This window comes from Lactuca serriola, chromosome 9, assembly GCF_051521515.1.
Source record: "Lactuca serriola cultivar US96UC23 chromosome 9, Lser_US96UC23_V15, whole genome shotgun sequence".
Lineage (NCBI taxonomy): Eukaryota > Viridiplantae > Streptophyta > Magnoliopsida > Asterales > Asteraceae > Lactuca > Lactuca serriola.
In genome coordinates, this window is record NC_136416.1 from 33,505,349 (window position 1) to 33,577,437 (window position 72,089).

The window sequence follows — 72,089 nt, forward strand, 5'->3', positions numbered from 1 at the left end:
TAAAATTTGCACTTATTATCATAGAGAGCAATGGACAGAAAAACAAGGGGTTCTCTCTTGCACATACATACTCCAGTCCTCATCCAAAGCATCAGTATGCTAATCGACAAAGTACGATTGTTTGGAATATGCTAATTGACAAAGTAGGATTGTTTGGAATTTATATAGGATAAAAATTTGAAAAAAAAGTAGTCGTGGAAATGAGATGAGGAGAGAAAAACGTCGGAAAAACCCAACATTGACACTGTTTGCCAAGCTGTAAGCCTTTCATCTATCCCATAATGCTTATAGATCGGAAATGCTTTTATGCATGCATTTTGGTCTCTTTGATCTATCACCGACCTTTTCGATAAACACTAATCATTTTTCAAACTAATTTCGTGGAGCTAATTTCATACTACGGTTGAAATATAGTCCTAAGGCCAACTCAAAATGAACCTCTAAAATACCATTTTAGAGTCATTTTTACTCCAATTAACCTTCAAAAATCATATCATTTTTGTGTTGGCTCCTTTTTAACACAAAATACAGCTGTCAAATATGAAAGCCTCTAAAAACCAATATTTTTGAGGTTGGTTGGATTGCAATCAGTAAAATGGTGTTAAATGATCACCATTTTGATCAATGTTTTAAAACCCGGGTCGACCCGGCCGGTTCAACCGGTTGGATCGTGACCCGGAGTAGAAGGCGGGTCAATTGAAAACGGTTTTATGTAAAAATACAGACCGGATCGAACCGGCCGGGTTTCCCCTAAACCACAGTCGAACCATATATGTCGAACCGGTTAAAACCGGATTGACCCGTTTTGAGAGGGCTTGGATCGATTAATTGATGTTTTCTTCTCCTATCGATTGTGAAGGTGACGGTTTTGGTTAGTTTACTGATGATTTATTGTTAATTGATCACCGTTTCAAGGTTTCTGATTGTGTAGATTATGTAATTAGGATCTAGTTAACATATGTTTATTGATTATAATATTGCTTTTCAATGCAGTTAAATATGGAATCAAGGGAAGACAAACCATTACAAGCATAATCTATAACATGTTTTGATAATTATTCAATGTTTAAACTTTGAAGGAATCAAATTATTGGTTTATATGTCTATGCATTATATAGAAAAGTAAAAATATATAAAAATAGAAAAATGCCATAAACCGGGTTGACCCGTGAACCGGTCATCACACCGGGTCAACTAAAAACCCGTGTTTTAAAACATTGATTTTGATGTTTGTGCATAGAGAAGCTCTACTAAGGGCCTGTTTGTTTACCTCTTAATTGCAAAATTAAGAGACAATCTCTTAAAATTTCAGATTCAGATCGTTTGTTTGCATCTTATTTTTTACCTCTTAAAGTTATAATTACCTTTTATTTTTTCAGATATTGAACAAGGTCTGAAAAAAATGACGCGTACCTAATTTGCCCTAAAGAAAGACCGACAAACGCTTCATCGCCTTTTCTTCCCTTTGTGTGTGCTCCCATTCGCGCCTGCTTCTCTTCACCACCAAGATTCCGACGAGGCTCACGTCCACCCAAAACGTCAACGATGCTGCACCCTGCAACGCCGACGCCGACGCACGTCCTCTGGCTCGAACTCGTTTTCGAATTCTGCCCAGCAGGTATGTTTCTCTTCTTCTGAAAATCGATTTCATTGCCTGCATCCGATCTGCAACGCCACCGGTGCCGCCGACTTCACCTCCGACATCTTGTATAGGTAAAGTTTTTCTTTTTCTCTTGCTTTGCAATCCGAGTTTAATTCTTGAAAATTGAGTCTCGTAGTTTTTCCCCTGAAAGTAGAGTATCATTCCTGAAATCAGACCATTGTTTTCCTTTTTTTCCTTTTTTTTTTTTTTTTTGAAATCAAGGTATCAATTGAAAATTTGATATTGTTGTCTTCTCAGCACAATTGCAGGAAAAGAAACTAGAATTAGATGTAAGCTGATGTTTTCTTCAATGTTTGTACAGGGATACACACGACATATTCTGTTTTCACTTCATTATGAAATTATTGAAATTGCTTCCATATTCTGTTTTCACTTCATTCATTCATCTTCAATTTATCAAAAATCATGACTCCTTATTGTTCTGATACATTGTCTATTAACTTGTCATCAGGAATTGGCTATATTGTGCCTCAATAGGTTGAAGAGAGTGATCCAATACTATCTGCCATTAAAACAATATATGGTTCAGCTACTACCCTCCCATTGCCAACCACAACTCTAATAGTTCCTTTAAAGCCATAGAAGGTCAAACCAGTCAAGGATCAACTCTCAAGTTTCTATTGTACCCTTTTTATAGTTGAAAAAATTGTGAAGATCTGTGAAGCTCTTGAATTGGAGGTTTTGATTGTTTTGGGTGCCACAATTAAGAAATAGGTTTGTCATTTGTGATATAGAATCTTGATTTTCTTCTATTATTGCAATTAGTTGGTTGGGGTATAATCATGAAATGATAATGTTATGTTTCATTTGGTTATTTTATAAGCAAAAATATTGAATTTAGCAAAAAATAACATAGAAGGGCAAAATGGTCATTTTTATAATTCAGCACTGCAATTCAGAGGTTCTAAACAAACAACATTTAAAAATTCAGATCTTAAAAATTCAGACGGGATAATGACTTGAAAGGGTAACGAACTTTCGACTTTTGTCACATTTAGTCACTAAACTTTTTTTCGTTGTCTATTTGCCACTAAACTATTGAAACTGTTCACATTTTACCCTTATGACCGGCTGTTACCGGTCATAAGGGTAAAATGTGAACAGTTTCAATAGTTTAGTGGCAAATAGATAATGAAAAAAAGTTTAGTGACTAAATGTGAACAAAATCGAAAGTTCATTTCCCTCTACAAAGTTCAATGACTAAATGTGAACAAACTTCCTATTGTATTATGTTTTAGCAAAATTATTTATTTTTGTTTAATTGTATCAACATTATTTGTTGATGAAGAAATTTATGAAATAAAAAAACAAAATGTAACATCCGGATTTCCAGGTATTATCATTTAAGTATTTTTCTTTTGAGTTAAGAAGAGAGACTCGACGAGTTGACGCCTCAACTCGTCGAGTAAGGTCGCGACTGATGACTCAGATTAATGAATGGACTCGACGAGTCGGTGAGGTGACTCGACGAGTCCGCGCTGTTGGCAGAAACCCTAAATCTTTGTGCCCGAGCCATATTTAAAGGCACTTATGACCTTCAATTGCGACTAACATTCCCATAAGTGAGAACCCTAGCGAGCTTGAGTGTGTAGAGTGAGAGGAAGAGCTATCTTGAGCTTTTTGGTGTGATAGATCTGGACCCTTCTAGGTTCAGAGAGCCGAGAATATGAAGCTTTAGTAGAGTAAACCTTGGGGTTCGAAGTTAGGAAGCATTTATGGGATTTTTATGGTATATATAGTTACTTTAATCTTACACATAGATATGAAGTATTTTATATAAATTACGTGCTATGTGTGCATATTATTTGAATACTTGCTGTCTATGCTGGATGAACGATTTTATACATGTTTTAAAAGATTTAAACGGTATATTTATTTTATATCTACAAATATATTGCGGATGAAACATGGATAGATGAAATAGTTGGTGTGTGATGAAATAAAATGATGAAAGATAGGTGATGATAGAAAGGTGGTGATAATTAGGTAAATAGATGACGATGAATATGTGATGTTGGATGAAAGGAGATACCATAACCTTAACCAGCAATGTGGCGATGTAGTCATCTACCAGAGTATAGATGGCGACCACGGACTATTCTAGACAACCCAGTGGAAACACCAGCAGGCCCATAACCTGTAGGTGATGAATTACGAGTTCAGACGATGTTGTAACTACGTATTCATGCGATGATACTCTAACCCCTTACTATGAATTACGAGTTCAAACGATGTTGTAACTACATATTCATGGGATGTCACAAATTTCGCATGCCAAACCAATGGTCATAATTTACATCAGTGAGAATGGTTTATTTTTTTTGTAAAACCAAAATCAGATTGAAAATTTTGATTTTTTATTTTGGAAAATGTCAAACCATTGGTTTTTTATTTTGTTTTTGGTTTTTTGTTTTTTTTTTTAAAATATATTTTCAGGGTTTTGTTTTGTTTTTTTTTTATTTCATAGATTTCTTCATCAACAAATGTTGTTACAATTTAACAAAAATAAATAATTTGCTAAAACATAATACAAGAGGAGGTTTGTTCACATTTAGTCATTGAACTTTTTAGAGGGAAATGAACTTTCGATTTTGTTCATATTTAGTCACTAAACTTTTTTTCGTTATCTATTTGTCATTGAACTATTGAAACTGTTCACATTTTACCCTTATGACCGACAACAGCCGGTCATAAGGGTAAAATGTGAACAGTTTCAATAGTTCAATGACAAATATATAACGAAAAAAAGTTTAGTGACTAAATGTGATAAAAGTCAAAAGTTCGTTACCCTTTCAAGTCATTATCCCAAATTCAGACCCTCTTAAAAATTCAGATCTTAAAAATTCAGATCCAACTAAAAAGCCTAATTTGTACTGTTTACTGATTTGTTTGAGACCCCGACACTGTTAAAACAAATCCAAGTAACTAATATCACAGATCCTAGTCATCCTGCTAATAGTCGATTCTTATCAAACTAGCCATTGATAACGGTTCGTTGGTAGTGCATGCTCACGTTTCGAGGAAATGTTCAAGAGAAACCTTTTTACCTGGAAATATTTTATCAGTAAGCTTTCGTTTATATATTAGGCCTACTTGCATCGATCTTGTTCATGTAAAGATTACCCGCAAGTAAAGCTAAAGAATTTCCAAGTTCCATTTTGCTTCCTCATTACTCCCTATTGTGAACAACCATAAAGCAGTCATTGCCAGTATCACAACATGAGGTTGTTCGCCATTGGAAGCTCTAAGAGAGGGGGGAGAGGACCATTCGCTGTTTGGCTGGAATGGCCAGGTTTATCGGTACACCATGAGCAAATGCGGCAAGAATGCACACAAGCTGTTCGAGGAAATGTCCATGTGAAACCTGTTCTCTAGAGTTCCTTAATAGCCGGGAGTCGTTGTTTGCTAACTTAAAGGTAATTTTCTTGCAAGTAAATCATTCCCTACATTTGATGAATTCATAATAAACTACTAAAATTTACATTAAATTTTGGTGAATCAGAATCTTGAAACTATAGAATACAATGAGAGTAGTCCCCATGAACGATCAAAATGTTTACAGTTTTGGGGAAAAGGAAACAGATGACAAGGTTATAAATATGACATAACTATAAATTACCGATCAACGCCCTCAATCTTATCTTCGACCTCTGAGTACAACTGCTTTAGCTTCTCAATATTATCCTCCGTAGTGTCCCAGTAGCCTCTCCCATTGGCCTCCAAGAAGGTCTGCACCAACTTCCTGAAGGAGTTAGGGTTTGTGTTCATGAGCCTGTTCAACATCTCCTCATCTTGAATGAAGGTGGTGTTAGCCTCTTCATACACCCAGTTATCCACCTGCCCAGAAGTCGCACTCCACCCCACCGTGTTGGTGAGCCGCTTCTCAATCTCACGAACACCCTCATAACCACTCGACAGCATCCCTTCGTACCATTTCGGGTTCAACAGCTTTGTCCTTGCGTCCAAACGGACCGTCTCTGAGAGGGTCCGCACCTGAGCGTTAGCCGTGGTGGTGTCTGCAATGTACGCGTTTGGTTTCTTCCCGTCCTTCCGTAGGCTCCCAACAAGGTTGGTGGGGTCGGAGTCAAAGTAATGACTGACATCTGTCAGAGATATCTCAGATGAGTCCAGGTTTTGGAATGTTGCTTCGGCCGTACTCAATGCCATCTCAAACACTTTTCGTTTCTCTTCCATTCCAGCACCAGGAGTGTCGCTGTCAAATGCAAACGACTTTCTGCTCAAATACATGTCTTGAAGCTGCTTCTCATCATTCCATGATGAGTTCTCAACTGCAAGATTTACATTTGATGAGTAGGATCCGGATGCATTTGAGAAGATACGAGTCGCAGCTTCTCTCACATCCACCCCAAGAGCCTCCGCCTGTTCCAGTGCGTGTTTCCGTACATAGTTTTGGTCCAGCGGCTCATCCAGCTCAGCCACCATCTTCACCGCCCTGTCCAGCAGGTTCATCTGTAACAACAAATACTGTCAGAGAAAAACCTGGAAAATTGAAAAAAAGCATTTGAAAGAAATCGATTTGTTACCTGGTTGATGAACAGATCCCTGAAGACTCCCGAGCAGTTGACAACAACATCGATTCTTGGCCTTCCGAGCTCTTCAAGGCTCACTGGCTCAACCCGATTGACTCGTCCCAGTGAGTCTGCAACGGGTCTACAACCGATCATCCATAGCACCTGACCAAGAGACTCCCCGTAAGTCTTGATGTTGTCTGTTCCCCACAACACCAATGCAACCGTCTCCGGATACTTTCCTCCGTTGTCCGCCTTCTGCCTCTCCAGCAGCCTGTCCACCACCACCATTGCACTCTGCATGGCTGCTGTTGTCGGGATTGCTTGTGGGTCCAACGCATGGATGTTCTTTCCCGTGGGTAAAACTTTCGGGTTCCGAATCGGGTCGCCTCCTGGACCCGGCTCCACATACCTCCCTTCCAAAGCCTGTTTCAAGCTGCCTAATTCGTTGTCAGCCACAATGAGTTTCAAACAATCTCCCAAAAACTGGAACAAAACCCTGAGCTTGTCCCTGTCGGCTCTGTAGAATTTGGTTTCAGACAAAAACTGAATCCAAGGCTCATTCAGACCAAACCCAAGGAATGTACTTAATTTACCAGACACATCAACCACCTGACCCTTGCTGTTGGTGCTCCGCTGCACAAAAGCATCAACAGCCCCACGTGACACCTCTGTGATCTGCTTCAACAACTCCACATCTTTCAAGATTCCTTTATCACTGCTTCTGTAAATATCTTCTATCTCTCTGCCAACCGTCTCCGCCAGTATCGATGGAAGAGAGGAGATCCCTTCTTCCGGTCGGTCCAAGGCGGCAATGTTGACCAGAGTGGCAACAGCCTCCATGGCTGTCGGAGGCTCACCGATCACATGAAGCCCACATGGCAACAGTCTCGACTCGATCTCCATGATCTTGGAGTACACCTTTCCAACAACAAGATCGCGTTCCTTGCTTGAAATCTCCACACCTTCTTCAGGAAGATCAACATCTTTGTCAAGATTGCATTGCTTGGCTGTACTGATGATGGAGCTCACGATCTGCTGACCACGACCCGTGTCTTTGAGAGACTGATACGATGCAATCAACTCACTCAGCTGCTTCAGACCCTTGTAAAGACCAGCATTCTCAGCAGGTGGAGTCAGGTAGCTTATGGTGTTGGCATAGCTTCTTCTCTTGGCAATGGTGGCTTCTGAAGGATTGTTAGCTGCATAATAGTAGACATTCGGGATGTTCCCTATAAGACTGTCGGGAAAACAAGCATCACTCATCCCGACCTGTTTCCCAGGCATGAACTCTAAGGATCCGTGGGTTCCAAAATGAAGAACAGCATCAGCTTTGAAGATCTTCTCAACATAAGTGTAATAAGCTGCAAATCCGTGATGTGGGCTTGCTGATTTTGAGAAAAGCAGCCTCATGGGATCACCCTCGTACCCAAAAGTGGGCTGGACCCCGATGAATATGTTTCCGTATGCTTTCCCATAAACCAAGAGATTCTCCCCATCAGAGTTCAAGTTCCCTGGAGGCTTTCCCCAGTTCTCTTCCAAGGCAGTGGCATAAGGAGTCAACTGCTGATACTCTCTCACTCCCATTTTGTATGCAACATTCAGATTTGGACTGCTGAACTGAGCCTCTTTGTCATGAAGAATCTCTTCAATCAACTCTTGAGAAGTCTCTGGAAGGCCTTCCACATTGTAACCATCTTTTTTCAGGTCTTGAAGCACCGAGAAAATGGACGCAAACACATTCAGGTATGCAGCAGATCCCACATTGCCTTTGTCTGGTGGGAAGCTGAACACCGTGATCGCCACCCTCTTCTCAGTCTGCATTCAAGTTTTACATCAAAATATATTCAAAATTCACTTGAATTCATTCATAGTTTTTCCTCATTTCTCTGCTTACTTTTTAAAAAAAAAAAAAAAAAGCAGCATAAGGCATATGTGATGTGAGAGAGAGAAAAAGTAAGTACCTTTGTTTTCCTCTTCAGTTCTGCCCATCTGACTGCTCTGGTGCAGAGCTGCTCCACCCTCTTGTGAAGGGCATGGGATTTACCGGTTCTTGGGTCTCGTCCTGAGAAAACAATCGGCTCCATTCCTCCATCAAGTTCTGGAAGCGCAACCTGCAAAGCCACCTGAATCGGGTGAAGACCCAAAGTGCTGTTCAGCCATTCCTCAGTCGTCTGGAACACAAGAGGCAACGCCACAATGTACGGCACATCCAGCTTCATCAGCACCTCGATTGCCCTTGGATGATCTTGCTTTGCGGGCCCTCCCACCAATGCAAACCCAGTCAGCGACACCACCGAGTTCACAAACGGCTTTTTTGTGATCGGGTCAATCAGATACTTCTCGATGGGACCCGAGAAGTCAAGCCCACCCGCGAAAAGAGGAATCACCTTTGCACCTTTCGCTTCCAGTTCCATGATGACAGCCACATAATGGCTGTCGTCTCCTGTCACGATATGACTCCTTTGCAAAACCAATCCAACCACAGGAGCATTCGGGTTCTTTAGCTTCTCATTTGTATCCCTTCTTGTATCATACCAATTCAAATACTCCTTCACATCTTCATACATACATGGAGCCAATGGATGCCAGATTCCGCTGTCCAAGAACATTACCGGATCCGAATACCCAATCTTCATCCCTTTCAATGCCGGAACGTAAGACCCTGAAATCATCTTCACAAAATTCACCAAATTATCAGGGGACCCACCAAGCCAAAACTGCAGACTCAGGATATAAAGCCTCGCGTCCTGAGCTTTATCACTCGGCAGATACTTCAACACCTTTGGCAACGTCCTCACCAGCTTCAACATCTGATCAGAAAACCCGGCCGATGACTTCTTCTTGTTCTTGAAAAGCTGGAAGAACGGGCTTTTTGATTGCCCCAGTTGAGACATACTGAACGATCCCAATTTGTTCAGCCTCATAACCTCCGGCATCGAAGGGAACACCAGCACCGCATCCATCCTGTCCCTCTGTTTCTCCACCGCATCCTTCACTTTCAACGCCAATTCCTCCACAAAAATCAACGACCCGATGAAGATGTTTGCATCTTCAAGGTCTAAACAGAAGCTCTTGTAGTTATTTTCGTCTCTAAGCTCTTCCACCAGGTACCCCACCACCTCATACGAAGCAAACTTGTTGCTGCTGTTCAGAGTCCTGACTGCAGCTGAAAGTGACGACTGGTACTGGGCTTCCAACACCACATACACGATTTTAACTGTCGGGAGGCCTTGCTTGTTTTCAGGTACGATCCGACGAACTTCCTGTGTCGTTTGGGTGAAAAGGCCGTTCCCGACAACAGCACATTTCACACCCAAACTGTGTGGTGTTCTCGAATTGGGTAAATGCGGTGAAGATTTTTTTGGTAGAAACGAGTGGAGAAAGTAGTGTTTTTGAGAGATTGAAGATAATTGATCGGCTTTGGTTGTGGGTAATGTAAATGGTGTTGAAATCAAAGATGATGCCATTTATATACAGCAAACCGCTCTGTAAATTGAAGAAAAAGAAAAAATAAAAAGGGATAAATAAAGAAGGGTTGAGTTTAGTGTGTGTGAACTTAGCTCTGTATGTTGAGCTTATGAAGCTCGATAACAACAATGGCAGACGGTTTCTTGTTGTCTCCGTGCCCTTCTCTCTGTTTTTCTTGAGATTTCTGAATTATATATTCGAGTGAAGTGAAAAAATCGGAGTTGCATACTTGCCGGGTTAATGGTTTTGGAAGAAGACACGTAGGGAAAGGTACGTGGTGCATGAGGTTGAGCTTCGTTTAGAGAGTATGTGTGTTTTTTTAGTGTGTGAGAGAGAAAATGGGGTAGAAATGAAATCAGGGTCTATCTGAGAAGGGGGTATGATGATGATATTTGGTGGGTTTTGATTGGTTGTTTGGGATTTTCAAAATCAATACGAGGAGGACGTGGATTTTAGGGAGTGTGGATGACAAGCGAGAAAGTAAAGTAACAACTCATATTATATTTATTTCATATTAAAATAATATTTATTTCATATTAAAAATTCATAAATCATAAATGATTTAGATTAAAATTCTCCAAACCAATCTGTTTAGTTAGATGTCTGTGACATGTCTACTCATCTAATTAAGTCAGTCAATTTTTTATAAAAATAACTTGATCAATTATAATAAAGAAAATGGTACCAGTATACAATTATACAATAAAGTTTATAGCTACTAAAATAGTAAAATGTACTTTAAGTAATTCAAATTATTTTTAAAAAATATCTTGGTTGTGTGAGTTTTGATGGGGCCATGTATCATACGTTTGCACCAGTGGTTTGGTTCCGAAGGCTGAAGGCCCATCGGTTGCCTCTTTTTTAAAGATTTTCTTTTTTTATTTTATTATATTATTATTATTATTATTATTATTATTTTTTTTTTTTTGGGGGGGGGGGGGGGGGGGGGGGGGGGGTTAAAATTGGTTTATTAAGGGAGGTTGTAAATCATAATCATAATAAAAGGATTTATTGTTTCAACTATAGTTATTAGATTTGACATCTTTCTTGCAAGGTTTTAAGAACCGGTGTACTGACTGGTTTTATGCTTCTATGCCGGAAAGAACCGGCTGGTTTTTGATATTTTCAAGTTGAATTGGTTGTAATGAATTGGTCAAATATTGTTTAAACCGATGAATTGAGGACCTGACTAATTTTTGGGCTAAACTATAGCCCATTACAATTTCGATTGAATGTAACACATTGTAGGTCGATTTCTTATGTCTCGTTATCTCCATGATAATACATAGTATTCTATAATCACGTCTCTCTTTTTTAATACATTACAACCTACGATCCGTACATGATTTTTTAATTAAGTCTATTGACAAAATCATTACATAAGTCCTATATTGTTTACTTCCACAATATATTATTTCAATTAATTTTGGCCATTGTCATCGTACAATGAGTGAGATGACAAACGGGCAACAAGCTGTGCCGCTAAGCCTTTTTGAATGGTAAAACTAATTCTTTTAAAGACTACATCCGAAGATCTAGGAGATATAACATTGCTATGCATGATTCGTTGTACTCTTTTAAGAAGCTCTACCGCATCCGATGCGAGGAAACCAAACATATCAAATTCAAATGGTATGAACACGTGTTGATTTTTCATGTACGATCTCTCATGTTTGGTGACTTTGCTTGTGGCTGCTTTTAAAGCAGCATATCCCGCTGTGAAACCCCCAGTCCTCAGGCCCACGAGAGGGGATACCCCTGTAAGATCGACACATGCGTGTTTCCCTCCGACCTATCCAAAAATCAAAATGTCAGCCGGTCTGAGGGTTGAAGGAAACCTTACCCCACTATTTAAGTTTATTTTATATATATGGAACTTCAAAATTTTGTTTGGTTTGTTAATTTTAGTGTTAGTTTTAGTTTTTGTTATATTGGATTGTAATTTTTCTGTTATGATCACCTTATGTTTTGTTATTCTAATTTTGAAATTTTTTTATGATTTTATAATACAATTCAAGATGAAATCTAGAGACAAACAACCAATGGAAACACAATCTCGTTCAATCAAATGTAAGAACAAAGACGATAAAACATGAGAACATATAACTATAGTGAGGAAGATAAAGGAAACAAGAGTTATATATGTAATTTTTGTCACAAAAAATTTTGTGGTGGCCGTACAAGCAAAACTAAGAAGCATCTTGCCGATGTTATTGGTGACATAACACCTTGTACTAAAATATCTCCAGAAGTTCGTTTCACAATGCAAAGTATTTTGAAAGAAACAACACAAAGGGAAAAACATAAAACTAGTGGTGGCGACATAAACAATATGACTATCATGTATGACGATGAAGAGATGGAGGAAACACAAAATTGAAATGTCAAAACACGACCGTAGCGGAGTGTTGGATCGTTGGAAACTTGAGGACCGCTCGGGAAGCACGAAAAGCTCAGATTTCGAGAAAGAGAGTTTTGGAAAGTGTACAGATTAGGTATGCCGAATCTTTCTATTTATAGAATGTTTGAGAGTAAGAATCATGCATCGCGCCGCGCGTCCCATGCGTGTGGCTCCATCAGGGAGCTGCCACATGTCGTCCCTACATTGCACCATGTCACTCGTATCCTGACAGATATGGACGTCATAAATGCGTGCTGCATGTGAAGCGCAGTGGTGCGTGTGCCTACATTGCATCATGTCACTTGTATCCTGCTGCATGTGACGCGCAGTGGTTCGTGTGCGATGAGAATTCAAATTTCTAAATTCCATGACTCCTGCGTATGAGCTCCATTTTCGACGATTCTTATATCCATGTGTAGGTATCAACGTGTACAACTTTCCTTTTGGTAGTTTTGACTAATTCCAACTTTCATTTTTAGCATATATTTTCTACCTTTGATGATTTTGTAAAAATTATAACTCTCATACGGGTTTTGTTTTCGACATTCTCGGTCTCAAAATTCCTACTTTGAGAAGTACTATGTTTTTCTTTTTGGTGACTTTTGCTAGAAGTCAACCGTTCTCTTCGTAATTTTCGACGTTTTAACTTTTTATGTGCGATTGATTCCAATATATAGTAAAAACTATATCTCCTCCATGATAGGTCGGATTTTTATGAAATTTATATTTTGGAATCACGTTGAGGCGTACATTCTGAATATGTTAACCTGCTCATAAGACGACATGATTTTTCACGAACTTATTTTTGAGCCTATTCGTCGTAATAATCGCGTTTGGTTAGGACGAAATCGAATATATATATATATATATATATATATATATATATATATATATAGAACCTATATATATATACACACACAATACTGGAATACTACATTATTGTCATATTACACTTTATTGTCTACGTTGATTTCTAACGGCGATCAGTGACGCTTTTGTCTCGGTTGTCACAATAATGTCAATCATGAAATTCAGATGAACTCATTCTCAAGTTATTATTTTGCTAATGTACTTCTTTTACGATGGATGGTAGATGCATATTAATAGTGTGATGTTTTAACAAAGTAATGTGTGTATTAGGAATATATGTCTGAGTTTGTGTGCACTGTTGTTGTATGACTCCGTTAACATCCGAAATGTCAATCCGGAATATCAGTATGGAATGTGTGCATTGGATTGCGTGACATTTAGTGTTCATGACCCATTATAGTTAAGAGTGACATTAAAGTTACTTATACAACTTCAGAATAGCAACAAATTAACCCATGTCATGGACTTTCAGAATTAGTGAGCACGCTCGTTCGGTCTTGGATAATCATTGGTGATGATATTGTTGTCACCGATCTCCCATATTTGATGTATGGATCACTTTGGGCCCGCTTCAAAAATATGTTTCACTATAAGTTATCTTGTAGAGAGCATCGAATAGAAGAAGTTAAGAGTAAGTTTAAAGACATAACATCAAATGTGAAGACGTTTAACAAACATAATTAATTGCTATTAAAAATAAATATTCGGTTACACAAGGATTAAAACAACCATCAATGGGTATGGTATTTCCAGTTCAGATGGAAAGGGAACAAGATGCATATTTGCGTCTGGTAAGTACATAAAAATACATCAGTCTAATAATATATCTGAACTATATGGAAAAATCTGTAATGTTTGAATAACGTGATGCTGTAATAGCATGACCACATGATATGCTAAGACTGCACCATTTCCTAGATAAACATGTGTAGTTGTTTAGATATACAACACAAGTTTTTCTAAAATCAAAAACTTGAAAAATGTCGGCCGTGATATTTGTTGACAGCCACTGAACAAACTTGTGCATCCTCCTCCGAAGCACCATCTCGACATACGGGGTGAGTACGTTAGTCAATCTCCCTGAAAAATAAACATTATAATTTATGTTAATTTTACAACTAAATAATAATTTAGTATTTATATATCATTTTACCTCCCGTGACTACGTTGAATAAAAATCCATTGAATGTAGTCACATATTACCTCAATAAGCGTTAATTATCATTACATTGTGTTTATTAACTAATAACACCAGAAGGAATTATGGAATATCAACGTTGAGTACATTCCAACAGATGTTGGGAAATAGAGTATTTTTCATTTCACATGAACTATGTTGGTAAGCGCCTCACATGCAATAAGGGATAACTAACAAAATGTTTCTTGAAAAACAGACATAGTATATGATTTGCATGTATGCCAGAAGAAAGGTTCAAATGTTATGTTTTGACCATCTCTTGTATGCACATACAATGCCACACTCATACAACAATAGTCGTTATAAGAATTAGGGAATACCTGACCTAGGGTTGAAGTTATGGCATCGTCTATATTGGTTATGACTGATATTTCCTTAGCATCCATGAAAGCTTCCTTCAACCTCACGAGGAACATCGTATAAGAGTCGACATTATTTGCCACACCAAGAAAGAATGCTATAGGCAAGATCTGGATGTTTCTGTTTATAACAATCACTATGAACATTGTGTAGGTAGTCTCCTCTTAAAGGGACATTACCTGTAAATATGGCAAACAACAAACAATCTATGAATGTATGAAGCTGTATTTTTTGTAGGAAAATAAAACAATAAGTTGTAAAAAGATTATACATTTTAACTATACAATTAAAATTTGGAGCAAAGTCATTTTACCACACATCCAATAGCCACAAAACAGAGTTGGAAACGATTCATGACATTAGTTTTGATGTTCGTGTAACTATGATGGTTCGTCCGCTGAAGGTTGTGCATGTAAACATGCAAGTTTGTAAAGTTTTCTTCGCGGTCGTTGTCTAACAGTTATAATAGAGAATTATGGATTTTGGCTGTAAGTGAATAATTAAATGGAATATCACGTGTTATATAGCAAAGTAAAACCTAATTTTTGTGTTCCCGAAATGTCATATCTGCATGTACAGTTTTAACTACCGTGTACTCTAAAATTGACTATGTTAGATTCCAAAATCCAAACTTTGCCTACCATCAAATACTCTTAAATAAAGAATATTTCTCTATAATGCTCTATTCTAAAGAAAATGATCATTTTTCCAAAATTTATAAAAGTTTATTATTATTAATAAATTACTTATTTATAACGGTTAGTTACTCATTTATAACATTTATAAAAGTTAGTTACTTAATTTCCTTGTTAATATTATTTGTAATTATGTCAAATTTATAATATATTTAGCTTATTTCCATTTAAACAAAAGTAAGAAAAAAAACCGGACGAAACCTAACTTTGTGAACCGGAGACGAACTCAAAGCTATCCTGGTCCCAGCTACAACCCTACGGTTGTGTCCCAACTCCCAACTTCTATTTTGAATTTGACGCCAAGAAAAGAATTGCCAATTGCCAATTGCCAAATGCACTTTCAACTTTCAAGGACAAAAAATTAAAGAAAGAAATAATGGGGACAGAAAAAGGGAAAATCGAAACGAAAAGGAAGCGTTCGCAGGTGCCCTTGTCACCGGATCTCTGCAAAGAACTTCGCCTTTTTTGATTTTTTCCTTCTCTACGGGCCTGCATGCCTCGTTCATGCTCACCTTCCTATAATCTCCTTTTCAACTACAACTTTGAATTTTCATTCATATATCAAGATCATAGAAGAAACCCCGTCTGGAAAAGATTTGAAAACAACCTGTAAACACCAATTATTGAGCTCTTTGAGTACCCCCATTCCTCTTTCTCTCTCTTTTTCCATCAATTATCTACTTTACCCTAATGTTTCCTCTTTCAAAACTCAGCACATTGTGATCGTTTTGGCGTGAGAAATTATTTGGGTGTTACCCAGGTACGTTTCCTTCTCATCGATTGATTGTGTCACTTGTTTATATGTCGTCAAATATTTTGATGCAATTCCCAGATTTCGATTTGAATTTGATCATCTTTTTCCAAAAAGTTAGGAGATTGCTTGTTTTGCATATATGTATGTTAGATGATGCTGCTTGTTTTGATCTTATCACAACATTGGCTCTTATTAAGATTTTTGATCATTGGTTGAATATGCTAAAGGTGATAAATATAGAAAACTTGTCAATGAGCTCTCTTTTCAGGAAAACCGACTCCTACACATACAACTGACTTACTGATTGAAATCGCAGGGACTTGAAACCTTGGATGATCTTCTTCTCTATCCTCGTTGAAACAAGTTATAACACAGGATTTCTGCACCATGTCTATCAGAGTTCTGGAGCCTGCATTTCAGGGAGTTGGTCAGAAAGTGTATCCTTATTGAATTTCTAAATTTTATAATATATAAAATTGTTCACATATGGATATTGTTACTTTACCTCCATTGTAAACAGTTGTGTAGATTTTTTTTCCTTAATTCCTTGTAGAGGGATTGAAATATGGAAAATTGAGAACTCACAACCAGTACTTTTACCAAATTCTGACCATGGTAGATTCTCCTCTGGTGATTCATACATTATCTTGAAGGTGCTTATAACCTCCAAAAATTTATCTTTTTTCTCCTGTCTTTTTATCTCAAGTGGTATAATTCTATTTCAACAATTTGTTTATTTGCAGACTGCTGGAAAGGCAGGTGCATACACTTACAATATACATTTCTGGTTGGGAAAAGATGCTAATCAGGTATTTCATTCTACGTTTTTTTGTAAATTTCTTGTGTGTATATCTGTAACAAATAGTCAAATTCATGATGTAAATTAGGATGAAGCTGGAGCAGCAGCTGTAAAAGCTGTTGAGCTTGATTCAGTTCTTGGCAATCGTGCAGTAGAGTATCGAGAACTTCAAGGTCATGAATCTAATAGGTTTTTGTCATACTTTAAACCATGTTTAATTCCACCTGAGGGAGGTTTTGGATCTGAAGTCAAAACACCCGAAGAAGAAGAAGAAAAAGAAAAAGAAGAAGAAGAAGAAGATGGAGAAGAAAAAGAAGAAAAAGAAGAAAAAGAAAAGCCTGAACCACGGTTGTACACATGTAAAGGAAAACGAGTTGTCAGATTGAAACAGGTGCATATATAATTCAAACATATTTTAGATCAATTGTTTATTCATCTTTTGAAACATCTTTCTGCTCTTTATTCAGGTCCCTTTTACGCGCTCCACCCTGAATCATGATGAAATATTCATATTGGACACTAAAGATAAAATCTTTATGTTCAATGGGGCCAACACGAATGTTCAAGAAAGGTTCAAAGCATTAGATGTTGTTCAGAATATGAAGGAAAGATATCATGAGGGAAACTGCAATGTTGCAATTGTTGGTAGGGCACTTGTTAGCCAAGTTCTATCCCTTCCTTGTTCATTACCTTTTTTTCAATATTTATGATTGGATGATCTATCAATTGACAGAATGTATACATTCAATTATCCATCCATCATTATTCTTGTTAACTTATTATTATTATATTCTGTTTTTCATTCTCTTAATATGTTGCAGATGAGGGAAAGCTACAATCAGAGGGGCCATCAGCTGAATTTTGGGCCCTCTTTGGTGGATTTGCTCCTATAGGCGGCAAGAAAGTATCAAGTGATGATGATATAATTCCAGAAAAAACTCCCCCCAAACTTTACTGGTATAATTCCACTCTTTCAGTTGTAATGTTTAATCGTAACATGTAACACGGACTAGTTACCCTTTTGGTCAATTAGGGTACATTAAATTAATCTATGAATCTTGAAACTGTTCCAACTATTTTGAATGCAGCATTGTTAGAGGTCAATTTCAGGAAATAGAAGGCGAACTTTCAAAATCATCATTACATAATGACAGATGTTATCTTTTATACTGTGGCACCGATTTATTCATTTGGGTTGGTCGAACAACACCATTGCCAGATAAAAAATCTGTCATGCATGCTGCTGAGGTTCCTCCCTCTTATACCTTTTACTATCTTTTATCTTTTATCTTGTGTATCTGTTAGTTGTTATTGATTCTCCCCTATATAATATAACCACCATCTGTAGGAGTTTATTCTCAAAGAAAATCTGCCAAAGTCAACTCCTGTAACCCGTATTGGTCAAGGTCATGAGACAAGTTCATTTAAATCCAACTTTGCTTCTTGGTCAGTAGCTTCAGCAGCTTCTGCTCCTGAGGAAACTAGAGGAAAAGTAGCAGGTAGATTATTTCTATATCTTATATATATTTTTGTTACATGGGACATGGCTGTTTGAGTTTTCTAGGGCTATTTTTGACTTTTTCTAAAACTTACCCTAAGTTCTACTCTTGTTCTAATTACTAGCTCTGCTGAAGCAACAAGGTGCTTTTGTCAAAGGTCAGACAAAAACGGCTCCTGTAGAGGAGGATGTTCCACCTTTGCTTGGAGAAAATGGAAAAATTGAGGTTTCAGATCATAAACTTGTTGCTACATTTAGATTTAATGTAGAAAGATAAAATAATTGTGGGCTCTTTAGGTATGGCGTATTGATGGTGAAGAAAAGACGGAATTACCCAAGGAGGATATTGGCAAATTTTACAGTGGAGATTGCTATATTTGTCTTTACTCCTACCATTCTGATGAAAAGAAAGAAGATCACTACCTGTGCTGTTGGATTGGGAAGGATAGCATCCAGGTAAACTAAAACCATATTATTTCTTTTCTTTTTTTTTTTTAAGAAAAAAAAATCTTTAATTGTGTATTTGGGATGAAGACTTGTTATGTTGTCTGATCTCAGGAGGACCAAAAAACGGCTGTTCAACAAACTACTTCAATGTTCAACTCTATGAAATGCAAACCTGTTCAGGTACCATAAATATAATAGCTTTTTTTACTTGTTGCGCTGCTGATTATATATAAATTTAGTTTTGAAATATTAGTATCTTATCGTAGGGTCGAATGCATCAAGGAAAAGAAGCACCACAATTTGTTGCTATCTTTCAGCCTATGGTTGTTCTCAAGGTACTCTCTTCCACTTGTAGTAGTTGTAAAAGATATAGCTCTAGAAGAAGGCTGTTAACAATGGTAAATATTTGGTTTTACTTTTACTAGGGTGGATTGAGCTCTGGTTATAAAAACTACATTGCAGAGAAAGGACTGCATGATGAGACCTACAGTCCAGATACTGCTGCACTGATTGAAATATCAGGAACTTCAGTTCATAATAATAAAGCTCAACAAGTAGAGAGGGTATGCTCTAGGAATATGATCCACTTTCTATTATTTTTGTGTATCATGTGATTGTTGAAGGGATTTAATTCAACTAAGACTTGACAATGTGCATACATAATCTCATTCAGGTTGCAACATCTTTAAATTCATATAGCTGCTTTATCCTACAATCCAGCACAACGGTTTCTACCTGGTATGGAAACCAGAGTACACCAGAACAGCAGCAATTAGCAGCAAAAGTTGTTGAACTTTTGAAGGTATGCTTTTTAAATTATCGATCTTACATCTTTATTTACTTTTATACCCCTTTCCAATCCTTGATAGTTAATTCAACTCCTTTTTTTTCTTCTTATGTCTTTAGTCTGGAGTGCCTGTAAAATTCTCTAGAGAAGGAAAAGAAAGCTTAGCTTTCTGGCTTGCACTTGGTGGAAAACAAAGCTACTCAAGTAGCAAAGTAACACAGGAAATCATCCGTGAACCTCACTTGTTTGAAGTAATAAGCAATAAAGGTTTCAAAACCATAAACCATCATCTATCTTTCACATGTCCATTTTTGCTGATTATATCCACCAACTGTTTTTATCATCTTATTTTCCTCTATTATAGGAAAGTTAGAGATTGAAGAAGTTCACAGCTTTGAACAAGATGACTTGTTTCCAGAGGATGTCTTGATATTAGATACACATGCTGAGGTCATCGTTTGGGTTGGTCATTTAGCACAGTCAACGGAAAAACAAAACGCTTTTGAAACTGGCGAGGTACATATCATAATAATAATAATTATACAAATGCAAAATTATACGTTGTATTGGTTGGTATGTTTTTTTAATAAGTTGATTTCAGAAATATGTAGAGCTGGCTGCATCTATGGATTCCTTGTCCCCATCTGTCATATTATACAGAGTAACAGAGGGAAACGAACCTTGCTTCTTCACAACATATTTCTCATGGGATCCTGCAAAAACTACTGTATGTATACATATGTATTAATAATTAATAATTAATAATTAATTTGTATCTCATTTTTCTCTTTCTCAATGGAACCAGGCTCACGGAAATGCATTCCACAAGAAGGCTGTGCAACTCTTCGGCTCAGGCTGTGTAGCAGAGGTATTTCTTGTATAAAAAGTTTTTTTTTTTTTTTAAGTGGCCCCTATCATATTATTTTATTACAACAGAGCCAAGATGTTAAGCCCCCGGGAAATAAACTTAGTGGGGCCACCCAAAGAGCATCAGCCATGGCAGCTTTAACCTCTGCTTTTTCAAAATCAACTACTGCTCCTAAAACTCCTCAACATGGACCACCTCCAAGAATGCTAGCTCGTGGGTCCCAGAGAGCGGCGGCAATAGCCGCCTTATCCAACGTCCTCACCGCTGAAAAGAAGGGACCAGCATCGGACCACCATTCCCCTCCTCATAGGCACAAAAAATTTTCATCATTAGAATCTGCCTCTGCCCCTGTCTCTTCCTCTACCTCACCTGTTAATTTTGACCAAGGTAATCAATCACTAATCATATTCATATATACATTATTATATTAACATTCTCCTATAAAATATAATGGTGACAAAGAATCCATGCTTCTATACAGCTCCATTCAGGAGTGGGAATGTAACTCCAGTGAGGAGTGAAAATGTAACTCCAGTGAGGAGTGAAAATGTAACTCCAGTGAAGGGTGAAGAAGCCTCTGATGTTTTTGGCAATAATGAGGTTGCAGATGAGACATCTGAGCCGAATGCAGAGACCAATGAAGAGGAACCTTCAAATAAAGAAACAACAAATGAGAATGAAAATGGTGGTGAAGACATTCAAAGTACATATAGTTATGAACGACTCATAGCAAAATCAACAAACCCTGTTATTGGGATTGATTACAAGAAGAGAGAGGTAATCTTGGTTGTAGATATGATTTAAGAAAAGTATTATTTAAATGATGATCCGATATTTGTTGTTGGGTATGATGTTTCAGATGTATCTCTCCCCGGAAGAATTTGAGGAAATATTTAAGATGTCAAAAGAGGCATTCTATCAGTTACCAAGATGGAAGCAAGATCAGGTTAAGAAGAAAGTTGATCTCTTTTAGACATTCAAGTCTTTCAAAAATAAATGGTACCCTTTTTTACCATATCTATTCTTTTGATTCTTTGCTGGTGTAGTTTTTTTCAGGACTACCCGATGAGTTCATTCTTTTGATTTGCTTGCTATGTTTCTCAGTTTGATTTATGTTTGAGACCCTTTCACATTGTTTTGTATAGATATAATGCATCCTTATTTGAATTCTAATATTGAGCTTAGAAAGCATGGTGTTTGATGTTCTTACATCGTTATGTGGTTGTGGTGTAACAATTATCAATCGAAACCCGAAATTAACTAGTTTACTTATAACATTTGCTCTTTTAATTCCAATTAATTTGGTAACAACGTTATTCGGGTCTTGCTCCATTACCTCATAGAACAGAAAATGATGCTCTTTTGTTGGGGATCCTACGGTGGATTCATACAATTACCTTAGCAATCCAAACATATACCAAAGAGATATCAAACCTTCGGTCTCATAAACAAGTTTAAAACCCAACAACGAAACGGATAATCAAAATGCAGAAACACGATAACAATGTATAAAAATGAAAACACAACATAACAAGATTAAGCAAATGTAAATAGCAAGCAAATAAACTTACTAGACAAACATTTAACATGGTTTTACAATCATGGTGATTATGTACATCTATGTGGAGAAACGAACAACTTATATTATTAATCAATAATGAAACAGGGGTTATAAATCGCTTAAAAATAACCAAAATGAAGAGAGACAAACTAGCTATAAAATGACTAAATTTTTGTATCTAAAGAAGAAAACTCATCAGGAGAAAATGGCTATTTGGTCGCTACTTCATGTGGTCATACCAAATGGCCATTTTTAGTAAAAAAGTCGTCACTTCAAGTGGCAACCATGTGGCGAATCTAGCATGATCCACAAAACTCAAATTATGGCTACTTGAAGGAGCCAACAGTTGGTTAGGGTGGCAAACTTGAGCTGCCGAAAATTCTTTCATTGCTTTCCCAAATTCTTGAACGGATTATACAAAGCATTGCGTATCTCCCAAAAACAACACTCCACCTTGATATCATTGCACACACAACTTCGAAACAAATAACCTAAATTTCTGGAAACGCTCAAATGGTTATGTAAAGATAACGAAGTGCATAATAAACTATAAACAATACAAACATACATACAATCCAAAAGAATCAATAAATCCAAACTAACCCCTAAAAGCCGAAAAAGTATATGTCCAAAACTCAAATACCACAAATGTTACCATGAGCTTCGACATGGCCATCACCGGAAAAACAACTTGCACTATATTTCAAAATGGCTGAAGCCAAATAAATGACATACCTTATGAAACTAAATTGATCAAATCTCAAAACAAACCTGAATACACAACGAAACATCTCTCCCTCAAATGTATTTTGGCCCAAATGGACGATCTCCAAACTATTCTTAAGAATCACCTCAGATGAACCTTCTTCAATGATTGCAAACCTTTTCAACCTACAAAGCAAATAGAAAAGATTTCCAAGATGTAGACATGTTTTTGTTCTAGAACTAGAACTGAGTAACAAACACCAACAATGCTGAATTACACATGTCAAGTATAATCCACTACCATCCAAAGCAAACACAACCCAAACATCACCAAGAAGTATGCATCGAGCATAATGAATCTGTCCCTTCAATTCCACCAAAGAATCTCTCCTTTAAAGATGAACAAAGAACCAAAATCAAGCCACTTATTAAGTACTTATAATATAAATCAAGTCCTAAACCTACTTTAAAAGTTAATCTAATTCATTTTAATCATTAAGTAACATTAATGAGTTACTAAGGAATCTATGATGGTGATTTGGGTTAAATTGGGCTTAATTGAATTTTTTACATGGGCAAAACCGGCACATGGCCTGTGTGAAATATGCATTGGCATACAGATGACCCGTGTGACACAAGCCATGCCAGTTTGTGAGTTTTTTCTCAATTGGGTAATATACTTTGGTGTATTTGCTCACAAAATTCTATAAGCCCTCATATTGACTTCAAAGGATGAAATAAGTTCTAGTAACTAAGTTTACAGCTCAACTACATATTATTTCGTTAAGAGTCTCATTATTTCAAAGTTTGAATGAGCTTAATGGAAGTCGTCAAACTTCCAAATTAGCCTTTAAGTTTCATTTAACCTAAACATCATCTAAATTGATTCTAATTATCATAATCGACTCAAATAACATCATAAACTTGTTATTGACTTTTTAGAAGAAAAAAACTTAATTACACACGAAAATATATCTCAAGTGTGATGATCTAGTGATTTGAACAACAAAACTTAGAGGTAGTGTTTGGTATGCATTAATCAAACAGGTCATGGAATGGAACATTACAGTGGAATAAAAAAAATCTTGTTTGGTTGGCATAAGAAATGAAATGAAGTATTCATCACAAAATGTGATCCCTTCATGGATGACTTGCATTTCATGGAAGATGTGTTTTTTTTCTTTCTTTCTTGGAATGGAAGGATATACAATTATAGTTATAAATTACTTTTTATTCATATAGTTTTCAATTTTATTAATCTTAGAAAAATTTAAACTTCAATATATATATATATATATATATATATATATATATATATATATATATATATATATATATATATATATATATATATATAGAGTGAGGTTCAATAGAGAACCATAATTACCCAAGGAACCAATCTTTTTTTCAACTTTTAGAACTTATTTTTTATCAAAAAAAAAAAAAAAAAAAAAAAAACTAAAAATACAGAAATTCATAATTTTTTATCCTTTTTCCAATGATATAAAATTCGATTTTTTTTAACGTCAAATTCACAATGTGAATCTTTGAAAATTCACAACGTGAATCCGGATTCACACGATGAATCCGAAAAATATTTTTCACATTCACAATGTTAATATATGAATTTAGATATTTTTAGATTTTTTTTTGATAAAGAATAAGCTCTAGAAATTGAAAAAAAGATTTGGTTTCTTGAAGAACCAATAATTATGGTTCTCTATTGAACTTTTCCATATATATATATATATATATATATATATATATATATATATATATATATATATATATATATATATATATATATATATATATATATATATATATATATAACACTTTTTATTTATAATTGTATTTTAAATTTTCATTGCATCTGGTCCTTTTTTAATATTTGTTTAGATCATAGATATTTTTAAACTACTTGTAAGTTGTAAGTACGTATTTTAAATTAAATAAAATATGTTTATATGTAATTTGTATAACCATATACCTTTCTTTAATCAATTTTTATTATTATAAAATAATATTGTTTTCTTTATTTATCAACTTTACATTACTTAGGTTTATATTTATTGATGAAAAATAGCATGTTTGAATGACAATTCATCATTTTGATCCAACCAAATATGACAATATAATGTAATGGTCTATTTTATTATCTTGCATATTTCATTATGTTATCTATTTCATTCCTTAGTCATTACATTCCATAATACCAAAAGTGATGATTCTGACTTTTCTTCTTGTGGATATATGCCTTCCAAAATTGATAATTTCTGCTTAGTTCAAGGGCAGAGTGTCTTTCCAGCAATGCACGTCTAATTTGGTCGTTTTGGGTCTAAAATGGACACCGAGTCTAAAATGGGTGTGTCAGGTCTAAAAAGGACACCATGTCTAAAATGGGTGTTTCAGGTCTAAAAAAGACTTGTTCCTGAAATGCAATTGCTCCATTATTGAAGGCCCAAATTTGAAAATTTTGGAAAAGCTTTATTTCTTTGTAGCTTAAAGTGAATGCAAGTTTCCTGGAAGAGATAGATCATAAAATTAATTAAGAGAGTTCTTCTTCCCTCCCTTTTAGAGCTTCATTTCTAGGGTTTCACCCCTTAATCACCAAATCACCATTTTAGCTAATTATAATCTCTTTGATCAAACTTTGTAAATTCTGAATATTTTAGTGGATTGGGCCTCGGCTTCCTCCGTCCGTGGTTTTTTCCCGATTTGGGTTTTCCATGTAAATCTCTGTATCTCTATGATTTACTGTTTTGCTAGGTATTTTCATTGTATGTGGTTGATTATTGTTTGATATATTGGTCCTATTCCGCTTGAACTAATACTGTTCTTGTGATTCAGATTTCTAATTTGGCACGAAAGCAATGATCCCCACTGAAGTGGTGATCCCCACAACGAGATACCTACTCTAAAACCAAGAGGACAACAATAGGATCCTGGCCCAGGATCTCGACACCATAGATGAACTTAGTGTCACACCCCAAAAGCGGAACGGCGGAAACGTTCTGGGGTGGATGACGTCATGTCAAGTATCACAACACATGCATTATAGTAATCAAAGTACAACAAAACATTGCATTAATAGAATAATTTTACATGGTTACATTACAAGGTATCAAAGTAATACAAGTAAATATAAGTAAGTACGGCCTGACACTAAGCTATCTTCATCAACAGCTCCGAGGTGTACCTGTCTAATGCTAACCTGAGAATACAAGTTATTTGAAAAGCGAGTATCAACATTTTTACAAATGCTGGTGAGTTCATAAGCATTTAGTGACGTTTCATTCAAATAACTTAATAAAGTAATAGTTTAAGTGTTTACTGTGTATTAGAGTTCTTTCCAGAAAATCCTATATTTTCTTTTAATAAAGCAACCTTCTACCAAGGCTGGTCAGTGTTGTGTGGTAAAAAGTAGTTTTCCCTAAGTTGCTATCATTATCAAAATACTGAATTTGATTATTAAGGAAAGCAAACGACATCAGGGAATATCATATGCCTCAGCAGTGAGGACTGCTGACTAAGGCAAGGAACCATAGACTCCAGGAAAGTATCAAACAAACGACACGCCTGGTTCAGTCTAACAAGTGGAGACACAAACCCCAGAAGGTACCAAATGAAAGGTACAACTAGTAAGGTCTAAAACAGTGAATACAAACCGCAGACAATATCAGATGAAAGATACATCTAGCAAGGTCTAAAACAGTGAACACAGTGAATACAATGAATACAGTGGATTCTGTGAATACAGTGGATACAGACCTCAGACAACATCAAATGAAGGATACGTCTTGTAAGGTCAAAATAGAGGAGACAGACCCCAGACAGTATCAAATGAAAGATACGTCTTGTAAGGGCAAAACAGTGTGACTCTGAAAATGAATTACCAGCATACAGTGTAAATTGTTGGCGAAATACCGTTACCTTAAAGCCATGAATTATAAGGTAACCCGAGATACTCGTAACCATACTGACTAGAGTAACAGACGCCCTACAAGCGTCTAAAATATGTGACATTTGTCACCCGTTGGCTTGGTAGGCTGGGACTGTAGCTAGCAGTCTGGGTGCGGGGTTGTCAATCCCGTATAGATCTATACACACAATGTCCGCTCTCCCTATAGGAGACTCTGGTTACCAACTAGACGACGGAGAAGGCCGTGTCCTGAAGATGCATCCCAAATAGTGGGTAGAGACTTCCAAATAGTGGGTTTCTAATGAAAGTGCTGAACTAGAGGTAGAGACTTCCCAATAGTGGGTTTCTAATGAAAGTGTTGAACTAGTGGTAGAGACTTCCCAATAGTGGGTTTCTAATGTAAGTGTAGACTAGAGGTAGAGACTCTTAACTGAATTGACTGAAGTAACCCGTATGTCTAAGCTTGTATACATAGTATATAACTAATGAATCAAACGACCTTCGGATGGACATCCGATCCCACCAGACCACATCTCAACGAAGAAAAGGAAATAGGGCGGACAAGCCTTCCTAAGTCCTTCAATCATTATCTATATGCATCTATACAAGCACATACATACATCTAACTACGACTGAATGTGTATCAAGTAGAAGTGATTCTTGTGAAGTAGGAGTGTCTAATAAGTGAAGTAGGAGCGGTCACAAGTGAAGTAGGAGTGTCGAACAAGTATAAGCGTATCACGAAGTAGCGACGACAATAAGTGAAGTAAGAGCGTATCAAGTATAAGTGAAGTAGAGTCGATATCAAGTATAAGCGAAGTAGGATCGTATCACTAAGTAAGAGTGTGAATAAGTATAAGTGTCCATCAGGTATAAGTGACTTCAAGTATAAGTGAAAACGTTACAGAGTAGGAGTATAAAATAAGTATAAGCGAAGCAGCAGTATTTAACAAGTAAAAGTATACGTCGAAAGAGGAAAACTTTGATGAAAAATCTTTATATCCGGAGAAAATCACAATTTGTATTCTTTTGTAAAATATGTTTGAAAACCTTAGAAAATCTTTCATAAACTAGTTTGGAATGAATTTAGATAAAACAGTATAAGTAAAAGTTTTGAAACAATTGAAAACCATTATAGTGTCCTACTCGGTAAAACAGTGTACAGTGGTAAAATCTTGTGCATGCGGGTTATCAATCACATGTGATTGATATGATAACTGACATGTTTAACTTGTATCCCCCCCTATAAAACATTTAAAAAAACATTTAAAAGGTTCATTCAGGGGTATGAACTCACCTGGTGTAAGTAGGTCCGACAAAGGTGCCGTTTGGGCGTTCGGTGTCACGCGAGGACTTGAACACACATAATGAGCTATTTAACATATGTTCACATACAATTAGCATATATAATACTAATTAAACACATATACGCGCTCACAGGAGCGGAAAACACTATGGTTAAGTGTTTGGGTGTCCCGGGTAGCGTTTAAGGGTGTGTATGGCTAAGGAATGGAGCTTGCTATCCGAGAGTAAACCCTTATCACCTAGTTTACGGCCCAGGGACATCTCACCATGAGTTTACGGCTGTAAACTCATGGTGATGGATTCTAGGGTGTTTTAGGGCTTCTACTTGCTCATTGAATTATTCTAAGTACTTTTCCCAAAAGGCATGAGTGGTTTTAAGGCTTCTAAGGGCTTTATATTGGAGTTTACGGCCTAGGAACAACTCCTAAGGGAGTTTACGGCCGTAAACTCTCATCCTTAGAGTTTTGTGAAGTTTAAAGTCCCTAATACCGCAATTTATAATGAAGTATGATGCTATTTTGGGGGATTAAAACTATCATTTGGACGTGTTTTGGGGAGTTTACGGCCTAAACACTTGCTTGGGCCGTAAACTCCTTTTAGTCCCTCCATTTCTTGTGTTTAAGCCCTTAAATCCTTCCTAGCATTTTATAGAAATAGTCTAAGTCCATTTGGGGGACAAAAACCAACATTTTGGCTTGGTTTGGGGAGTTTACGGCCTTGACACATGTCTGGGCCGTAAACTCCTATTAATCCTCCAATTCTTAATGTTTAAGTGATCTAAACCCAAGAGAATAAGCCCCTAATTTATGTGTTAAGCCCTAGGGTGGTTTGGGAGTGTTTTGGAGGCATTTTGACATAGTTTAGAGGTGTTTACGGCCTAAGCAAGTGCTTGGGCCGTAAACTCTCTTTTAAGCCTCAAAATGATTGTTTTAAATGTGCAAACACTCCTAGGCTAATTCCTCTATTTATTTCCAAGCCATTGGGGACAAGTTTGGGTCATTTTGGCCTTAAATAGGGTGTTTACGGCCTAAGGAGGATCTTAGGCTGTGAACTCCTTTTCCATTGCTTCTAAGTCCGAATTTTGGGCCATAAACATGAATCGATATGTTTAGAATAGGCTAGGGTAAGCGGACTTACAATTTGGAAGCGTTTGGTTGTGGATTCGAGGCGAAAACGGGTCTAGAGAGAGAGTATAGAGAGAGAGGGTGGAAAAGTTCCAAATGGAGTTTACTCCCCTTTATATATGGGTGGGAGTTGGAGCTTAGTGGAATTCTACCCAATACTGCCGTTATACGGGGCTTTTGGTCGCACCCGATTTAGTGGTCGTAATAATAAACCTTAACATTTTCCAAATAAATGGAAATGTGTGTCCTGTGTTTTTATTTCCTTTTATCACGACTTAACGGCATTTTAAATGTAAACAATTGGAATGTTTATTAAATTGACGCCCTCTAATTAACGAAACTTTTATACAGTGGAATATTCTGTTAACGGTAACGGGGAAATGTAACGGGGCAACTTGGGTTGTCACACTTAGGGATCTTGCCAAGATCCGTATTGCTGCTCATCAACAAAGGATTACCATAGTATATAATAAAAACATAAGGAATAGGAGATTCCATGTAGAAGACTTGGTACTAAGAAAAACTTTCCAAAATACCAAGGATCCTAGTGCAAGTAAACTAGCTCATAAATGGGAAGGACCATACCTCATAGATGCTGAAGCAGGTAAGGGGGCATATTGGTTAGCCACCTTAGATGGAGATATATTGCCAAGATCCTGGAATGCGATACATCTCAAAGCTTATTTTATATAAGTAAGGTCAGTCGTTTCTTGATACACTCAAGGTATGCATGCTTTTTATCCTTTATCCTCTATTTTTTATTATTTATTTTCTTCAAATATTGTTACTAACTTAAGAATCAGAGGGGTGTCAGTTAGGCTAACGCCCACCCTTAGCTAACGTTTGCTGCATGCAGAGACTAAAGCATCCCGATGTTCCAGGATCTTGAACTCTAAGGATCCTAACATTCAAGGATCTGGGTGCTTAAGGATCCTAACACTTAAGGATCCCAACTTCCAAGAATCTTGAACAGGTGAACTTTCAAGGATTCTAATGTCCAAGGGACAATTAAGAGCCCCTTAACTAAAAACATCCGATAATTCACTATACGAATCTCCTAAGAACAGAGATTGATCATCTCTCCAGCGAATAAGGGCACTTAATCCCCTCTAAGGTTTAAAGAGTTAATTACCTCTTTCACATGAGTTAAGGTTTATACACCTCGCTTGGACGTATGATATCTAACTATGGAATGAGAATAAGGGGATCATTCACGCTTCAGTAACTTGGTAACCCTCTTGTTTCTGAACATAAGTTAAGATCCTGAAGTTTGACCTAAGATTAATAACATTTACATGTTATCTCAAGTTGGGATCTTCCCCATAATATACCTAAGGTTAATAACATTTACATGTTATTTCAAGTTGGGATCTTCCCCAGAATATTCCTAAGCTCTATAACATTTACATGTTATCATAAGTTGGGATCATCCCCAGAATATTCATAAGCTCTATAACATTTACATGTTATCTTAAGTTGGGATCATCCCCAGAAAACTCCTATGGTTTATAACATGTTGGGATTTTTCCCAGAAAATATATAAAGTTTATAACATTTTCATGATATCATACGGCTTGGAATTTTTCCCAGTAATTCAAACAGGATTCATAGCAATGACTTTCCTCAAGCTAAAGTTAAGGATCCTTCTTGAAATTTGACAAAATAAGTTAAGATCCTTCCTAACGAGCTTCTAAAATAAAAACCTCTTCAAGCATCAAGGTCATACGAAGACAAGGAGTTCACAAATTCAAACTTTTCCTAAGATCACCAGGTTTCATCTATCCTTATTCTTGAAACACTTTAAGTAAAGTTTGAGGATCCAAAACTTTTAGGATCCTAAACAAAGATTATTTGGCTACCAGAACTTAATTCTTTGAGTTCAGAAGATTACTTATAATTTGCTAAGAGATTTTTTAATATTATTTGTAGGAACTAAATTCTTCAGGATCCTAGTGATCTAAGAATCCCAGTATCACAAAACAATTATCCAAGATGATCAAAGGAAAGATATGAAAAGAAAATACTGCCACTGCATTCAAAAAAGGGGGTTGTGCACCAAACCACCAAAACTTAATTGTTTCACATCATTAACTAAAACCAAAAGCTACCCAAACAAATTTTTTCAGGCCTAGAGCTTAGCTCGGTCATCATCGACCGCTTTCTTCTCCTTCTCCTCCTCTGAAGGCTTAGACCCAGGATCCTTAATAGCAGTGCCAAGCTTGCCGGTTATTTTGGCTAATGCCTTGCTCCATCCAACTACATTCCAGGATCCTGAGTTCTCAAGATCCTCCGCCATCTTGATCTTGGCCTCCCAGAAAGCCACTGCAACACTCGCCTTTGCATCGACAATAACTTCCTTGGTTTCCAGGATACGTTCCTCTTCCTTCTTGGCCTTCTATTTGATCAGAAGCTTGACCCTACTAAGGAGATCTTCATGGGTCACCTTCCACTCCTCTCGTTCCTTCAGAACTCGCTCAGCTTCCTCAGCCAGAATCCTTAGATTAATCACTGATTGGGAAACATGAGAAAAAACCTAAAATAAGTACGGTGTTAATAGAAACAAATAGAAATTAGAAACTAATTTCATAAAAACACTTACTTCTTGGGAAAAGGAAAGCAACTTCTGAAGTGACTCTTCGGCTCCTAGATTCTCCAAGTTGAGATCCATGGCTTCTAAGGTCACTCTCTTATGGGAACTTGGGGCCTTCACGGTGAGATCAATGAGAGGTTTCTTAGGAGGAAGAGGTAAGACAAATTTCTCCCTTTTGACTGCAATCAGACCGCTAGACACATCATCTGCAAGGTCAGATAAAGCAAATTGAGCCTTGGGACGAAAAGCCTTGGATCCTACACGCCATATAAGATCATTATCAATATGTGATTCTCATTCAGGATCCTCATCGATTCGAAATTACCACAGAAAATATAAGGATTTTACAAGTTGCCATTGATGCAGTGGTAGATGAGCCTTCTTGAAGACCGGGACAATCGAGCTTGAAGGACCTATCAGCCGCGGGAACAATGAAGAGCTTCTCTATCTTTTCTTCAGCATCCTTGGTATGTGGAATAAGTTCTTCGAACCTAAAAGTTGCAAAACAACAGACAAGATGAAACATCCCAAAAATATGGTCCAAAAATTTTGTTTTTAAAATATAAATAAAACCATCATCGTCATCCATTATGTAAAATCATAAGTCGTGTATCTCAAAAATATCATGAACAACTATCAATATATCAAAAACATGTGACAAATCATCAGAGTAAATCATCCCAGGCTAAAAGTTGTGGTGTGTGCCATGCAGTGATCCCGAGCCCTTCCCTTTACTAGCGGAAATACGTGAAACCAAAACTAAAAACTATAATCACGGAGCTTAGTAAGTCTCTCAAAACTACCACATACCATACACTTAATCACATAATAACGTACATTGCGCCTTGCCCACTACATCGGGCCCCGCCTGACATCGGACGAGTCCGAAATTGGGCCCCGCCAGGCATTGGACCGAAGTCCGGCATCGGGCCCCGCCCGACATCGGAGCGTAGCCCGGAACATATAAACATACACATGCAAGAATCACAAATACATCTAGCATACAAACATTCCTCGAGCTTGCCCCGGCATCGGACTGAAGTCCAAAAACATATAATCTACATCGGGCTAACCCCGACATTGGACCAAAGTCCGGCATATGCTAATATACATAAACGGCTACTTCTGCTTCTCCCCAGCTAATATCATCACAATAACACTTAATCAATATCCAAAATCTTTCATAAGGTAAAATGACTACTTTACCCCTGGTCAAAGTCAACAGTCTAAGTTGACTCAACTCGCCGAGTTGACCCATCAACTTGCTGAGTTGACCAATCAACTCGTTGAGTTCTATAAATCAGAAATCCTGAAATCACGATCCAACTGGTCGAGTTATCCCCTTGACTCGCCGAGTTCCTCTGCTTCTCGTAGTCGCGATAAAACGAGTCAACTCGTCGATTCCCTCCTCAGACTCGTCGAGTTCTACTTGGTACAGAATCGGGACAAAACGACTCAACTCGTCGAGTTCCTCTATGGACTCGACGTGTTCCTCAGTCTGTTTGGGCTTTCTTAAGGGATTAAGACCCTACTCTTCAGATCCGAGCCTCTTATCTCTCATGCATACTGAAAAAGTCCTTTTAAGGGTAAAGTTTCCAGCTTTACCGGTTAATACTTCTATTTCATGGGTTTAGCTCAAACCTTAAACCTTTAGGACCTAGATCTTGGTCCACAAGCCATCCATACTCCAAACTAAGGCCTATCCAGTGAGATCCGGACTGTAAATACTCCATGAACACGTAAAGTTCATAAGTTTCTTCCCATGCATGGTCTTTTGAAGCTTAAAAGGCTAAAATGTCAACTTATAGCTTGCATGGGGCTTCCATAGCCATAAAGTTTGCACCTTTTTGCCATGTGAGCCCCTTAAGGTCATAGATCTGAAGGTATACCCACTTGGGACGTCCATGTCCCAAGGATTATGTTTCTTGGACCAAAACCACCATAAAATGATAAGAAGGAGATCTAACAAGCTACTAAGCAAGGTTGAGACTTTCTTACCAGAAAATAAAGAGGATGAGATGTTGTTTCTGGATCTACTAGCTTCCTTCAGAATCCTCAAGCCTCTCCTCTTCTTCACAAGCTTCAAGTACACAAAGTTCACTAAAAATGGCTCATAAACTCACAAAAGGCTCTAGGGTTTTGTGGATTATGGTTTGGACTTGGAGGCTGAAAATGAGGCTAACAAGTGGGGATTAAGATGCTTAAATAGGGTGCAAAACCCCGAAATTAGGGTTTCATCCTGGCAGCCCTACTCGTCGAGTCAAGGATCTCAACTCGTCGAATAGGCGACTTAAAATCCCGCGGCTAATCTCCTTTCTACTCGACGGGTCTGGGGCTACCAACTCGTCGAGTAGCTCTATAAAAGTGAATAAATTATAATTAAATGCGTACCAGGAACCAGGCGTTATAATTGTCCCCCACTTGTCTTAGACTTCTTCCTCGAAGTCTGCTGCATCTGGAAACAACTCTGGGTAGTGCTCCCTCACATCCTCCTCGGCCTTCCAAGTCCACTCTGAACCCTTGCGGTGTGACCACTGCACCTTCACCAGCTCGACCCTCTTGTTCCTTAGCCCCTTCGTCTTCTTGTCAAGAATAGCTACTAGTCTCTCAATGTAATTCAGGTTGTCATCAACCTGAATATCCTCTAGAGGCACAACCGGTGAGTCATCCACTAAGCACTTCCACAGTTGAGTAACATGGAAAGTGCTGGTGGATCTGGCTGGGCTCTGCTGGAAGATCCAAACGTTAGTAAGCAACCTGGCCTACTCGAGCCAACACCCTGAATGGACCGATGTATCTGGGGCCCATCTTGCCACATTTCCTGAACCGGATGACACTTTTCCAAGGTGACACCTTCAAGAGGACCATGTCGTCTACTTGAAACTCCACGTCTGAACGACGTTTGTGGGCATAGCTTTTCTGTCGACTCTGAGCAGTTTGGAGCCTGCTCTGTACCTGCTGGATCCTCTCAGTGGTCTTGAGTACTACCTCAATACTCCCTATGACTCTATGACCGACCTTGCCCCAACAGATTGGGGTCCTACACTTCCTCCCGTAGAGCATCTTGTAGGGAGGTCGATCTATGCTAGCATGGTAACTGTTGTTATACGAAAATTACGCCAACAGAAGATACGTATGCCAACTTCTGCCAAAATCCAAAACCCATGCATGTAGCATGTCCTTGAGAGTCTGAATCTCCCTCTCGCTCTGCCCATCCGTCTGAGGGTGGAAAGCGATGCTGAAGTGGAGACGAGTACCCATCTCGTCATGAATCCGCTTCCAAAATCTGGAAGTGAAATGGACATCTCAGTCTGACACCACCGAGAAAGGCACTCCATGTCATGCCACTATCTCACACATGTAGATCTCAGGCAGCTTCTCAGTGGATATACTCTCCTGGATCAGGATGAAGTGCGCGCTCTTGGTCAACTGACCCACGATGACCCATATCGAATCTACTCCACGTGCGGTCCTGGGAAGCTTCGTGATGAAGTCCATAGTGATATCCTCCTATTTCCACACGGGAATGTCTAACAGCTGCATCTTTCATTATGGTCGCTGGTGCTCGACCTTGACCTTTTTGCAGGTTAAACACTGCTCCATATACCATGCCACACCCCGCTTTATGCATGGCCACTAGTAATCCGGGCGCAGATCCCGATACATCTTCATCGCCCTGGGATGGATAGAGAACCTCGAGTTGTGGGCCTCATCCATTAGAACCTGTCGTACTCCGCCCTAGTACGGAACCTAGACCCTTCCATGCAAGGTCAATAACCAATGACTGTCATAATCAAAGGAGGCCACCTGGCCTTTGATTCGCTCACACTTCCGGCGCTCCTCCTTCAGGCCCTCGACCCGTGCCTCCTAGATCTGCTCTAGCAATGGGGTAATCACTGTCATCCTCATATATATGTCTCGAATTGGGGCCGCTACTGCCTTGTGGTTCAGGGCATCAGCCACCACATTGGCCTTGCCCAGGTGATAAAGGATCGCACAGTCGTAGTCCTTTTCCACATCTAACCACCGATGATGCCTCATGTTCAGATTCGACTGATCCATGAGGTACCTCAAACTCTTGTGGTCTATGTAAATGGTACAACGGACCCCATAGAGGTAATGCCGCCAAATCTTGAGGGCGAAAATTATTGGATTAGTGTCTAAGTCCATAACTATAATTGGTATGTACTTAACCCGAGAGTAGCATGGTCCATTTGGGTTGCATGGCACCGGAACAAACTGAAGGATGGATAATTGAGAAGAGGTTATTTATGGTTTATAAATATATTATAAGTTCTAATATATTAATATGAAATCATATTTTTAATTAGTATTGATCAAGAATTGATTTGGAATTAATTTTGTGATAAAAAAAGACTAATTAAATATAAGGGGTTGATTTGGTAAATCATTCATTCTTATAACATGGGCTTATGATCCATAGTTCTTCATGTTGGGCTAAACCCATGTTGTAACCCATGGATACTCCATGGAGGTTTTAACCCATGGAGCATGAGGGATATGGAAAGTCATTAGGGTTTACATGATGTAACCCTTGTTTGCCACACTATATAAGAACCCTTCTAGCTCATGAAATTGGCACTTAAGTGAGCACTAAGGAGTGACTAATGGAAACACAAGAGGACAAGCTGATTTTATGAAGTAGAAGTGATCTCTTCTCAAGTTCCTCCATTTTTTGGTGGTGTTGTGTGATTCCATTTGAGGTGAAACTCTTGGGGCACTAAGCTCTTAAAGCTCCAAACAACAAGCTACAAGAAAAGGTATGTCATCTAACTTGTTTTATTACCCACATATTAATGTTTGTATGCTAGTTAGGGTAATACTTTGGAAAGTTCAAGTTTGCATGTATAATAGAGAAAAAAATAGACCCAAGGTATTTAGGGTTGCATGTACACCATAGGAGTGTTAGAAAGCTAAAAACCCGTCAAAGACCCCAACCCCTAGCTCTAAATCATGCGTCAGATAGTTAGCCTCATGAGGCTTCAACTGCCTCAAAGCGTATGCTATCACATGACCCCACTGCATCAGTATCGCACTCATGCCCGTGATTGAAGCGTCATAGTAAACCACGAATCATCGACTCCCTCCGGCAAAGTCAAAACCGGTGCCTCGCATAACTGCTGTCTGAGACTCTCGAAGGCTGCTTGCTGCTCAAGCCCCCAACAGAATGTCACCGACTTCTTGGTCAGTCGGGTTAAAGGAACATCGATCTTGGAGAAATCCTGGATGAATCTCCGGTAATAACCCACTAGTCCAAGAAAACTATGAATCTCAGTTGGAGACCTCAAAACCTCCCACTGCATCACGGTCTCTATCTTGGCCGGATCGACCAGAATACCCTTTTGGTTGTCAAGGTGCCCCAGAAACTGCACCTCGCGCAACCAAAACTCACACTTGGAGAACTTTGCAAAAAGTCTCTCCCTCCTCAGTGTCTCCAACACCTCCCTCAGGTGCTCGTCATGTTGCTCCTGAGTCTTGGAGTAAACCAATATGTCATCAATGAAGACTATCACAGATCGGTCCAGCATCAGCTTGCACACGCAGTTCATGAGGTCCATGAATGCGGCTGGTGCATTGGTGAGCCCAAACAGCATCATCACAAACTCATAGTGACCATAGCGGGTCCTAAAAGTTGTCTTATGCACATCCTCATCTCTGACTCGCATTTGGTGATAACCTGATCGAAGATTAATCTTGGAGAACCAAGATGTGCTCTGTAGCTGGTCACACAGATCATCAATTCTCGAGAGGGGATGACGGTTCTTCACCATCACCTTATTTAGCTCCCGGTAGTCTATACACAAGCGATGTGACCCTTCCTTTTTCTTCACAAACAGGATCGGGGCTCCCGATGGCGAACTGATCGGCCTGATAAATCCTTTGTCTAGCAGCTCCTCCAGCTGCGTAGACAACTCCTGCATCTCAGGAGGAGCCAACCGATATGGTGCCTTGGCTATCGGAGCCGCACCAGGGACTAGGTCAATCCTGAACTCAACCTGTCTCTCTGGAGGTATCCTAGGCAAATCCTCTAGGAATACGTCCGGGTACTCTCGCACGATCGGTACATCATCCACTGTCGCCTTACCCTTATCTCGGGTATTCATAATATAAGCGACATAACCCGTGCAACCTTTCTGAAGGTAGCACCTCGCTCTCTCTACTGAACATAGAGTCGGCCCACCCTGCGGCCTCTCGCCTTGAATCACTAACCCTCCCCCACTGGGAGTCCGAACCCTTACTAGCTGTTGCTCATAGTCGACCACTGCCCCATTAGGACTGAACCAGTCTATACCAACTATAACCTTATTTCCTCGAAGGGGAATAGGGACTAGATCCACATAAAACTGCTCATCAAACAACTGCAATGTACATCCTTGGTGAACCCTCGCAACCCTGAAGGTCCTATCATCGGCTATCTCCATGTCAAGTGGGAAATCCAGCTCCCTCGGAGCCCCTACAAATCGCTTGCTGAGCACGAGCGATACAAAAAATCGGGTAGCCCCCGAATCAAATAATACCAGAGAAGGTATACCGTTCACAAGGAAGTATCCTATAATAAAACATAGAAACATAAGTAAAGAGATAAGGAGAAGATACATACCCGTCACCACGTCGGGAGCTGCTCGTGCCTCCTTTGTTGTCAACTGAAAGGCCCTGCTCCTAGCCACATGCACCTCTGCCTAACCCTGACAGCCGTCTGTAATCCTCAACGTAGCAGGAGCGGGTGCTGCCACCTACCCTGCCGCTGCTAAACTCGGGCACTAGGACCGCTTGTGTCCCTTCTGATTGCACTGAAAGCAAATCAGATCTGATACTTTCACGGTGATGGTAGTAGCTTTACAATCTCTACTTACGCGACAAGTTCGGCCGCACTTGAAGCAGCCTGAAATCCCTGCCTTGCACGTCCCCTTGTGCAACTTGCCGCATTTGCGACAACGGCTATGGCTCTGTTGGCTCCTAGGTCTGTGGTCTGATACCTTGGGCTTCTTGCCCGAGCTCCCTGACTAAACCCCCTTGGGTTTCCTCTTTATCTCCATCTCTAAATCTAACTCTCTCACTCTAGACCTAACAATCATATTCTCCAGCGTCTTGTAGCTGGATCGTGTAACACCGTAAATTTCAAAACAATTTTTTGCATTTTATAAAAACATAATTCATTTAATATTCATAAAAACATCAATGTTTGAAACTCAATCCATGACATATAAAAATCCCAAGACCTCATAACATAAAAATCCCGTGTGTGTACTGATCAAGCCGGCGCCTTCCCACGGTCATCACTAGTACCTGAAACAAATAACACCAAACACTGTAAGCACAAAGCTTAGTGAGTTCCCCAAAATACCACACATAGCACATATTAGCCACTCGAGGCTATAACTCTGTGGGTCCGTGGACCCTACTCTGTGAACCCTCTGGTTCTAACTCTGTGAACCTTCCGGTTCCAACTCTATAAGCATGCACAGCATAAGTCACATAGAAATAATGCAGTACAGCACATAACATACATATAGCATACAAATACTCTGTCACATAACTTTGATTACCTACTCATGGTAAAGTATAGTGAGAAGACTCACCTCGCGTATCTCGATAATTCGCAAATCCCTGAAATCACTAGCGCTCGATCTCCCGAGCTATAGTCCTCCTATAACACAATATATCTCTAATTAACACTTTCACAACTAAGGTTGACTAACCCTATCAAGTCAACACTAGTCAACTCTAGTCAATGGTCAACTTTGACCGGACTCGACGAGTGCACTAGAGCGACTCGACGAGTCTATACGTGTTCACTGACTCCATCGGATCCTCTCTTGACACGTCGAGTACTTCCCTAACTCGACGAGTTCCACCTGGCATGAATCGTGGGGCCACCACGACTCAACTCGCCGAGTCTCAAGAACAACTCGGTGAGTTCCGGCTTGACTCAGCCCCCTTTTGACTCTCCCTGACTCACTGGGTCATCCCCCAACCCGGCGAGTCTACTCGCTGAACAATTTACGTGAAACCCAAATCCTACTCGCCGAGTCTCAAGAACAACTCGGCGAGTTCATGCCAGGCACAAACTCTATTGACCTCCTGAGGTCAGATCTGTTTCCCCAAACCATAGATCTGGCCTTCCCAAGCATGAATGTCACGTAAGGTTCGAAACTTGATGCTTGTATAACCACAACAAGGCATCAAAAGGAGATTTGGTCCTAAAAATGACAACCTAAGTCCAATAACTCCATACTAACCCAAAAAGCTCCAAGGGTTAAGGTCTCTGGACCTCTTTGAGTCCAGATCCAAGGCACAAACTCGAAGAGGGACCATTTGCTTCACATAATCACTCTCCAAAGGGGGGGTTAGAAAACCCTAACTCTAAAGATCAACCCTAAAACTGAAGGAGGTTCGAACCATTACCTCAAAATGAAGCCTCTGGACTCTGGATCTGCTTGAATCTCACCTCCTCCTTGCTCTTGTCACCCTCTTCTTGCTAAACAAAGGATACAAAGATCCAAAAGTGACTTCTTCTCTCTCAAAGTGATTTAGCTCTCTTAGGGTTTTCTCAAGGGACTGGTGGCCGCAATGGGAGGCTATAAGTGCCCTTAAATAGGCTCCAAACCCGGGGAATTAGGGTTTCATAAAACAGCGTGGACTCGTCGAGTCCAGACGCGAACCCGTACCCATAATCGCGATCATACTCGACGAGTTTGGGCTCCAACTCGCCGAGTCTCCTCACAAATCACCAAAAATACAATAATAAATAATACATGGGAATTCGGGATGTTGCAATTCTCCCCCACTAGAACTAGACTTCGCCCTCGAAGTCTTGCTCCACAAATAACTCCGGATGCTGCTCACGCATCTCACGCTCCTGCTCCCAAGTCATCTCGGACCCCTTCCGATGTTGCCACTGAACCAAAACCAAGGGTACCTCCTTGTTCCTCAAAACCTTGATTTTCCGATCTCTGATTGCCACCGGTCTCTCAGCATAATTCAGGCTCGCATCCACCTGAATATCCTCTAATGGAACCACTGCCGACTCATCGGCTATACACTTCCGCAATTGCGACACGTGGAAAGTGTCGTGAATCTGACCCAACTCTGCTGGCAACTCCAAGCGATAGGCTACCCTACCTACCCTCGCGACCACCCTGAATGGACCAATATATCGGGGCCCCAACTTGCCCCTCTTCCTTAACGAATCACTCCTTTCCAAGGAGAGACCTTCAGGAGCACAAAGTCGCCGACCTGAAACTCAAGCTCGGACCGGATTCTGTCCGCATAACTCTTCTAACGACTCTGAGCGGTCAACAACCTCTGTCTGACCTACTGGATCTGCTCTGTCGTTTGAAGCACGATCTTTGTACTGCCCATAACACGCTGTCCGACCTCTCCCCAGCAAATGGGGGTCCGACACCTCCTCCCATACAACAACTCAAAGGGTGGCATACCAATGCTCGAATGATGGCTGTTGTTGTAGGAAAACTCTGCCAAGGGAAAATACGTATCCCAACTCCCCCCGAAATCCAACACACATGCTTGGAGCATGTCCTCGAGCATCTGGATCGTCCACTCACTCTGTCCGTCTGTCTGGGGGTGATATGCGGTACTAAAATGCAGCCTAGTACCCAACTCCTCGTGAAACTTCTTCCAGAATCTAGAAGTGAAACGTACATCCTGGTCTTAGATAATCGAGATCGGCACCCCATGCTGAGATACCACTTCCCTCACGTACATCTCTGCTAACTTCTCTGCGGAGGAGCTCTCACTGATAGCAAGGAAGTGGGCGCTCTTTGTCAACCTGTCCACAATCACCCAAATTGCGTCGACTCCCCTAGCAGTCCTGGGCAATTTGGTGATAAAATCCATGGTAATCTGTTCCCAATTCCATTCGGGAACCTCCAACGGCTGCAACTTACCATGCGGTCTCTGGTGCTCGGCCTTAACCCTACGGCAGGTTAAGCACCTCTCAACAAACCATGCAACATCCCTCTTCATACAGGGCCACCAATACTCTCTCCTCAGGTCCAAATCATCTTAGTGGCCCCAGGATGGATTGAGAATTTCGACCGATGAGCCTCTTCCATCAAAATGGTACGCGTCCCTCCCACAAATGGTACCCATACACGCCCTTGAAATGTCATAAGCCCCCGACCATCGGTAACGAACTCCGATACCAACCCAACAACTCGCTCTCTCTTCTGGTTCTCCGATCTCACGGCCTCAGCATGTGCTCCACGAATGGTGTCCAACACCGGAGCCATCACGGTCAATCGCAAACATACATTTTGCAATGGGGCGCTCTCCGCCCTGTGACTCAGGGCGTCGGCTACCACATTAGCCTTGCCCGGATGGTACATGATCTCACAATCATAATCCTTGACCACATCCAACCACCTCCTCTACCGCATATTTAGGTTGGGCTGATCCATCAAATACTTCAGGCTCTTATGGTCCGTGTATATCGTACACCGAACCCCATACAGATAGTGACGCCAAATTTTAAGGGCGACCACCACTGCCCCCAACTCTAGATCATGGGTGGGATACCTTGTCTCATGAGGCTTCAGCTGCCTCGATGCGTATGCTATCACATGCCCTCTCTACATCAGCACCGCTCCCAACCCCAAGACCGAGGCATCACAGTATACCACAAAGTCCTCCATCCCCTCCGGGAGGGCTAACATCGGGGCTTCGCATAACCTTTGGCGGAGCGTCTCAAAGGAGGCCTGCTGCTCGGGGTCCCATGAAAAAGCGACACCCTTCCGGGTCAACCTGGTGAGTGGCACTGCGATCTTAGAGAAATCCTTGATAAATCTCCGATAATAACCTGCCAACCCTATGAAACTCTTGATCTCGGAGGGTGACCTTGGCACCTCCCAACTCATCACTGCCTCAACTTTGGCCGGGTCGACCAATATCCCTTTCTGGTTAACGAGATGCCCTCGGAACTGGACCTCTCGCAACCAGAAATCACACTTGGAGAATTTGGCATAAAGCCTCTCCGATCTCAGAACTCCGAGGATCTCCCTCAAATGCTCCTCATGCTGCTCTCTAGATCTCGAATATACCAAAATGTCGTCGATGAATACAATCACCGACCGATCCAACATCGGCCTGCACACTCGGTTCATGAGATCCATGAACACTGTCGGGGCATTGGTGAGCTCGAAAGGCATCACCACAAACTCGTAATGCCCATAACGCGTCCTGAACGCTGTCTTCTGGATGTCCTCATCTTGCACCCTCACCTGATGATATCCAGACCTCAAATCGATCTTGGAGAACCAAGATGCTCCCTGTAACTGATCGAACAAATCGTCGATCCTCGGCAACGGGTAACGGTTCTTGACCGTCAGCTTGTTCAACTCCTGGTAATCAATGCACATCCGGTGTGAACCATCCTTCTTCTTGACAAAAAGGATAGGCGCTCCCCACGGCGAGCTGCTCGGCCGAATAAACCCCTTTCCCAGCAGCTCCTGAAGCTGCGAGGATAACTCTTGCATCTCTGGAGGTGCAAGGCGATAAGGCACCTTGGCGGTAGGCGCGGCCCCCGGAACCAAATCGATACTGAACTCCACTTGCCTCACGGGAGGTACACCCGGCAAATCCTCTGGAAATACATCCGGGAACTCACGCACTATCGGAACCTCTTCAACCGACCTCGGCCTCTCTGAATCAACCCGTGTATCCATCACATACGCCACAAAGCCCTTACAGCCCTGCTATAGATACTGCCTCACCCTAGCGGCCGAACAAAACGCTGACCCAGAACGTGTACCCTCGCCGTACACCGTAAGAACTCCCCCACTAGGGTCTCGTATGGTCACCAGCTGCCGCTCGCAGTCGATAACCGCACCGAATCTGCTCAACCAGTCCATGCCCACAATGACATAGACATCACCAATCGCAATAGGAACCAAATTAATCGGGAACTCAACACCGAAAATATCGAATACGTACCCACGGATAACCTCCGTGGCATATATCACCCTCTCGTCAGCTATGGAAACTCTCAGAGGCCGACTCAACGTCTCACGACTAACACTGATATGCTGACTAAAAGCCAAAGATACAAAAGACCGACTCGCACCCGAGTCAAACAACACCAAGGCAGGTACAGAATTCACAAGAAAAGTACCTACGCACAACATAATATAAGAATAATATCTCAACATCAAAATTAATACACAAAAGAATACATACCAGCCACGACATCGGGCGCTGCGCAGACCTCCTCTGCGGTCATCTGAAAGGCTCTCCCTCGTGCCCTCGGCGCCTCGGCCTTCACTGGCCGACTCTCGGTAGATCTGATGGCGGCAGGGGCAGATCCCTGAGGTGCTCCCGGAGCTGATCCCCGCAACTGCTAACACTTTGCCTTCCGGTTTCCAGTCTGGTTGCAGTGGAAACGCACTGCAAACCCCTTGGGGCAGTCCTTGGCCATATTCCTCTCTTTGCCACACTTGTAGCAAGATCCAGCTCTACAAACTCCATCATGACCCTTGCCGTACTTCCCACAAGTGCGGCCCTTCTGGCTCCCTGATTTGGGATCAGCGGGCTTGGCCCGCTTGGCTGCCGGCTGGGACTGTGCCGGTCGCCGATCCCTCCCCTGAGACTCCGCCTCCTCCCTAGCCTGAGTCTCTAGCTCAATCTCCCTCTTCCGGGCATTTGCCTGAAGCTCGGCAAATGTCCGGTACGAGGAGTTCGCCACGAACTCCCGAATGTCTCGCCTCAAGATACTCAAATATCGGCTCATACGTGCCTGCTCAGTGGACACATGCTCAGGGCAGAACATCACCCTCTCGTGGAACATCCTGGTAATCACCGTAATAGACTCAGTATCCTGCTTGAGGGTCAGAAACTCCTGGGCCAAACGCTCCCTCTCTACCTGGGGAACGTACTCATCTTGGAACATGGCAGTGAACCTCTCCCAGGTCATTGCCGCAAGCTCAGCAGGCGCAAAGTGCTCTGTCACAAACTTTCACCAGTCCTTCGCTCCCAAGCGAAGCTGGTTCAGAACGAACCGAACTCTCAAATGCTTAGGAGATGAGCAAGTGAAGAAACACCCCTTTATGTCTGAAATCCATCTCATAGCGCCACCGGGTCCTGGGTCCCATCAAACTTCGGCGGTTTCGTGTTGCTGAACTCTCGGAACAACAACACATCACCACCTTGCGGCCTCGCGGCAGCAATAGCTGCGGTGGCCGCTGCAACAGCAGCCTCAGAAAGAGCAGCATAACGCTCGTCAAAAGTCTCAATCAACGTGGTCTTAATAGACCCGAACATCTCTGGTATCTCTGCCCTGATGGCCGCAACCACCTCCTCATGGATGATCCGGCGGATCTCCTCATCACTGGCCCCACTGCTCTCAGGCATAAGACGTGTCCTCACCATGATCTACCTCTGAAATACAACATACGATAAATTAGAATCCATTCGAGCATACTCACATTCGACAACTCATCCCTCCTTGATCCTTGGCATTCCAAAGATTCTTACTTGGGCTGTACACCGCCCTGGTGCTTTCAGTAGTACGGGCCCAATACTACTGTCCGCACCGTATCAGAATACACCCCAAGTCCTCCTCTTCGGATCCCAAGTTCCAAGTACTCTATTATGCATAATCCACTCTCTAACAGATCTCTCATAAGCTCCTTGCTGCTACTTACTCACTCTCAAGCATCTCATAGCAGCTCACCTCTCCCTAGGCTAAGGCATCACAAATCAGGCCACTCTAGTCCTAATAGGAGTACCTAGCCTACTCTAGCATGAGAATACATCATATCAATATCATAACACATAATATGAGGGTATCTTGGGAAATCACCGTTCGGGCGCGGACTGATCGTACACACAACTCTGCTCTGCGTTTTTCCAAAAATCTTTTACTCCTTTTTGAAAATATTTCTCAAATCCTCTATTTGAGTTCAAATACGCCCGAAGGTGTACTCGAATCCCTCAAACCAAGGCTCTGATACCAACTTGTAACACCGTAAATTTCAAAACAATTTTTCGCATTTTATCAAAACATAATTCATTTAATATTCATAAAAACATCAATGTTTGAAACTCAATCCATGACATATAAAAATCCCAAGATCTCATAACATAAAAATCCCGTGTGTGTACTGATCAAGTCGACGCCTTCCCACGGTCATCACTAGTACCTGAAACAAATAACACCAAACACTGTGAGCACAAAGCTTAGTGAGATCCCCATAATACCACACATAACACATATTAGCCACTAGAGGCTATAACTCTGTGGGTCCGTGGACCCTACTCTGTGAAGCCTCTGGTTCTAACTCTGTGAACCTTCCGGTTCCAACTCTATAAGCATGCACAACGTAAGTCACATAGAAATAATGCAGTACAACACATAACATACATATAGCATACAAATACTCTGTCACATAACTCTGATTACCTACTCAAGGTAAATTATAGTGAGAAGACTCACCTCGCGTATCTCGATAATTCGCAAATCCCTGAAATCACTAGCGCTCGATCTCCCGAGCTATAATCCTCCTATAACACAATATATCTCTAATTAACACTTTCACAACTAAGGTTGACTAACCCTATCAAGTCAACACTGGTCAACTATAGTCAATGGTCAATGGTCAACGGTCAACTTTGACCGGACTCGGCGAGTGCACTAGAGCGACTCGGCGAGTCTATACGTGTTCACTGACTCCCTCGGATCCTCTCTTGATACGTCGAGTACTTCCCTAACTCGACGAGTTCCACCTAGCATGAATCGCGGGGCCACCACGACTCAACTCGCCAAGTCTCAAGAACAACTCGGCGAGTTCCGGCTTGACTCAGCCCCCTTTTGACTCTCCCTGACTCACTGGGTCATCCCCCAACCCGGCGAGTCTACTCGCTAAACAATTTACGGGAAACCCAAATCCTACTCGCCGAGTCTCAAGAACAACTCGGCGGGTTCATGCCATGCACAAACTCTATTGACCTCCTGAGGTCAGATCTGTTTCCCCAAACCATATATCTGGCCTTCCCAAGCATGAATGTCACGTAAAGTTCTAAACTTGATGCTTGTATAACCACAACAAGGCATCAAAAGGAGATTTGGTCCCAAAAATGACAACCTAAGTCCAATAACTCCATACTAACCCAAAAAGCTCCAAGGGTTAAGGTCTCTGGACCTCTTTGAGTCCAGATCCAAGGCACAAACTCAAAGAGGGACCATTTGTTTCACATAATCACTCTCCAAAGGGGGGTTAGAAAACCCTAACTCTAAAGATCAACCCTAAAACTGAAGGAGGTTCGAACCATTACCTCAAAATGAAGCCTCTGGACTTTGGATTTGCTTGAATCTCACCTCCTCCTTGCTCTTGTCACCCTCTTCTTGCTAAACAAAGGATACAAAGATCCAAAAGTGACTTCTTCTCTCTCAAAGCGATTTAGCTCTCTTAGGGTTCTCTCAAGGGACTGGTAGCCGCAATGGGAGGCTATAAGTGCCCTTAAATAGGCTCCAAACCCAGGGAATTAGGGTTTCATAAAACAGTGTGGACTCGCCGAGTCCAGACACGAACCCGCACCCATAACCGCGATCATACTCGGCGAGTTTGGGCTCTATCTCGCCGAGTCTCCTCACAAATCACCAAAAATACAATAATAAATAATACCTGAGAATTCGGGATGTTACAGATCGCCTCACAAACTGGCGAATATCACTCTGTAACATCTCATGATATCATACATTTTTCATCTCCTCGTCCACCGCATACTGCGGAACGAGAAAGGCCATCTCCCTGAACATGGCGGTGATCTTGGTCACCATCTCAGTCGTCTGCTGGAGATCCTAGAACTCCCTAGCAAGCTTTTGCACCTCGATCACAGGTGCAAAATCGGTCGTGAACCTGGCCAAAAAATCCCTCCAGGTCATCGCATCTAGAACTACATCATCTCCAATGGCTCGTTTAACCTCCCACCAATCACTTGCCTTGTCCTTCAGAAGACAGGAAGCAAGTTGGAACTTGTACCCCTCAGGACATCTGTTGGTACGGAAAGCATTGGCGACATCATCCAACCATCTAGTGCTAGCAATGGGGTCCCGAACGCCATGGTAATCGGGAGCTCCACAAGCCCTGAACTTCCTAAATGTCAGTGTGCGCGACACCATCATGGCTGCCACCTCAGTGCAAAATGCACTTGCTCTCTCATCCAAAATCTCTAAAATACCCTCCTTGATCGTTCCGAAAATCACAGGAGTCTGATCTAGAATACTGCGCGTGACCTCAGAAGAAATGAACTCCCTCGTCTGCTCGTCTAGCTGCCCGACTCCAGAGTCGGTGCCTGATCCTTCATCGGCACCTGAATTGCCGATTGGCCTAGTGCGTAGCATCACCATACTGAAAATACACCATAACAAACATCAATATACACATCATAACTCGAGGGATCTCACATACTATAAGCTTCCTGGATTCATCTCAGCCTTCCTTTATTCGAGTATGGATCGTCTGCTTTAAGTAGTACGAGCCCATACCACCTTCCACATCTATTTGTACTTTCCTTAAGAACTGCTTTGACTCCACCAAGTCCCTTCTACTGCTACTATTGTGCTCATGCTAATCTCATCCTAGGCTTGCGGTAGGGTAATCACCAACCCACTCTCCGTCATCAGTTGCATAAGAATTCCCTACTATTTCCCCATAAGTAGCTAGCAAACATCATTACATATCACCAAGACTAGATAATTCTTCGAATGAGAGATCCTACCCTACAACGGTTGGACTCAAATAAGAGCTACGAAATAGAGATGGACCTAACCTTCTGAAATTATTTAGTCCTTGCAATATGTAACTTAACATATTCGTTTACTAGTTAGTAAAAGATAACTAGAACTCCTAAAAGCACAAAGCAAGCAACATTCGAGCATTGAGTAGCATAATCAAGTATATTCTAATCAGGCCATCATATCACTAACTAATCTGTACTAGCATGCAGTTCATAAAGTTGATATACATATAACAGGCACATAAGGCATCCTTCCTAGATCCTTAGCCCTAATCTAGCATGTAGTTCTCATAAACATATCATAACATAAACTTGTATGGGCAATTTGGAAGTACTTACTTGAGCTCGGTTGATTGCATGCACCACACCCTTTTCTCTTTTCAAAGTTCTTTTCTCTTTTCAAAATCTTTTTTCTGAAAATGATTTTCTTTTGAAAATTCTTATACCAAGTCCTTAGTTTGAGTTCACACACACCCGAGAGTGTGCCCGCATCCCTCATACCAAGGGTCTGATACCAACATGAAACATCCCAAAAATATGGTCTAAAAATTTCATTTTTAAAATATAAATAAAACCATCATCGTCATCCATTATATAAAATCATAAGTCGTGTATCTCAAAAATATCATAAACAATTGTCAATATATCAAAAACATGTGACAAATCATCAGAGTAAATCATCTCAAGCTAAAAGTTGTGGTATGTGCCATGCAGTCATCCCGAGCCCTTCCCCTTACTAGCGGAAGTACCTGAAACCAAAACTGAAAACTGTAAGCAGAAGCTTAGTGAGTCTTCCAAAACTACCACATACCATACACTTAATCACATAATAACATACATTGGGCCTTGCCCACTACATCGGGCCCCGCCCGACATCAAAACGAATCCAGCATCGGGCCCCGCACGGCATCAGATCGAAGCCCGGAACATATAAACATACACATGCAAGAATCATGAAGACATCTAGCATACAAACATTCCTCGGGCTTGCCCCGACATCGGAATGAAGTTCGGAAACATATAATCTACATCGAGCTAACCCCGACATTGGACCGAAGTCCGGCATATGCTAACATACATAAACAGGCCGACATTGGTGCCTTCGACCCATTCCTACTAGAGGAAAACTCAGCTCACAAAGCTGGCTAATGAATCTCTCGATCAGAAATCTTTATGAGTTTCTTATGCGACTCCCCAGCTAATATCATCACAATAACACTTAATCAATATCCAAAATCTTTCTTAGGGTAAAATGACTACTTTACCCCTGCTCAAAGTCAACATTCTGAGTTGACTGAACTCGTCGAGTTGACCCATCAACTCGTTGAGTTCTATAAATCAGAAATCCTGAAATCACGATCCAACTGGTCGAGTTATCCCCTTGACTCGCCGAGTTCCTCTGCTTCTCGTAGTCGCGATAAAACGAGTCAACTCGTCGATTCCCTCCTCAGACTCGTCGAGTTCTACTTGGTACAGAATCGGGACAAAACGACTCAACTCGTCGAGTTCCTCTATGGACTCGACGTGTTCCTCAGTCTGTTTGGGCTTTCTTAAGGGATTAAGACCCTACTCTTCAGATCCGAGCCTCTTATCTCTCATGCATACTGAAAAAGTCCTTTTAAGGGTAAAGTTTCCAGCTTTACCGGTTAATACTTCTATTTCATGGGTTTAGCTCAAACCTTAAACCTTTAGGACCTAGATCTTGGTCCACAAGCCATCCATACTCCAAACTAAGGCCTATCCAGTGAGATCCGGACTGTAAATACTCCATGAACACGTAAAGTTCCTAAGTTTCTTCCCATGCATGGTCGTTTGAAGCTTAAAAGGCTAAAATGGCAACTTATAGCTTGCATGGGGCTTCCATAGCCATAAAGTTTGCACCTTTATGTCATGTGAGCCCCTCAAGGTCATAGATCTGAAGGTATACCCACTTGGGACGTCCATGTCCCAAGGATTATGTTTCTTGGACCAAAACCCCCCATAAAATGATAAGAAGGAGATCTAACAAGCTACTAAGCAAGGTTGAGACTTGCTTTCCAGAAAATAAAGAGGATGAGATGTTGTTTCTGGATCTACTAGCTTCCTTCAGAATCCTCAAGCCTCTCCTCTTCTTCACAAGCTTCAAGTACACAAAGTTCACTAAAAATGGATCATAAACTCACAAAAGGCTCTAGGGTTTGGGACTTGGAGGCTGGAAATGAGGCCAACAAGTAGGGATTAGGATGCTTAAGTAGGGTGCAAAACCCCATAATTTGGGTTTCATCCTGGCACCCCTACTCGTCGAGTCGAGGCTCTCAACTCGTCGAATAGGAAAATTAAAATCCCACGGCCAATCTCTTTTCTACTCGATGAGTCTGGGCTCCTAACTCATCGAGTAGCTCTACAAAAGTGAATAAATTATAATTAAATGCATATCAGGAACCAGGCGTTACACAAGATGATGAAAGGTGAATCCCAGGATCCTCAGTATAAAGGAATGTTAGTCCTACCCTTTTTAACCTATGTCTTCGATAAGGAATCCCCACCAAGGATCGAATCATATCTCACAGAGAAATATTTCTCCTTCCAAGCACCGTTGTTATGTTTCATTTTCAGAACAAAAGGGGATTGGTGGGGTTTAAGCCTAAGATGAAAACGGGAGTTCCCAAAGGTAGCAAGATCATACACGTGAGCCAACTCAGCTAAACCTATATCTAGGCCTCTGGACTGGTTCAATTTCTCAATCCAAAACAAGACTCTCCAGATGATGGGCATGGCTTAGACGTAAGAAATTTGAGTAACTTTAAAGAACTTGGAAATAATCCCAGGAAAGGGGTATTTCAGACCCAAGCCAAAGGGATATCCAGGAAAGCAAACCCAAGTCGAGGAATCAAAATCAGGTTGGTGTTTTGAATCGAAGGGTTTGAAGACAACTTTGTTAGAGAAAGCACCGATTGTTTTCAACAATCTGATATCATCGTCATCAAAAGAACAGATCTCATTGTAGGATAAGATCCTTTTATCAATAAAATCATCCCAGAGGACTTAAGGACGTCCTTGCGAGATATGGTCATTTTCTTGCCCATTGTTAGTGAAAGAGAAAATTAAGAAGAAGAGGAGAGAAATGTACCTTCAAAGGCGATTGAATGAAAGCTTAAAGATGCATTGAGGAGTAGCCCTAATTGATTGCCTCTATTTATGCTAATGGCAAAAGAGAGAGAAAGATTGATTAGACTGACTATGATGACTCTTGAATGGATAAATCCGATCCGTTGGGGTGTAAAATTCAAAAAAACTTATCACATTTATTTCTTTATATTTTTAAAATTATCCCTTTGAATTTTGGTAAAATAACTCCAAAATATCTTGCAGGAATAATTTGGGGGCAATTGTTAGGGCTAGGATCCTGAAACTACTATAGGATCCTCAAGTCTAAGGATTCTCAAAAGCTCAGGATCCTCAAATCTTGGGATCCCGAATATACTCCAGGATCCTGACTAATATTTTTTTTTATTATAATGGCTATATGTTCTTTTGTCTTTCTCACATGTGGAGAAATAACCAGTCAAAGTCACATTCTCAACGTATAGTCGTCACAGCCATGCAAAGGACTCGGAAGACCAAGTCTAGCAACGACTATAAGTAATCTCCGAGGATCCCATAATTCTTGGAGTTCTAGTTACTAGGTTTTAACTATATAAAACACTTGTATTCATCACACTACACATGATTGACTGACAAAATACTGTCACTTGTTCTTGTACTCATTATATTAACCTTGTAATCGTTCATTTCAATCAATAAAAACATCAAGGCAGGTGATTATTATCACCTCCCAAGGTTTTATGATGGAGATCTTAGCAAGGAACAAGACTTTCCTTGTAAACGAATTGTATTGATTTGATCTACATTACATATTTGCTTTTTATTGAACATCACAACCTATCATACACTTTGGTCCATCTTTGTTCGATTATTTTTTTTGACCAAAACACTAAGCTTTGTAGTTACAATTTATGTTTATGGTTTCAGGTACTTTCATTTCCAAAAGGAAGGGCCCGACTTGATCGCACTACATCCCCTGGTGTTTTATTCCGCACTGAATATTTACAAATTGCTCAAATGTTTTGAAAATACTTTGACTTTGATCGTCTTTTGTGCTTTCCTTGTAAACAAATTGTATTGCTTTGATCTACATTACATATTTACTTGTTATTGAACATCATAAACTCTCGTACACTTTGGTCTATCTTTGTTCGATTATTTTTTGACCAAAACACTAAGCTTTGTGCTTACAATTTATGTTGATGGTTTCAAGTACTTTTCTTTCCAAAAGGAAGGGCTCGACTTGATCACTGCATCCCCTGGAGTTTTATTCCGCACTGAATATTTACAAATTACTCATATGTTTTGAAAATACTTTGACTCTGATCGTCTTTTGGAACAATGAATGACTGACTTTAACTTATTAAAAAATTTAAGTTTTTACTCGGTATTTTTGGGATGTTAAATTGATGATATTGTTACTGTCTTGCCTCCTTCCCTCGATCTTACAACAACGAATCAGACATTTTCTAGAAAGGCTTCAAAGCTTTTTCGCACCTCTCAATATGTCAGTTGTATAAAACTCTCCGAACCACACCATGCATTTCTGACTGCTATCTCGACAAACAACAAACCAAAACATTTCTTACATGCAACAAGAGATCCTAGGTGGTGAGAAGCAAAGAAAAAGGAAACCGGGTCCTTAGAAGCAAATGATACTTGGATTTTAACGCACCTCCCCAAGGGAAAAAAGACACTCGATTCAAAGTGAGTTTATAAGATCAAATATAAAACCAACATAGAAATATAATTAATTTATTTGATAAAGTTCGTTTCCATTGAGGAAATCTCATTTTGAAATAATGTTCAAGAACTACATTTTGTGCAATAGAATGCAGCAAACATGTCAAATGGGTAACCGAAGGATGAGAGTTTGGTTTCTGTTCGGATGAAGATCAAAGTCACGATTTCCCTATAAGAAAGTGGGCTTTTCCCGGTTGGAAATTTTCATTTCCGCTTTTACCCTTAGACCTTTATGCTCTTCTCCTTATACCAATTTTGGCTTCTTTCTAATTTAGTAGTTGGACACCTGTTTTGGATGTTTATTGGTTGATGGATTTGTATTTAAATTGTAGTAGATAATAAATCCAAATGGTGTAATCGATTCCAGAAAACTAAATTTGAAACTAACTATTCTAATTAGCAACTAACTGTTGGGGTATATTATTAAAATTATTTTTCCTAATTGACAAAAAATCAAGCTTATTTAAACAAAAACAAATCTAAAATTTAATTTTAATCAATACAAAAATCTTATTATGTTAATAAAACTAATTTATCAGTTAATTTAACAATTTTAATTTATGAAGGTATAAATGTCAAAAAATGGAAAACCTGATTCTTAAATAGTCATTAATTATCCACTTTCAAGATTATCAAATTCATACCCTTGAATTCTAGCAAGGGCAAAATCATCATTTACCCTTAGACTTGTTGTATGAGATTTTATTTTTTTTCATATTTGTAGCATATTTTATCATTTCACATGTGTTACACTGGAAAATTTCAATGAAACATTTTTTTTATGAAATACAAAAGAATACTACAGGCTTTAGTTCCTAATATACATCTATAGTTGTATGCTTCTAATTCTGTTATTTATCATTTTTTTTATGATCCAATATCTTGTCCTATTTCGAGAAGGATTTTAAAATGTCAAACCCATAGAGTTGGAAAGGAAAAAAGAGAGCAAAATCATAATTGAAAATGGAACAGAAAATCAATAGTTATCACACATACAAAAACTTCTATTATTTGCGAAAAACTAGTTATATGTTGAAAAAAAGATAGAAAATGAGGGAAATTTAAGCAATTTATTGACATGGGACCATTTTTGTAACAAATTCATGATAGAGGGACCATTTTTGTAACATATTCTTGCCACAAGGACCATTACTGTAACAGATTTTGATATAAGAACCATTTCTTTTAAGAATTATGCCACAACGACCATTATTGTAACAAATTATTGATATAAGGACCATTTATATAAATGTTTATGCAACAATGACCATTACTGTAGTAGAAGTTTACTTTTATTATAATTTAATTTGCGCTTTATATATTTTATGTACACAAACTTTTACAGTCACACAGTGAAAGGGCTTTGCCAAAGATTGAGTTTACATGGTCGTCTTATTGATACAAAGTAATATTAACACACCCATTCAACAATTCTATTAATTTTTGTAGCTTATATTTCTTCTTGTTATTTTGTTTTTCTAAGAAAATATATTTATGGCTTATACGAGACACGTTTCTCCAAGAATCATGCTACTTGTGTCTTGTGATGTTTTTACCCAATCAGAATTTTTGTTTGCGTCTAGAATTTCAAAATTTTACGGCAACTCAAAATTTTAATCAAACAGTTGTATTTGGATGTTGATATGTATGAAGAACTGGTGAAATTTCCAGCAGATTAACTATGTGGTAAAGAATATGGCTTTCACTAATTCTTTATTTATGTTGATGTGATGCCGCCACTCTTGTCATCATTATATGTTATCACATTAGTTGTAAGGTTTATCCAAAAATCATTTTTTGTTATTATTAACATTTCAGTCTTAGTAAAAACTGATAACAACTTTGAGCTTTTTTTAAGGGCAAAATGGTCAAAAATATTGATGACTTGATATGAAATTGTTTTTAACATATGACAAAAAAACTCTCCATTACGGTGAGATAATAAGAAGAACCACAAAATAGTTTATCTATTTAACTAAAAAAGCATTGGAATGTCATCATTTTTACCACACAAACAACCTAAGTTGGCATTAAAGAGTAAAAATCTAATTCTTTTTGCTACTTCTGAAACAAAAACTTTAGGAATCAAGTCATCAATAATTTTTGACCATTTTGCCCTCAAAGGAAGGTCAAAGTTCTTATCAGTTTTTACTAAGGATGAAATAGCACAACTTTTATAAGAATCTTGAAATCGTTTTTTAAATATGAAAAAAGACATTTCATTCCGGTGAGATAATAAGAAGATCCACAAAAAAAATTATCTATTTTAAGAATGGGACGCAGCGGACAAAAACATAAAACCATGAGTAATTAAACAGAAAGTCAAAATCAATTAGAAACAATATATTATGACATACCGAAATTTCAAACAGCAACAGAGCACAGGCGGTTGGCGACAGAACAAATTCGAAATCCTGATTTCTTGGACTGAAAATCATCGAAAACGTCAAACCCACAAAGTCGGAGACATCGCTCAAAAAACACAGAAGGATAAAAAAGTAGAGGAATTGAACAGAAAATCATAATAAAATTGAAACAACATACTACATACCGAAATTCCTCACTGCATCACAATACAAATGGTTGTTGGCGAGTGTTTGGCAGTGGCAATACAATGCAGGCGGTTGTTGTTGAGAGTAATCAAATTCCTAAATTCTTGGTTGATAAGTCATTGGGAGGATTAGAAAGAAAAGAAATTGAACAGAAAAATCATAATAAAATTGAGATAACATATACCGAAATTCCTCACATCAACACAGACGCACAGTACAAGCGGTTGTTGGCGGCAATACATCGCACACGGTTCTTGGTGAGAGAAATTGAATTCCTAAATTCTTGGATGAGAAGTCATTGGGAGACTCAAACCAAGATAGTTGGAAACGAAGAAAGCAAGTCGTGGAAACGATGAAAGAAAGGGATGGAAGAATTTGCAAAGTGATGGCTGTGGGTTTGTAGATTACGAAATAAGATGGTAAAAAATAGAAGGACAAAATAGTCATTATGTATAAATTGATGTGGTGAAACTCTGAAACTTTTGAAGTATACTGTTTACGGGCGTGTTGGGTTTTAATATATGTATATAATCATACATACTTATAAAACTAGCATTTTTTTCTTGAATTCCATGCATTTGAAACCCCATTTTTAACTAATGTAACTCAAAAGTTTTCTTAATTATGATTTAACACTTAAAAATTTTATAACTTATATTATGTTTAATTAGAATTTAGTGAAAAGTTTATTATAAAAAGGCCAATCTTTTGGGAAGAAATGCATACAAATCATATACAAAATTTCAGAAAGAAAACAAACTTAAAGGTTGTTGTGCTGGGTTGAGGTCTTATGACCACTTTTGGAGATATGCTATTATATTAGAGCTTTTAATTTGTAAGTTTGTTATACTAATTCGTTTTTATATTTTCTTCGTTTTTGGATTATTGTAATACAGTCGTTGTATAATGTGGTTTAATCGTTAATATATTGATCGTATGTTATATAGGGTGATATCGAAAATATTTAATTAAATATTTTAAATATGTTTTTTTTTGTTTTGTAATTGTACCGTTTCAAAAAGATAATTAATTAAAACTCATATATATGTTATACTTTCCATCTCTCTCTCTCTCTCTCTCTCTCTCTCTATATATATATATATATATATATATATATATATATATATATAGATGTCAAAACACTTCAGCCAAAATTCATTTAAAATCTAATATTTCAAATGCTTTTTAATAATGATTGTAAAAATTTCAACATGTGTTACTTAATTGATTGATTAAGAAAAATATTAATGTTTTGAAACCCCTAACTATTAAACTTATATTATTTAATTTGTTAGTTAACTAAATTTTTTTTTCTTACATAAAGATAACATTTTTATGCTTGGTTACTCATATTTGTTTATGTAATTAGAAAACAAGGTGTACATAGAATGACTACTTCAATTTCAAATACGAATCGATACCATTAGAGAGGTATGTTGTCTTTAACCGGTTGTAAGAGATCCACATACCCTTTTTTAATTATTTATATTAATGCTTAGTAATATCTATTTTATATTCCTATTCACCTTAATTTTTTAGATACAAATTAAGGAAGAAGATTCTTAACGCACACACATAAAGTCAAACGCACACCTTGCAAAATATGTAATTAAAATTAAATATCATATTTGCTAACCGACTTATTTTAAAACTCTTGATGATATTTTTGTATAATGATATATTTTGTATGACTTCATTCTTAATTTCAATATTTAATATTTGAAAGTTCATATATGAAACCTTGGATGTTTTGGTATAATATAAATAGTATAATAAAATGTTTATTAGTTTAATATTGTTTATTAATAGCTCATTCAAAACAATTTATTTCTTATTTTATCCAAAAAAAATATTATTGGACATAAGAAAAATAGATTATATAAATATTATACAAAAACTTATAATATATATTGGATATTATAAAAGTAAAAGTAAAGTTTATAAGGTATGGACTATATTAGATAGTATCAAAATATAAGTGGATGAATTTTTATGTTATTTGATAATTCGGTTAATGCCCAAAACATGACTAAAAACGTAAATTTCAATATATTTTTATTTTTTGTCATAATTATTTTAACAACTTAAATGCATTCTTACGCAACGCGTGAGGTTACGCCTAATATGTATATAATTGTTAGTTCATCTGTTTAAGTAAAAATGATTACGATTACGCATAACTGATTTTTGCACAAGCAATTCTCCCATCACACAACAGAAAAATTATAATTCTTACTTGCACCAAATTAATAATCGCGTTAAAGTTTAGTTTTTACGATTTAAGATTTTTTTTTTCTCTTGATTATTAATAACCTGTTGTATATTATTACCAGGCTTTTAGTATTGCCATACTTTTTTATTTTTTTTAAATATAATTAATTGTGTGCTTCTGTGTATTAATATTATGTTTTTTTTATGGTATAACGGAGTTGTAACTAATAAGTAAACACTTTTAATTTAATTTGTATATTAAGACGCACCTCAAAAATGCATCGGCTCTTCTTCCTATTTCTTTCCTTCCTCATTTGACCCTTATTTATTTTGGGTAAGTTCCACTCATACTCGCATTTCGTGTAGCTTGTGTTTAACTTATACTTTGATCCAATTGCATTATTTCAGTAGAGTTGCATATGGATCCCCAAGATGAGGTAGCTTAACCTCGACTCATTAACATATGACTAGCTTACTTGATGCAAATATTTATAAAAAAATGTTAATTTTCCTCCTTGAAATGATTGGCAGGGGTTTAAAAAGAAAATAACCCAGAAATGATCTCAAAACCTTAATGAATCAACAAAAATCACACTAATTATCTAGTAGAGATCTTTTTCTTCATTCTTCCAATTTCTTTTTAAAGAATAAAGGTAAACGCCATCCATGGATGTCTTCACCAACCAGTCGTGGGGCAATGGGATGTAAGACGCGAACAGTCATGTGTCCGTAGACTCTTGATAGGAATAAAATGCCATAAATACACACAATAAAAGATTCAAAGAAAAATAAGAACATAAGGAATTAATGTTGTTTAATGAAAAGTAATCGTGCTAATCAACAGACAAACTAAAAAGATTTTATTATATTATACAATAGTCAAACAAGCTTTTTTTTATTTAGGTTATATATATATATATATATATATATATATATATATATATATATATATATATATATATATATATATATGAGCTCTTGAAGTCTACCCGGGCACGCTTCTTCATTCATCCATTTAGGCCCAACTAGGAACACGTGGATCTAGGGAACGAACAGCTTCTTACTAGTAGGGGCGAATCATAGTAAAAGAGTCCAATCTATGAAATAGAGCTCAGTCTGTCCAAACTAGTAGAAGGCTTAGGTTCTTATTTGATCCAATAAAGTCATAATACCTTTCTATCTAAAAGAAATAGTGCTCGATGAAACGACCCAGATTCCACACTATGCTCTGGTCTGGGGAGAGAGCTGCTCTGCGAAGCTGGGCGTTCCGTGTTCTTATGAAGGAACCATACTATATATATATATATATATATATATATATATATATAGAGAGAGAGAGAGAGAGAGGTTCAAATGTTTCTCACATCTATTGTGTGCTAGAATGCACCAATAGGAATTTAGTATTAATTATATGTATATTAAATGCTCTCCATACTTATAACTTATTTTTATGGAAACTAATTAAATTCGTAATTAATGTCAACAATAATATTCTTTCAGAATGAATCATATCTAGAAGAATGAGAGTATATTCCAGCAAAACGAAAATGTATTCTAGTAGAATACACTCTCGTTCTTCAGATTTCATGATACTTTATTGTATTTTAAATGAGTGAGTCCTGAAAAAAAAAATACGAACTCATATATAAAGCCGAGATGCAAATTCATTAATGATATTGCTGACATTAATGATGAATTTAATTAGTTTCCATAAAAAGAGAATTATAATTATGGATATCATTTAATATACATATAATTATGGAAATAATTTAATATCTATATTTATTTAATTAAATAATTATTTAATTTACTAAATTCCTATTGGTGCATTCTGGCACACAATAAATGTAAGAAACAAAATAACCCAGCCCTATATATATATATATATATATATATATATATATATATATATATATATATATATATATATATATATATATATATTGTTTGGTCGAAAAATGATTAAGGGAATATGTACCAAATTGTATGAGAGATTGTGGTGTTGCAATCGATATAAATTTGAAAATGAAGTGAAAGTGACACAAATGATCTTTACAAGGAAAACCATTCATCCTTGCTAGGATCTCCAACACAAAACCTTAGAAGGTGATAATGATCACATGTCTTGTTTAATCTTATTAATCACATAGTAAATTGCATAAATGTGTTTGAAAGTATGAGTACGAGTGATTTGGTAGCTCTAAGTGTGTGTTAGTGTAATCTATACATGTGTATTTATAGCCTATGTTGACTAACTAAGTGTTCGATATTCTCGGGATCCTGTTGAATAAGCATTTGAAGCATTTGTGTGTTGCTTTAACTTGGTAATTCCGAGTTTTAGCTTGGCTGAAGGATTCTTTAGTGTTGACTTGTCTTGTGTTTATCAATTCTGCACATGTGAATAATAAACAAGAAATTCATTCGATAATTTTGTTAGAGAATAATATTGGTAATATTCAAGCTCCTGAGTATATGTTTTAGGATCCCGACTCAACTTCAAGATTTGAGATCCTATGAATGTTTCAAGATCTTGACCCCTAACAATTGTCCCTAAATTATACCTGCAAAATATTTAAATTAATTTTGAATATTTAGAATATTATAATTTAATTAAATTGAGACAAAAAATTTGAAATTCAAACTCCAACAGATAGAATTTTATCCGTTTACAAGGTGTGATTATCCTATAAAATCATTCCTCTCTCCTGTGTAATCCAAATAAATAGGGCATAACGGTGACCGATCCTTCTTTACCTTTCTCAGCTTCCTTTCGAGCATTATCAATCGTGTTAAGGTAAATCTTCTACCTCATTCTCTCGTATTTTTCTTGTTTTATTTTCACTGATCATGGGTAAAAAGGAACTCTGCTCTCGCGCAAGTCTCCTTGCTCCCTCTAAGGAGGATTTTATTGATCATAAAATCCTGGTGTTAGGGTGCAAAGTCATGCTTGGATGTAATGTTTTAGGCTTTCCTCTTTGTATGTGTAAATAAGTTGAGTCTTTTCCTATAAATAGGAAGTGAGTGACTCCCATTATGAAAGGGAATCCATTTGGAGTGTTAGACTAGAGAGAAAAATTTTGTACAAACCCATTTGTATATTCTTTCTAGATCTAATATGAGCTTACACAGATTTATTTACTCTTTGTGTTCTTGAATTTGTATGATGAATCACTAGATCTTTCTAATTCCACACATGCCATCAAAATCAACACCACTTCAATTGGTATCAGAGCAGGAATCCTTTCTGTGATCTGATTTTCATACGTTCAAAAAGATTTTTGAATCTATTGTTTGATTCAAAAAGTTTCCGTTCTTTTTATATGTGAAAATTCTTCTTGATCTAGGTCTAGGATTTGATTCTGCAAATATTTTTGTGAATCGGTTGTTTGTAGTGTGATTCTAATCTGAAATATACAATTTGATTTCAAATTCTCAAAGTTTTCATATTATTGTTGAAGTTTTGTTCCGTACAACAATGGTGTCATTCAATCTTAACTCAATGACATCATTTTCTCATTTACTTGGATCATCCACAAAGATTCTGATGCTAATTCCAGAATATTACGATCAGTGGGCAGATCGTATGCAAGACTACTTGAACGGACTGGATGAGGATTTATGGAATTGCATTTCAGGTGAAATAAATCCACCTGCAACAGTTCAGTCAATCGGTGCATCTTCAAGCAGTTCAGAGGTTGAAAATCAATCTAATCGTTTAAAACAACTGGAGAAGAAATGCATGAGGGAATTAAGAGGTGCTTTGCCTCCTGTTATGTACAATTATGTCAGGACATGTACAACAACTAAAGAAATCTGGAACAATCTCAAAGACAAAGTGAAAAGACAAAGATCCCATCTGTGAAACAATGTCTAGTGGAACTCAAGGATTTCAAACAGAAGGAATCTGAATCCATTGAAGTTTACTATGATCGATTCAACGAGTTAATCTACCGTTGTAATTGTTATGGTATCATAAGGTCATCAATGGAGTTCAAATTGATTTTTGTAATGGGACTTCGAAAGGAATGGAGAAGTGTAAGTATGATGGTGAAAAATCAGCAGAGTTTTGACACTTCGACATTAAATGACTTGTACAATCAGTTGAAATCTCATGAAAATGAGGTTAATGAAATAGCTGAGGAAACAATGGCAAGTCTTGGTGGACCATTGGCACTCATTTCGAAGGGTTCAGAAAGAGAGAGTGAAAAATTAAAGTCTGATGAAGAAGAAGGTTTTCTGATGAATTCTGAAGATGAGGCTGTTGCATTTTACTCAAACAATCGAGTAAAGAAATTTTTTAAGAAACCTTTTAATCCAAAGAACAAGTCATCGGATTCGAATGGTAATTTTGAAAACAAAAACAGAGTGTATGAAAAGCTAAAAGAAGTAAAGAAGGATTCGAAGAGCGAAATGGAGAAAATGGAAAAGATGTTAAAAGGTGATACGGGGATAAATTGCCATTATTGCAATGGTGCTAATCACTTGGCAGTAGATTGCTTGTTAAGAAAGAAGGAAGAAAAGAAAAATAAAACAAATGATGAAGCTTATTATACAGAGAAGCTGGAGGAAGTGAAGTTAAAGGCAAAGAATTTATCTCTGGTAGCTCATGGAGAAACTGAATCGGATGGTACATATCAAATATGGTCTTCAGGTTCTGATGATGAAGAGATGAAAAATCCATCACATGGAGCCATGTTTGCAAAGATGGAAGAGGATTCAGACGAAGAACAGACTTACGAAGTGCGTGGCCAATGCTTCGTATCGAAGTCTACTGACAAGTCACCGATGACAACAAAGGTACATAATATTCTTGAATCCTTTAATATTCCTGTTTCTGCATATAATTCTGAATTAATATCTTTTGATGAAACTGTTACTTACTTTGATTCAATTGTTGTGTCTGCTAGCAATGAAGCGAAAAAGTTAAGTGATCAATTACTAGAGACAAGAAAGAAGTTAGATTCAAAAGTCACTAGGATTGATTACTTAGAATTGCAAGTATCGAATATTATGGCAGATAGGGAGAATTTGTCAAAAGAAATAAATTTGTTGTTAGCTCAAAGAAATATTTTTTGTAATTCTGCAAAAAGACTATATGGAAAATTAACTGAATTACATCATTCAAGTGAGATAAGTAAGGAACAACATAGAAAATTGCTACCATTTTTAGCTTATGACAGAGCTAAGGTAGATAGTATTTCATATGATTGTGAAAAAGAAATTTCTGATTTTAACAAAGTTCCAGATGATAGGTTTAGATATGGAATTGCTAAAGTCGAAGATTGTCTTGATGCTAATGATTTAGTAAACATTGTGAATGAAACCTTAACTAAATCTGAACAGATTCGAATTTTGAAAAAGACTGAGAATTCTACATCTAATTCAGAATCTAATTTCGTTGATATTGAAGATAATTCTGATAATATTAGTGAAATTAGTGATTTAGAGGATGTAGATTGTTCTCAATTGTTTGTAATAAATGTAGCAAATTCTTTTAAAGGGAAAGATAAATGTGAAGATTTATTGGTAAAAATTGACACTGATCAACCTTCAACTTCGAAAGTTTGTGATATGGAATTTGTGGACATACATGATAGTCAAACAGATGATAGTGATAATGAGGAAGAAAGTACAAATTCGAAGACAAATAAAAGTTCGAAAGAATTTGAAATTCCTCGAGTGGTTGTTGATCAAGTTTATATGGATTCACAAGAGTTTGAGCAAATTCTTAGTGAAAAAGGTGCTCATTATCTTGAAACGAATACTGTGGTTTATCCAATATTCAAATGCACTGATGATATTGTATTCCCAAACCAAATCTTCGTAACAACAGGTAATGTTGAAAACATTAAGCCTGAATTCAAAAATTTGGTAGAGGAAGACAATAAGAAAACTTCTGATGAGGGTTTCTTTTCGAATCAAAGCACAGTTGAAAACAATCTAACAAAGAATTCATATATCTTTCAACGTCAAAAACCAAAACGAATATGGGTTGAAAAGTCGAAACTTGAAAAGAAGATAGTTAACACAACTGAAAATGTGTTCACAAAGCACGACAATGTTAAACCATAAATTAAAGAAGTCAACAAAGCTATAAAATTAAATTCAAAAGAGTTTAAAGCACAAGTTGAAAAATTCTCAAAAGAAAATAATATTTCTAAACGTCAAGCAAGAACAACAATATTTTGGCAAACTGTTGAGTCACTAAATAAGAAATCATTAAATTTTTCAAAAGGAGGAAAAGTTTTTAGAGGAAAATCAAAGACTCGAAATTTTGAAAAGAAAAATACTTCATTTTCAAACATTCAAACAAACTTTTCTAAAGAAACAAAAACAATATTTCCAAGAAAAAGTTTTCAGGAAAAGGTTGAAAAACTGATTTCAAAATCACAATTCAATACGTCTTATCATGAATCATATCTTTTAAAACCAAAAGTGGATTATGTTCCAAATTCAACAAAATGTTATAATCCTTCGAAGAAACAAGCTGACAAAGTATCATATGCGAAGGGTATAACAACTAAAAGAAATATTGATCATTGGTTGGAAGGAAAGGGAAAAATGTATCAATCAAGTAAGTTTTCAAAAGAACAGATACATGAGGCGTATGACAAGTATGCAAATCCTTCAATGCATGGCAGTTCATCAACCAAGGAATCCAACATTACAGTTAAAGCCTGGAAACCAGTCACAAAAGCGAAAAGCGACATATCACAAACTCAACATGCGAAGGGGTATATCAGTGAAAATTTGAAAACAATAAAAACTCATCAATCTGACCCTTTGAATGAAAATGTTAAATTTGTTGACAGTTTCAAAACAAGAGTTTGTGACTGGGTTAATGGTTGTTCTTTACAATTGAAAAAGACATCTAATATGAATGGACCCAACAAGTTTTGGGTACCTAAATTTTTTCAATAATTGCAGGTACTTTGTGATGAGCAATATGATAACAAGTGGTATATTGATAGTGGTTGCTCACGTCACATGACTGGAAAGAAGGAAAACTTACGAGATTTTCGAAGTCTAGAGAATGGTGGAGTGGTTAAGTTTGGCAATAATCACAAGTGCAAAGTCAAAGGTTATGGAATGATAACGAATGGAACATTCACTGTCAATCGAGTTGCATTTGTCGAAGGCTTACAACATAATTTGATAAGTGTTTCACAACTTGTTGTGGGCACTGGAAATCAAGTTCTTTTTAATGAAGAAGGCAGTGTTATTTCGAATGTTGATACAAATGAAGTTTTACTCAAGTCAAAACGAAAAAGTGATATGTTTACAGTGGATATAGTTCCCATTGTTGGCAAACCTGCTGTGTGTTTACTTTCGAAGGCTGCTGCCGATGTTAGCTGGTTATGGCACAGGAGGTTATCACATCTCAATTTTCGAAACATCAACAAACTTGTCGTACAAGATCTGGTAAGAGGTTTACCCATTCTTAAATATGATAATGACAGTTTGTGTGCAGCCTGTGAAGTAGGAAAACAACACAAACAAGGTCATCCAATCACAATAGATTCGAAGATTGTTGAACCTCTCGAACTTTTGCATATTGATTTATGTGGTCCTTCAACAATTGCTACTCTTAAAAATAAAAGGTACATTCTAGTAACTGTAGATGATTTTTCAAGATTTACGTGGGTTTATTTTCTCAGGTTAAAATCCGAAGTTTCACAAATGATGATTGATTTTATCAAGAAAATGGAAATTTCGTTGAAGAAGCCAGTTCGAAAAATTAAAAGTGATCATGGAACTGAATTCAAAAATCGGGTTTTAGATTCATTTTTGGTGGAAAAAGGTATTTCGCATAATTTTTCATCTCCATATACGCCACAACAAAATGGTGTAGTTGAACGAAGAAATCGATCATTATGCGAAGCTGCAAGAACAATGTTGGCATATTCAAATTTACCTCAATATCTTTGGGCCGAAGCTGTTTCAACTGCTTGTTTTACTCATAATAGATCATTCATTCATAGACGGTTTAATGCTACTCCTTATGAAATCATCAATAATCGAAAACCTAATGTCAAAATTTTTCATGTTTTTGGATGCAGGTGTTTCATAATTAATCTTAAGGATAATCTGTCGAAGTTTCAAACAAAAGCTGATGAAGGAATTTTCTTGGGATATTCACATAATTCTATTGCTTATAGAGTGTTAAATAAGCGAACTCGTAAAGTGGAAGAAACATTCAATTTGACATTTGATGATAATTACATTAAAAAGACTAATCATCAATTTGCAAATGATCCTATTTTGCAAAATTCTTTGAATGATAATGAACCAATTGAAATGGATGATGCTAATTATGAATCAATTTTTGGTATTTCAGATCAAGAAATTGATGCAGAGAGAAATGCGAAAGATAATAATCAATCAGAAAATTCGAAGCTTGATAATGACTCAATTTCGTGTTCGAATCAAAACACAAATGCAATATATGGTGGTCCAATGGAGGGGGAGCACTTGGATTCGAACAGTTTTCTTGAAGGGGAACATTCTTACGAAGCAGAAGTAATGTCAACCAATGTTAATGTTGAGGGGGAGCCAATCATCGAAGCGGAGCCAAACATCGAAGCGGAGCCAATAATCGAGGGGGAGTCAATCATCGAGGGGGAGCCCATACTTGAGAAGGATCCAATTCTTGAAGAAGAACATTTTGATGATGCTGAGGATGCATGTTCAATAAATGGATCAGAAAATGATGCTATGTTTGAAGATGCACCTTTGGATTTTGATCCTGGTTATCCCCCATTAGATAAATGGACAAGAAGTCATCCAAAAGAACAAATTCTTGGAGATCCACAAGCGGGAGTATTGAAAAGGGCTCAACTTCATGCAAGAAATGAGGTATTAAATACTCACCAAGAGTTATGCATGTTTAATGTTTTTATTTCCAAAATCGAACCAAAGACAGTTAAGGTTGCAATGGAACACTCTGATTGGGTTGTTGCTATGCAAGCTGAATTGTCTGAATTTGAAAGAAACAAAGTTTGGACTTCAATGGATTTTTAAAAACAAAACTGACAAAGATGGAAACATTATTCGAAATAAGGCCAGACTTGTTGTTAAAGGATATTCTCAACAAGAAGGAATTGATTATGAAGAAACATTTGCCCCTGTCGCGAGACTCGAGGCTGTTCGTATTTTTCTAGCTTATGCAGCTCATAAAGATTTCGAAGTTTATCAAATGGATGTCAAATGTGCATTCTTAAACGGTGAACTTGAAGAAACGGTTTATGTTGAACAACCACCAGGTTTTATAAATAACGAACATCCTGATCATGTTTATATTTTAGATAAAGCTGTGTATGGGTTGAAACAAGCACCACGAGCATGGTATGCAACATTAACATCATTTTTGAAACAATCTAAATTTAAACAAGGATCAGTTGATCCCACTTTATTTCGAAAGAAAGTTGGGATTCATTTGATGCTTGTTCAAATTTATGTTGATGATATAATTTTTGGCTCTACTGACCCTGCTTTATCTTAAGAATTTGAAGACTTGATGAAAAGCAAATTCGAAATGAGTATGATGGGCAAAATCAATAATTTTTTGGGTTTGAATATACGTCAAAACAGAGAAGGCATCTTCATTAATCAGGAGAAATATACGAAGAATTTGTTAGAAAAGTTTGAAATGACGAATAGCACAAGGTTACGAATACCAATGGCAACGGGCATAAAGCTAACTCCTTCGTTAGATAAATCTGCTGTTGATATCACTCTATATAGAAGCATGATAGGGTCTTTATTGTACTTAACTGCAAGTCTTCCTGATATTATGTTTTCTGTTTGTAATTGTGCAAGGTATCAATCGAATCCACGTGAACCACATCTAACAGCAGTGAAAAATATTTTTCGATATTTGAAAGGCACTACTTCGTTAGGTTTGTGGTATCCTTCGAAAACAGGGTTCTTTGTACAAGCTTATTCAGATGCGGATCTTGGAGGATGCAGTCTTGATCGAAAAAGCACAACTGGTGGATGTCAATTACTAGATGGAAAATTAGTCAGTTGACAATCGAAGAAGCAAACATGTGTTTCGATATCTACGGCCGAGGCTGAATATATTGCTGCAGTTGCGTGTACATCACAAATTATTTGGATTCAAAGTCAATTACGTGATTATGCTATAAATATGAAAAAGATTCCTTTATATTGTGATTCACAAAGTGCAATAAGAATTTGTCGCAATCCTATGCAACATTCGAAGACTAAGCATATTGATCTTAGATATCATTTCATAAAAGATCATGTGGAAGAAGGGAATATTGAAGTTCATTTTGTGAAAACAACGGAACAGTTGGCAGATATTTTTACAAAGGCATTGGATGAAAAATCATTTCTTCATATCTTAGAAGGATTGGGTATGATTGATGGAAATTCACTTACATATGATAAAAGCGAAGAGTGATGGGTCTGAATGATTTGATGAACTGACAGACAGGGTGATTAAGTGTTAAGAGGTTACTGTTCATGGTCAACGCTGCGAATGGTTCGCATTCGTATGATTTATTCAATGTTGCCGTTCATATTCAGAGACTATTGTTCCAAGTCAACGGTTCGTATGCTTCATGCTTCGAATGAATTGAGCAAATTAGAATGTTTCAAAAACGGCCCCTAAACCTTCGAATTTTTGACACTTCGAAAATTAAAGCAAGTTTCGTATGTTTAACACTTTTCACCCAACTTCGAAAATTGTTTGGTGCTTCGAATTTTGTGGGCATGCTTCGTATGTTTGAGCAAAAAGGGCAGAATTTACAAAGATGGTCCCTAAGACTTCGAATTTTTGGCAGTTTGCAACCAAATTCGAAAAAGGACTATTTTTTGCTGAAAATTGAAGATTGTGCATTTTAGGCCCCTGCAATTTGTGCAAATTGATGCTTTCTACCCAGCTTTGGAAAAGGGGGAGAGTTTTGCATATTTGGCTGTTTTGGGCGCAACGGGTCCCTGCAAGTTTCAGAAAGTGATAATATCTACCCGGATTTTGAAAAATCTTGCAACTTTCACTTAAAAAGTCAAATTTTTTCATAAATTGGAAATTTTTGTGGCTTTTTCGTGATTGTTTTTCCGTGCAAGATTTTTGGTGATTCATTTTGGGTACACATCAAGGGGGAGTATTGTGAAGACTATTCCTCGGGCGCTTCTCATCCTTAGTGGGTTTTATAATCATTTTTTGATTATAAAAAGGGGGAGAATGATGGGTATTCGAAGCTTCTCGGGTTTGTCGAATATTCATTTGCGGATTTGAAGATCGGTGTTACTTCGAGGGGGAGTTTGGTCTTGATCGCGCTAGCTCGTTGGAGATTGAAGTCGGACATCCAATCCTAACTTTGAGGGGGAGAATGTTAGGGTGCAAAGTCATGCTTGGATGTAATGTTTTAGGCTTTCCTTTTTGTATGTGTAAATGGGTTGAGTCTTTTCCTATAAATAGGAAGTGAGTGACTCCCATTATGAAAGGGAATCCATTTGGAGTGTTAGACTAGAGAGAGAAATTTTGTACAAACCCATTTGTATATTCTTTCTAGATCTAATATGAGCTTACATAGATTTATTTACTCCTTGTGTTCTTGAAATTTTATGATGAATCACTAGATCTTTCTAATTTCGCACATGCCATCAAAATCAACACCACTTCACCTGGCTTATTAGGAGACTTGTTCCTTTAATGATGATGAAATCGGATCCTTGAAAGCAAATGGGGCTTTTCCCTTTGGCACCATCTTCAAGCCTTTTGATGCTCTGGTTCAACCAGATTTCGTTTCTCCTACTTAGGTTTGATTTCCCGAGTATGCTTGTTCTTTAGGTTTAACTTACCATTTCTCTAGTGTCATTTCTAAATTCTTTGAGGTCACTAACATTTCTTACATCCAAACTATGCATGTGATATGGGGACCCTTTTCTGGATTGATCGGTTAAATTAATCCATGGATCCTAACATGGGACTGTCTGATCTAGCCCATATCTATGGTCTTTCAACTAAATCCGTTTCTTGTTTAAACACAAAACCAACAAAACACATTTGATTCTGAAAACAAAATAAAATGATGGTGCTTGGAAAGAAAAAAAATTCTTTGTGAAACGCGAGTTCATCACCAACGGTGATGTTCTTTTACCAATGAACCGGGCCGAAAATGGTAGGTGTTGATTTATTATGTTAAGGATCCTGAAATTAATAGTTTCTTATTTTGATTGATTTTATGCAGCCACTAAGTTCGAGGAACTTGCTCTTGCCACCAAGGAAACTGAAGAAAAGATCGAGAAATTTCTTGCCTTGCCTGAAATAGAAAGAACCTTCAGGTCTGAGCAACCCAGCTTCCAAGAGAGTTCATCCACTATCTTCTCGATTTCTACTAGTAAGGATCCTAGGTATATTTATTCTACTCTTAGGATCTTGAACTAATGAAGATCCTTTATAATTTTTAGGATCCAAGGTCACTCACTCTAGTGCTTGCTTCACCCTTTCTAACCTTGAGGAGGACATGCCAGGTGGTCAGTGTTGGATTAGGTGTCTAAGCCTATAACTATAATTGGTATGTACTTGATCTGATAGTAGCATAGTCCTTTTGGGTTGTCGTCACCATATCAACTTGATAGGATGACTTTTGGAGAGTGAGGTTAATAATGATTTATTAATGTATTATAAGCATAATATATTAATTATAAATCATATTATTTAATTAGTATTTAATCAAAAATTAATTTGGTATTAATTTTGTTAAAAGTAAGGGGATTGGTTTTGCAAATCATTGATAGTTGCAACATGGGCTGATGGATTCCCTTGGAATGGGGTGGACGAATTTATATAGAGAGGCCTTATAGAAATCATCCATGGCCTTCCAGAAGGGATGTCCATGGGCTGTTTGGACCCTAAGCAATGAATTAGGGTTTCACCTAGAAACCCTAGCATCCATAGCTATTTAAAGACCCTAGACCTCCTGAAATTGACCACTGCTTCACAAGGAGAAAGCCTAGCTGATTTTATGCCCCCTCTCACTCATCCTTTGCTTTTGGTGTTTTTTATTCCATTAGAGGTTCAACACATGAGACACTAAGGCTTTCAAGAGTCAAGATCATCCGTGGAATACTTGTTATTACGAGATAGCAAGCTAACCCTAGTTTTCGTATTGATTTCGAAAATTGTATGCTAGTATTAATTAGTGTTATTGTTTTGGAACTTCTATTTGCATGTATAACGAGAGAAAAACTTAGATCCAAAGCAATTAGGGTTGCATGAACACATAGGAATGTTGTTATGCTCAAAACCCATCAGTGGTATCAAAGCCTAGGATGTTTTTTTGTTATATTTGATCCAATAGTGATTTGTCCAAACCAGAAATCAAAGCATATTTGTAATCTGCTTGATGAAACCGATGAGTCCATGCCATGACTCGACAAGTATACTCGTCTGTTAGCAGATTTTTCGAATTTTTTTTTATCTATTTTGGATTAGGATAATTACCATAAATCGTTTTTATCACCATAAATTGATTTTGTTGAATGGTAATCTGATTTCCTTGTCAAAATAAATAGATTTGATCAAATTTTAAGATAATGACAAGTTGTGTGATTAATTAATTATTTAAAATTTGATCAAGTAATTTTGAAAGGTTTCAAATTGCACCCTTGAAGTTTTGGAATTTAAAATTTAATTAAAATTTTAATTTTGAAATATTAAATTCTAAAACCCTAGTATTTTAAAAGTTTAAAATACAACTCGTATACTATTATAATATTAAAATATTAATATTTATATATATATATATATATATATATATATATGTATAAGAAGAATTGGTCTTACCATTAGTAGGCCTCATTCAAGAAGCCAATCTATAAGGGGGGGGGGGGGTATAAGGAAACTGCCTATAAAATAGCGGTTGAATGGGTGTCCACACTCACCCACCGCTTCCTTGATTGGTGGAGGGTTGTTAGCCGAACAGGTAGGGTAGGACATTAATTCTCTCATTAATAAGTATAATAATACATATAAAGCAACTAAATGTTTTTATAAATTCCCATTCTTAGTTACTTTAGGAAAATGTGAATTTGATGCTAATCCATGAAATTGCACATTGCACCTTGTTAAGTCGTTAGTGGACTATGTGTAGTTAACCGACACACTAACTTGGACTAACAAGGGTGACAATGGATAGCTCGTAAATTA

General features: G+C 38.1%; 2 protein-coding genes across 3 annotated transcripts; one reads left to right on the forward strand and one right to left on the reverse strand.

The window, feature by feature from the left end:
- Positions 1–5,120: 5,120 nt before the first annotated feature.
- LOC145073814 (magnesium-chelatase subunit ChlH, chloroplastic) lies at positions 5,121–9,803 on the reverse strand. Its single transcript, XM_079020304.1, has 3 exons — positions 8,157–9,803; positions 6,208–8,010; positions 5,121–6,133 (listed from the first exon to the last, which is right to left on the reverse strand). Exons 1-3 carry the CDS (start codon positions 9,660–9,662, stop codon positions 5,279–5,281), a joined length of 4,164 nt encoding a protein of 1,387 aa, XP_078876430.1. The 5' UTR covers positions 9,663–9,803; the 3' UTR covers positions 5,121–5,278.
- Positions 9,804–15,492: 5,689 nt separating this feature from the next.
- LOC145073286 (villin-3-like) lies at positions 15,493–21,557 on the forward strand. 2 transcript variants are annotated; one of them, XM_079019835.1, is made up of 23 exons: positions 15,493–15,947; positions 16,258–16,378; positions 16,495–16,594; positions 16,685–16,750; positions 16,829–17,131; positions 17,208–17,385; positions 17,562–17,697; positions 17,829–17,988; positions 18,089–18,239; positions 18,364–18,464; positions 18,536–18,694; positions 18,797–18,865; positions 18,952–19,020; positions 19,111–19,248; positions 19,359–19,487; positions 19,592–19,739; positions 19,837–19,988; positions 20,074–20,199; positions 20,278–20,340; positions 20,409–20,727; positions 20,822–21,117; positions 21,200–21,286; positions 21,387–21,557. In XM_079019835.1, the coding sequence occupies exons 2-23, from the start codon at positions 16,329–16,331 to the stop codon at positions 21,447–21,449; spliced, it is 3,063 nt and encodes a 1,020-aa protein (XP_078875961.1). In that variant the 5' UTR covers positions 15,493–15,947; positions 16,258–16,328; the 3' UTR covers positions 21,450–21,557. The 2 variants fall into 2 exon arrangements, with proteins under 2 accessions (XP_078875961.1, XP_078875962.1); XM_079019836.1 differs by having other exon boundaries at positions 21,397–21,557.
- The last annotated feature ends 50,532 nt before the right edge of the window (positions 21,558–72,089 follow it).

Bases quoted from the DNA above. Each gene is read 5' to 3' on its own strand.
- LOC145073814 (XM_079020304.1), bottom strand. From the start codon at position 9,662: ATGGCATCATCTTTGATTTCAACACCATTTACATTACCCACAACCAAA. The intron at 8,011-8,156 runs GTACTTACTTTT...ACTTGAATGCAG, and splicing joins AACTGAAGAGGAAAACAAAG to ACTGAGAAGAGGGTGGCGAT. The intron at 6,134-6,207 runs GTAACAAATCGA...TTGTTGTTACAG, and splicing joins GGGATCTGTTCATCAACCAG to ATGAACCTGCTGGACAGGGC.
- LOC145073286 (XM_079019835.1), top strand. From the start codon at position 16,329: ATGTCTATCAGAGTTCTGGAGCCTGCATTTCAGGGAGTTGGTCAGAAA. The intron at 17,989-18,088 runs GTTCCTCCCTCT...CACCATCTGTAG, and splicing joins CTGTCATGCATGCTGCTGAG to GAGTTTATTCTCAAAGAAAA. The intron at 19,488-19,591 runs GTATGCTTTTTA...TTATGTCTTTAG, and splicing joins AAGTTGTTGAACTTTTGAAG to TCTGGAGTGCCTGTAAAATT.